The following is a 72089-nucleotide window of genomic DNA, read 5'->3' as shown; positions in this document are numbered from 1 at the left end:
ATCCATATCCCTTCACACCCATATAATCATCCTTCATCATTAACAAGGCATTCGTCCATTTACCACCATTGGAGGCCGAATCCATCATCACTTGAAGGATCATTCTACAACACTTCCGCAGCCCTTCTTTGATAACTATTCTATCCATTTCAATACTTTCCATTTCCTTTCTTAATTATTCTTTTACTTAACCAATTATTCTTCTTTTGTGCAGATTACTTTTCAATTCAAGGCGTAGCATTTGGTGTCTCTCCTAGATCGGGAAACAACAAGGTTGCCAACTTCTCCATTATTGAAGAAGCCTGGTTAGCCTTACATCAGCACAAGGAACAATTGGTGAAAAGTTATCCGGAGGTCGTGAGCTCATAGCTAGATTGAGCTGAAGATTTGAGCTACAAGATGACCTTATTTCAGCTGGGGAGTTGCACCATCATCATCACCACTTAGGACACTTCAAATATTTCCTAAGTCAAAATTTGTGAAATCGTACCTTTTCGCGAATAGTTGCCACCTTAAGAGGTACCTTTTCACAAGGAGCTGCCCAAACGTCCACCATGTCACAAGTCATCTATGGCCAGCTCACCTTTAGCTCATTCACACCATAAGCAGCTCAAACATTAAGGGAAACCTTTCTCAAACATTGTGACCTTTCATGAATGATGCTGCCCATGAAGATGCCTTTTCATCTAGGAGCACGTTGGTGAAAGAATTGCTAGCATTAGAACCTTAAATCACCAAGAGACATGAGATAGAGCTCCAAGCCTATTCGATCACACCACATGCCTTGCACATGGAAGCTTTGGCGCCAAACATGATAAGGCACATGACTATTCGGCCAAGGAGAGGAAATTGGCGTCAAGATGAACAAGCATGCACCATTCGGCCAAGTGAGATATCTCTCCACCCTTTGACCGAATCATTAAGGCCTTTCATGAAGAGTTAGCCAAACCATCACTAGCCCAAATGACTTATTCATTCATCTCAAGCATTATGTATTTTCCTAGAGACATGTATCTAGTCGAAACAACTTGTAACCATTCGGCTAAGCCCTCTCATTTCCTATAAATAGAGTGGCTTGCCTTCATTTGTACCCATCTCATCTCTTATATAAAATATACTCTTGTGAGTTATTTCTCTTCAACGTTCTTTGTGAACTTTATCGATTAAACAAGTATAGTTCCTATACTTGTGGCGTCATTCCTTCCATTTTGATTCCAAAATTCCTAGATTGTTATCTAGTGGGTTGAAGACACTATCACCACCCCTCAAGCAAGTTTGTGAATACCGGGATTGTGCTTCATAGCATAGTTTCCTCTTTGGCGTGTTTGAGATACAACATCACCAGCATTGCTATTTCATCATCAACATCATCCATCTCTTCTATCAATTCCACAACCATCTCTATCCTTTATTTATTTCATCTCATTCTTATTATTTATTTTCATTACTTATATTATTATCCCCTTTATTAAATTCCATTATTAATCATTATTTTCTTATCTTATTTTGCAGCCCAAACTTATAAATTCAAGGACATCAGTACTTGTCAATCCTAGATCGGGACACAATAAGGCTATCTACTCTCTTCTCCCAAAGCGCGTAGATCCGCCTTACATCAAGCGGTAATCAGAGCATAGTTGGATTGACAATAAAAGTGTCATTGGCGTGTAAAGCAAAAAGAAAAAAGAAAAAGGAGTTCAAAATACAAAAAGAACAACATTCAAAAAAGAAGAAAAAAAAAGAGAAAGCAAGCCAAGGAAAGTGCTCTACCATTGCAAAGTACATCAAAGAGGCCATCTACACTAAGAGAAGATAACCTTATTGTTTCTTGAGAAAGGTTGCAGTAAGTGTTGTTTCTTGAATTGTAAGTCACCTCTTTATTTTCCATAATTTCATTTTCCTTGTCTTCAACCATTTCTTTCTTTTAAATACCTTAAAACCTTTCTTCTACCTTTCCATTTCTTCTATTCTTTTCAACTCTAACCTATTTACAGCCGACGCACACAAGGAAGGAATTAACTTGTTATAATCTTGAGTAAGTTCCTCAAAGGACTTAGCAAGAGAAATTGAGTGGAAAAAGGCTATTGAGAGAGTGAGATCAGAAGGGGAATTGTTAAAAGCCAAATATATATTCCTGAGAGTAAACACGAGTGTTTAGTGGAGTGATCTTATATTTTCTTTGGAGTGAAATTGTGAGACTTTGTTAGTGTGCTGGTAAGGTTTATTTTTTTTGTTTTATTTACTAACCATGTCTCAAAGTCCTAAAGGAAATGTAGGTCAACCCAATTTGCAAATGCAAGCACTGATTGTAGAAATGATGAGAATGTTTCGAATATAATTTGATGCTCTCCATGAGAAACTAGACCAAAGACAAGATCAACCACAAATTAGAAACAATAATACTCCTCAGAGGCAACAACCTCTTCCAGAAGATGATGTCCCAAATCCTTATGATGAAGAAGAACCAGCATTGATACAAAGACCTAGGCGTGCAAATGTTGATGATAATATGAGCAACATCAAAATCAAAATTCCTTAATTCCAAGGAAAGACTGATCCAGAAGCCTATCTTGAATGGGAAAGCAAGGTGGAACATGTGTTTAGTTGCCATAACTATTCTGAACTCAAGAAAGTAAGATTGGTAGCCATGGAGTTTGTTGATTATGCTTTGATATGGTGGGATCAACTTACTATTACTCGAAGAAGGAATGGAGAGAGACCAATTTCAACATGGCTCAAAATGAAAGGTATCATGCTTAAACGTTTCATTCCTACTCATCATCACCGAGACATGTTTCAGAAATTGCAGAATTTGAAAAAAGGCCAATGGAGTGTGGAGGATTATTATAAAGAAATGGAAGTGGTGATGATCCGAGTCAATATTGAGGAGGATCGTGAAGAAACCATGGCTAGATTTCTTGCTGGACTCAATCCTGAGATTGTCAACACACTAGAATTGTATCATTATATCGAACTTGATGAAATGGTGCAAATGGCTATGAAAATAGAGAGGCAATTACGAAGGAGATCTATATCTCGCACTACCATGCCTTCGAGATGGAGTCCTAACAATTTGAAGAAGTCTACTCCTACTCCTATCAAGGAAAAAGCTGAATCATCAAATGCATCCCAACTTGGTAAGGAGAATCGAGGAAAAGAGATCCCTGAACTAATAAGAGACATCTGTTGTTTTAAATGTATTGGGAGGGGGCATATATCCACACAATGTCCCAATAGAAACACCATGTTATTACTTGGAAATGGTGAGATTGAATCTAACCATGAAGAAGAAGAAGCACCACCAACAGAAGTGGATGAAGAAACTGAAATTAGTGCTCCTGTGGAAGGTGAAGCCCTAGTGGTCAAGAGAAGTCTAAGTGCCCAAGTAGTAGAAGACGATACACAACGGGAAAACATCTTTCATACCCGCTGCCATGTGAATGAAAAAGTGTGTTTCATGATTATAGACGGAGGGAGTTATACTAATGTTGCTAGTACCATCATGGTGGAGAAATTGGGATTGCAAACGTTGAAACATTCAAATCCCTACAAACTATAATGGCTCAATGAACGAGGTGAACTTAATGTCAACAAACAGGTGATGGTCCCTTTTTCAATTGGTAAGTACAAGGATGAGGTTATGTGCGATGTTGTTCCTATGCATGCTAGCCATTACTCCTTGGAAGACCATGGCAATATGATAGGAGGACCATTCATGATTGTTTTACCAATTAGTATTCATTCAACCATGGAGGAAAGAAGATCATCCTAACACCCTTGACGCCTAAACAAGTCCAAGTTGAGTAAATCAAGATGAAACAAAGTGTTGAGGCCATGAGGAAAGGAAAATCGAAGTTAATCCAGGAAGAAAACATTCCAAAAACAAGTGCTTATACATCTAAGTGCTTGTTACAAAGATGTTTACTGACGAGGCGCAAGGTCAAAGAAGATTTTTCTAACTTTGACAATGCAAGAATTTCATTTGATTTTGCAGGATAATCCAAGTGGCACAATCCATCTTTTTGGGAAATTAAAAGATGTGACCTTTCAATAGCCAAAAGGTGCGATTTTTGAAAAGTAAAGAGTGGTAATTCTTCATCCAAAGGACGTGGTCCTTCAAGAATCAAGAGTTATGCCTAATGAAAATCAAAGGGAAGCGATTTTTCAACCAAGGGGCGTGACTTATGAGAACATCACCATTCCAAGAGTCATCATCTTTCATGAATCAATGCAAACATCTATTGAAGAACAAAAGGACATGATTTTTGGAATGCAAAAGGGCGCAAACGTTCAAAGCAAAATGAATTCAATAGACATGAACTTTGAACATACAATTTACATGAATTATTTCTTAACTTTAGTTATGTTTGATCACATTTTTTCTAATGAAAGTTTTCTTTCTTTTCAGGTTAAGAACTTCTAAAGCAGTCTTTCAACGGATATGAATCTTTTTGTAAAGATTGAATGGAAGGACACTAGGAAAAGATGATCATTCGATTTGAGGACAAATCGATTAAAAGAAGGGGAGGATGATGTGATACAATTCAGCATCATATTTACCATGGCTATCAAAACCTCTCCAGGGAAGAAACTTTCTATCTTTATACCTATAGATGCTTATTTCATATGTTATAAGATAGTTATTTTCATATATATATATTATACCTATAGTTATTATGATAATAAGTTATCCATTTATATATGAGATACAAGTTATTATCATATACTATAGTCACAATATTATAATGTACACATTATATAAGCTTATATACTTAGTTTATTTCTTTATGTTATGCATGTAGGCACATTCGACCAACACTTGGGAGCTGCATTAGAGCTAAATGGAGCATGTAACAACAAGGAAACTTACATGGGATCGATTAAGAGAGCACAAGGAACAATTGGTGAAAAGTTATCCGGAGGCCGTGAGCTCATAGCTAGATTGATCTGAAGATTTGAGCTACAAGATGACCTTATTTCAGCTGGGGAGTTGCACCATCATCATCACCACTTATGACACTTCAAATATGTCCTAAGTAAAAATTTGTGAAATCGTACCTTTTCGCGAATAGTTGCCACCTCAAGAGGTACCTTTTCACAAGAAGCTGTCCAAACGTCCACCATGTCACAAGTCATCTATGGCCAGCTCACCTTTAGCTCATTCACACCATAAGCAGCTCAAACATTAAGGGACACCTTTCTCAAACATTGTGACCTTTCATGAATGATGCTGCCCATGAAGATGCCTTTTCATCTAGGAGCACGTTGGTGAAAGAATTGCTAGCATTAGAACCTTAAATCACCAAGAGACATGAGATAGAGCTCTAAGCCTATTCGATCACACCACATGCCTTGCACATGGAAGCTTTGGCGCAAAACATGATAAGGCACATGACTATTAGGCCAAGGAGAGGAAATTGGCGCCAAGATGAACAAGCATGCACCATTCGGCCAAGTGAGATGTCTCTCCACCCTTTGACCGAATCATTAAGGCCTTTCATGAAGAGTTAGCCAAACCATCACAAGCCCAAAGGACTTATTCATTCATCTCAAGCATTATGTATTTTCCTAGAGACATGTATCTAGTCGAAACAACTTGTAACCATTCAGCCAAGCCCTCTCATTTCCTATAAATAGAGTGGCTTGCCTTCATTTGTACCCATCTCATCTCTTATATAAAATATACTCTAATGAGTTATTTCTCTTCAACGTTCTTTGTGAACTTTATCGATTAAACAAGTATAGTTCCTATACTTGTGGCGTCATTCCTTCCATTTTGATTCCAAAATTCCTAGATTGTTATCTAGTGGGTTGAAGACACTATCACCACCCCTCAAGCAAGTTTGTGAAGACCGAGATTGTGCTTCATAGCATAGTTTCCTCTTTGGCGTGTTTGAGATACAACATCACCAGCATTGCCATTTCATCATCAACATCATCCATCTCTTCTATCAATTCCGCAGCCATCTCTATCCTTTATTTATTTCATCTCATTCTTATTATTTATTTTCATTACTTATATTATTATCCCCTTTATTAAATTCCATTATTAATCATTATTTTCTTATCTTATTTTGCAGCCCAAACTTATAAATTCAAGGACATCAGTACTTGTCAATCCTAGATCGGGACACAAAAAGGCTATCTACTCTCTTCTCCCAAAGCGTGTAGATCCGCCTTACATCAAGCGGTAATCAGAGCATAGTTGGATTGACAATAAAAGTGTCATTGGCGTGCAAAGCAAAAAGCAAAAAGAAAAAGGAGTTCAAAATACAAAAAGAAGAACATTCAAAAAAGAAGAAAATAAAAGAAAAAAAATAGAAAGCAAGCCAAGGAAAGTGCTCTACCATTGCAAAGTACATCAAAGAGGCCATCTACACTAAGAGAAGATAACCTTATTGTTTCTTGAGAAAGGTTGCAGTAAGTGTTGTTTCTTGAATTGTAAGTCACCTCTTTATTTTCCATAATTTCATTTTCCTTGTCTTCAACCATTTCTTTCTTTTAAATACCTTAAAACCTTTCTTCTACCTTTCCATTTCTTCTATTCTTTTCAACTCTAACCTATTTACAACCGACGCACACAAGGAAGGAATTAACTTGTTATAATCTTGAGTAAGTTCCTCAAAGGTCTTAGCAAGAGAAATTGAGTGGAAAAAAACTATTGAGAGAGTGAGATCAGAAGGGGAATTGTTAAAAGCCAAATATATATTCCTGAGAGTAAACACGAGTGTTTAGTGGAGTGATCTTATATTTTCTTTGGAGTGAAATTGTGAGACTTTGTTAGTGTGCTGGTAAGGTTTATTTTTTTTGTTTTATTTACTAACCATGTCTCAAAGTCCTAAAGGAAAAGCAGGTCAACCCATTTTGCAAATGCAAGCACTGATTGGAGAAATGATGAGAATGTTTCGAATATAATTTGATGCTCTCCATGAGAAACTAGACCAAAGACAAGATCAACCACAAATTAGAAACAATAATACTCCTCAGAGGCAACAACCTCTTCCAGAAGATGATGTCCCAAATCCTTATGATGAAGAAGAACCAGCATTGATACAAGGACCTAGGCGTGCAAATGTTGATGATAATATGAGCAACATCAAAATCAAAATTCCTCAATTCCAAGGGAAGACTGATCCAGAAGCCTATCTTGAATGGGAAAGCAAGGTGGAATATGAATTTAGTTGCCATAACTATTTTGAACTCAAAAAAGTAAGATTGGTAGCCATGGAGTTTGTTGATTATGCTTTGATATGGTGGGATCAACTTACTATTACTCGAAGAAGGAATGGAGAGAGACCAATTTCAACATGGCTCGAAATGAAAGGTATCATGCTTAAACATTTCATTCCTACTCATCATCACCGAGACATGTTTCAGAAATTGCAGAATTTGAAAAAAGGCCAATAGAGTGTGGAGGATTATTATAAAGAAATGGAAGTGGTGATGATCCGAGTCAATATTGAGGAGGATCGTGAAGCAACCATGGCTAGATTTCTTACTGGACTCAATCCTGAGATTGCCAACACACTAGAATTGTATCATTATATCGAACTTGATGAAATGGTGCAAATGGCTATGAAAATAGAGAGGCAATTACGAAGGAGATCTATATCTCGCACTACCATGCCTTCGAGATGGAGTCCTAACAATTTGAAGAAGTCTACTCCTACTCCTATCAAGGAAAAAGCTGAATCATCAAATGCATCCCAACTTGGTAAGGAGAATCGAGGAAAAGAGATCCCTGAACTAACAAGAGACATCTGTTGTTTTAAATGTCTTGGGAGGGGGCATATATCCACACAATGTCCCAATAGAAACACCATGTTATTACTTGGAAATGGTGAGATTGAATCTGACCATGAAGAAGAAGAAGCACCACCAACAGAAGTGGAGGAAGAAACCGAAATTAGTGCTCCTGTGGAAGGTGAAGCCCTAGTGGTCATGAGAAGTCTAAGTGCCCAAGTAGTAGAAGACGATACACAACGGGAAAACATCTTTCATACCCGCTGCCATGTGAATGAAAAAGTGTGTTTCATGATTATAGACGGAGGGAGTTATACTAATGTTGCTAGTACCATCATGGTGGAGAAATTGGGATTGCAAACGTTGAAACATTCAAATCCCTAAAAACTATAATGGCTCAATGAACGAGGTGAACTTAATGTCAACAAACAGGTGATGATCCCTTTTTCAATTGGTAAGTACAAGGACGAGGTTATGTGCGATGTTGTTCCTATGCATGCTAGCCATTACTCCTTGGAAGACCATGGCAATATGATAGGAGGACCATTCATGATTGTTTTACCAATCAGTATTCATTCAACCATGGAGGAAAGAAGATCATCCTAACACCCTTGACACCTAAACAAGTCCAAGTTGAGCAAATCAAGATGAAACAAAGTGTTGAGGCCATGAGGAAAGGAAAATCGAAGTTAATCCAGGAAGAAAACATTCCAAAAACAAGTGTTTATACATCTAAGTGCTTGTTACAAAGATGTTTACTGACGAGGCGCAAGGTCAAAGAAGATTTTTCTAACTTTGACAATGCAAGAATTTCCTTTGATTTTGGAGGATGATCCAAGTGGCACAATCCATATTTTTGGGAAATTAAAAGACGTGACCTTTCAAGAGCCAAAAGGTGCGATTTTTGAAAAGTAAAGAGTGGTAATTCTTCATCCAAAGGACGTGATCCTTCAAGAATCAAGAGTTATGCCTAATGAAAATCAAAGGGAAGCGATTTTTCAACCAAGGGGCGTGACTTATGAGAACATCACCATTCCAAGAGTCTTCATCTTTCATGAATCAATGCAAACATCTATTGAAGAACAAAAGGACATGATTTTTGGAATGCAAAAGGGCGCAAACGTTCAAAGCAAAATTAATTCAATAGACATGAACTTTGAACATACAATTTACATGAAGTATTTCTTAACTTTAGTTATGTTTGATCACATTTTTTCTAATGAAAGTTTTCTTTCTTTTCAGGTTAAGAACTTCTAAAGCAGTCTTTCAACGGATATGAACCTTTTTGTAAAGATTGAATGGAAGGACACTAGGAAAAGACGATCATTCGATTTGAGGACAAATCGATTAAAAGAAGGGGAGGATGATGTGATCCAATTCAGCATCATATTTACCATGGCTATTCCAACCTCTCCAGGGAAGAAACTTTCTATCTTTATACCTATAGATGCTTATTTCATATGTTATTAGATAGTTATTTTCATATATATATATTATACCTATAGTTATTATGATAATAAGTTATCCATTTATATATGAGATACAAGTTATTATCATATACTATAGTCACAATATTATAATGTACACATTATATAAGCTTATATACTTAGTTTATTTCTTTATGTTATGCATGTAGGCACATTCGACCAACACTTGGGAGTTGCATTAGAGCTAAATGGAGCATGTAACAACAAGGAAACTTACATGGGATCGATTAGGAGAGCACAAGGAACAATTGGTGAAAAGTTTTCCGGAGGCCGTGAGCTCATAGCTATATTGAGCTGAAGATTTGAGCTACAAGATGACCTTATTTCAGCTGGGGAGTTGCACCATCATCATCACCACTTAGGACACTTCAAATATGTCCTAAGTCAAAATTTGTGAAATCGTACCTTTTCGCGAATAGTTGCCACCTCAAGAGGTACCTTTTCACAAGGAGCTGCCCAAACGTCCACCATGTCACAAGTCATCTATGGCCAGCTCACCTTTAGCTCATTCACACCATAAGCAGCTCAAACATGAAGGGACACCTTTCTCAAACATTATGACCTTTCATGAATGATGCTGCCCATGAAGATGCCTTTTCATCTAGGAGCACGTTGGTGAAATAATTGCTAGCATTAGAACCTTAAATCACCAAGAGACATGAGATAGAGCTCCAAGCCTATTCGATCATACCACATGCCTTGCACATGGAAGCTTTGGTGCCAAACATGATAAGGCACATCACTATTCGGCCAAGGAGAGGAAATTGGCGCCAAAATGAACAAGCATGCACCATTCGGCCAAGTGAGATGTCTCTCCACCCTTTGACCGAATCATTAAGGCCTTTCATGAAGAGTTAGCCAAACCATCACAAGCCCAAAGGACTTATTCATTCATCTCAAGCTTTATGTATTTTCCTAGAGACATGTATCTAGTCGAAACAACTTGTAACCATTCGGCCAAGCCCTCTCATTTCCTATAAATAGAGTGGCTTGCCTTCATTTGTACCCATCTCATCTCTTATATAAAATATACTCTTGTGAGTTATTTCTCTTCAACGTTCTTTGTGAACTTTATCGATTAAACAAGTATAGTTCCTATACTTGTGTGGCGTCATTCCTTCCATTTTGATTCCAAAATTCCTAGATTATTATCTAGTGGGTTGAAGACACTATCACCACCCCTCAAGCAAGTTTGTGAAGACCGGGATTGTGCTTCATAGCATAGTTTCCTCTTTGGCGTGTTTGAGATACAACATCACCAGCATTGCCATTTCATCATCAACATCATCCATCTCTTCTATCAATTCCGCAGCCATCTCTATCCTTTATTTATTTCATCTCATTCTTATTATTTATTTTCATTACTTATATTATTATCCCCTTTATTAAATTCCATTATTAATCATTATTTTCTTATCTTATTTTGCAGCCCAAACTTATAAATTCAAGGACATCAATACTTGTCAATCCTAGATCGGGACACAATAAGGCTATCTACTCTCTTCTCCTAAAGCGTGTAGATCCGCCTTACATCAAACGGTAATCAGAGCATAGTTGGATTGACAATAAAAGTGTCATTGGCGTGCAAAGCAAAAAGCAAAAAGAAAAAGGTGTTCAAAATACAAAAAGAAGAACATTCAAAAAAGAAGAAAAAAAAAGAAAAAAAAAAGAGAAAGCAAGCCAAGGTGATGTAAGGCGAATCTACACACTTTGGTGAGAAGAGTAGATAGCCTTATTGTGTCCCGATCTAGGATTGACAAGTACTGATGTCCTCGAATTTATAAGTTTGGCTGCAAAATAAGATAAGAAAATATGTTTAATAATGGACATAATAAAGGGTAATAATATAAGTAATGAAAATAAATAATAAGAATGAAATGAAATAAATAAAAAGATAGAGATTGATGCGGAATTGATGGAAGCGATGGATGATGTTGATGATGAAATGGCAATGGTGGTGATGTTGTATCTCAAACACGCCAAAGATGAAATAGTGCTAAGGAGCACAATCCCATTCTTCACAAACTTGCTTGAGGGGTGGTGATAGTGTTTTTAACCCACTAGATAACAATCTAGGAATTTAGGAATCAAAATGGAAGGAATGACGCCACAAGTATAGGAACTACACTTGTTTAATCGATAAAGTTCACAAAGAACTTTGAAGAGAAATAACTCACAAGAGTAATTTTATATATGAGATGAGATGGGTACAAATGAAGGCAAGCCACTCTATTTATAGGAAATGAGAGGGCTTGGCCGAATGGTTACAAGTTGTTTCGGCTAGATACATGTTTCTAGGAAAATACATAATGCTTGAGTTGAATGAATAAGTCTTTTTGGCTTATGATGGTTCGGCTAACTCTTCATGAAAGGCCTTAATGATTCGATCAAAGGATGGAGAGACATCTCCCTTGGCCGAATGGTTCATGCTTGTTCATCTTGGCGCCAATTTCCTCTCCTTGGCCGAATAGTCATGTGCTTTATCATGTTTGGCTCCAAAGGCTCTCATGTGCATGCCATGTGATGTGGCCGAAAATGCATGGCATTCTTCCTCATGATGATTTAAGCTTCCAATGGTTGCAATTTCTTCACCAACGTGCTTCTAGATCAAAAGGTATCTTCATGGGCAGCATCATTCATGAAAGGTCACAATGTTTGAGAAAGGTGTCCCTTCATGTTTGAGCTATTTAAGGTGTGAATGAGCTGGTGGTGAGCTGGCCTTAGATGACTTGTAACATGATGAACGTTTGGGCAGCTCCTTGTGGAAAATGTACCTCTCGAGGTGGCAACTATTCGCAAAAAAGTACCATTTCACAAATTTTGACTTAGGACATATTTGAAGTGTCCTAAGTGGTGATGATGATGGTGTAACTCCCCAGCTGAAATGAGTTCATCTTGTAGCTCAAATCTTCAGCTCAATCCAGCTATGAGCTCACGGCCTCCGGACAACTTTTCACCAATTGTTCCTTGTGCTCTCTTAATCGATCCCATGTAAGTTTCCTTGCTGTTACATGCTCCATTTAGCTCCAATGTAGCTCCCAAGTGTTGGCCGAATGTGCCTACATGCGTAACATAAAGAAATAAACTAAGTAAATGAACTTATGCAATGTAGTATATAATAATGTGGACTATACGTTATTTAATATTCAATAGGTAACATATTAAACAACCTATTATCTAATGGTTCTTTCTCATTAAAAGATTTTAAAACATTAAGACACTTATGAGAAAGTACTTCCCTGAATTGTTTTGCCTTTGCACGAGTGATAGGTCCAATGGGCATGACTTCAGGATCTATTTGTGTAGTTGTGATCACATCATCCTCCCCTTCTTTTGAGCGATTTGTCCTCAAATCGAATGATCGTCTTTTCTTAGTGTCCTTCCATTCAATCATTACAAAAAGGTTCATATCCGTTGAAAGTCTGCTTTGGAAGTTCTTAACCATTCTTTACTCTTCAATAGTCGCACCTCTTGGCTCTTGAAAGGTCACGTCCTTTAATCTCCCAAATTGATGGATTGTGTCACTTGGATCATCCTGCAAATCAAAGGAAATTCTTGTATTGTCAAAGTTAGAAAAATCTTCATTGACCTTGCGCCTCGTCAGTAAACATCTTTGTAACAAGCACTTAGATGTATAAGCACTTGTTTTTGGATTGTTTTATTCCTGGATTAACTTCGATTTTCCTTTCCTCATGTCCTCAACACTTTGTTTCATCTTGATTTGATCAATTTGAACTTGTCTAGGCGTCAAAGGTGTTAGGATGATCTTCTTCCCTCCATGGTTGAATGAATACTGATTGGTAAAACAATCATGAATGGTCTTCCTATCATATTGCCATGGTCTTCCAAGGAGTAAGTGGCTAGCATGCATAGGAACAACATCGCACATAACCTCGTCCTTGTACTTACCAATAGAGAAAGGAACCATCACCTGTTTATTGACATTAAGTTCACCTCGTTCATTGAGCCATTGAAGTTTGTAGGGATTTGAATGTTTCAATGTTTGCAATCCCAATTTTTCCACCATGATGGTACTTGCCACATTCGTACAACTTCCACCGTCTATGATCATGAAACACACCTTTTCATTCACATGGCAGCGAGTATGAAAGATGTTTTCCAGTTGTACATCGTCTTCTACTACTTGAGCACTTAGACTTCTCTTGACCACTAGGGCTTCACCTTCCACCGGAGCACCAATTTCTGCTTCTTCCTCGACTTCGGTTGGTGTTGCTTCTTCTTCTTCATGGTCAGATTCAATCTCACCATTTCCAAGTAGTAACATGGTGTTTCTATTGGGATATTGTGTGGATATATGCCCCCTCCCAAGACATTTAAAGCAACGGATGTCTCTTGTTCGTTCAGGGATCTCTTTTCCTCGATTCTCCTTACCAAGTTGAGATGCATTTGATGATTCGGCATTTTCTTTGGTAGGAATAGGAGTAGACTTCCTCAAATTGTTGTTTGGACTCCATCTTGAAGATGTAGACACTGAAGTACGAGAGATAGGTCTTCTCCGAAGTTGCCTTTCTATTTTCATAGCCATTTGCACCATTTCATCAAGTTCGATGTAATGATACAATTCTAGCGTGTTGGCAATCTCAGGATTGAGTCCAGCAAGTAATCTAGCCATGGTTGCTTCACGATCCTCCTCAATATTGACTCGGATCATTGCCACTTCTATTTCTTTGTAATAATCCTCCACACTCCGTTGGCCTTGTTTCAAATTCTGCAATTTCTGAAACATGTCTCGGTGATAATGGGTAGGAATGAAACGTTTACGCATGATACCTTTCATTTTGAGCCATGTTGAAATTGGTCTCTCTCCATTCCTTCTTCGAGTAATAGTAAGTTGATCCCACCATATCAAAGCATAATCAACAAACTCCATGGCTGCCAATCTTACTTTCTTGAGTTCGGAATAGTTATGGCAACTAAACACATGTTCCACCTTGCTTTCCCATTCAAGATAGGCTTCTGGATCAGTCTTTCCTTGGAATTGAGGAATTTTCATTTTGATGTTGCTTATATTATCATCAACATTGGCATGCCTAGGTCCTTGTATCAATGCTGGTTCTTCTTCATCATAAGGATTTGGAACATCATCTTCTGGAAGAGGTTGTTGCCTACGAGGAGTATCATTGTTTTTGGTTTGTGGTTGATCTTGTCTTTGGTCTAGTTTCTCATGGAGAGCATCAAATTCTGTTCGAAACATTCTCATCATTTCTCCAATCAGTGCTTGCATTTGCAAATTGGTTTGACCTGCATTTCCTTTAGGACTTTGAGACATGGTTAGTAAATAAAACAAAAATAAACCTTACCAGCACACTCACAATGATACGATCAAAACTAGCTCCAATTTTCTCCATGACTTTAACACACCATGGATGCTCTTCATTGATGTTTCTAAGGGAATTCTTCATTACCCTATCTTATATTATATCATTTATACATTCTATTCTATCATAAGCATTCATTCACATGTTAGTATAAATTATCATTATTTCCATCCTATGTTTAGTTAATCATGTCTTTCATATCATTCAAATATATGTTATGATTACATATCATTTCTTAGGATATTATTATTACATGTTTCCATTTATCATTTATAAATACCATATTATATGATATTCATGCATTCACATCTTTATAATTGATGCACAATGTTATTTCAAATATGTTAAGCATGTTAGGATAGTTTTATTATCATATTAAGCATGATTATTATATATACATCAAGGCAGCATACTTATAATGCATTTCATTAGTTTATTTGCATTCATATTAACTCTTAGGCTTTATACATTATCTTACATATATTAGGAGATGATGTACTTAGCTCATGTTATACTTAGCTCACATTACCATAAACAAACATGGCAGCAAGGTATTTAGCTCGTTTTAGCTCAATATCATGAACTTACCTTGTTTCCTTGCACATATAGGTACAATGGAGTGTGATGCACGTTGAGGTAGCTTGGTGAATGATTTGGACGTCATATATAGCTCAAAAACAGCTCACAAAGTACAAGACAGCTCATGGAATGCTAAGGGAAGCTCGATTCAGCTGGAGAAGCTTCAGGCTAGCTAAACTTAGCTAGTTGGACTATTTGAAGCTGAGTTGCTAAAAGTGATGACAAAGGTAGCTGAATGTAGCTGAACATGCTGTTACGGAGCTCAAAAGGACTCGGCTAGGAAGATCATTCACAAACAGCCCCATGCTTGCTAGCTAGCTCAACACTCAAGCTAGCTTGGAGGACACATGCACGCCTAAGAAGAAGCACATGACCAGCCATCATCCAATGCACATGGGTGCACCACAAGGCTTCCTAGAACACCCATGTGCCGTGCATATGACCAGCCCTCATGTGCCTTGCATGTGAACTCATTTAGGCGCCAAGATGAAGAGCCCTCTCCCTATTCGGCCAAGCATCATCTCCCATCCAAATTGGCGCCAACTTGAGGAGACACAAGAGCTATTCGACCAAGGATCATTTCCCTCCATCTAGGGCCGAATCATCTTGTATTTATTCGGCCATGTCTCTCCATTTCCTATAAATAGGAAAACATTACATCATTTGTAGGTACACCTTTTTATTCAATTAAAGTGAGATTATTCTCTTCTTAAGTCCTGGTGACTTTTTATCGACTTATCAAGTATTTTATACTTGTGGCGTCAACCCCTTCCTTTCATCTTGATACTTCTGGTTCCTAGTTCATATAATTAGTGGGTCAAAGTACTTAACACCATCCCTTGAAGAAACAATATAAAGATTGGGTCTCTGCTCTATATAGCATTGGTTCTTCTTTGAGATTTCTTCAAGATACTATCCTCACAACCATCCTTTTATTTCATCACCATAACCATAGCCTTATCAACTATCTTCCGCTTCCATTACTCATTATTTAAATACCCTACCAATTCACCCATAGGTCTACCACCCTTAACCATTCTATTTTGAGCCATTCACTTTGCAGGTTGTTTTGCTTCCTTCCTAGATCCACAATCATTTGAAAAGGTACAAGTACCTTACATCAAGCGGTAATCAGAGCTTTGGTGGAAGAAGCAACGTGCAACAACAACAAAAAGAAAAATACAAAAAGAAGTGCAAAAGTGAAGTGCAAAGTCAAAGAAAAAGAAAAAAAAATCAGCAAAGAAAATTGAAGGACTCAAAAGTCAAAGCACTCAAAAAGAAGAAAAAGCAAAGAAAAGAAAGAAAAGTTGGAAGCACTCATCAACAATTCTCATTACCAAGCATTTTCAAGTAAGCCTTTAAAATTGATTGTGGTGATAGAAGGTTGTGAAGTGACTTGTGTAAGTAACCCTTTCATTCTCTTCTTTCTAATTTCTAAGCCACCTTTTCAATTATATTTGCTTTCCATTCCTACTAACCATTTGCAGCCGACGCCAAACAAGTGAAATTACTCGATATAGTCTTGAGTAAAAGTTCATTAGAACTTGAGACAAGAGAATTGAGGGAAAAAGGCTGGAGCGTGTGTGAGATCAGAAGAGGACAAGTAAAAGCCATTAAAGTCCTAGAGTGCAAACACGAGCGGATTGAGTGACATCAAGTTTTCTTGGAGTGACTCGTGAGGCTTTGTGAGAGTATATTCTGGTAAGGTCCTACACACATTTCAATTTTTTTCCTTATTTGCTAACATGTCTTGATGTAATCACAACTACACAAATAGATCCTGAAGTCATGCCCATTGGACCTATCACTCGTGCAAAGGCAAAGCAATTCAGGGAAGTACTTTCTCATAAGTGCCTTAATGTTATTAAATCTTTTAATGAGAAAGAACCATCAGATAATAGGTTGTTTAATATGTTACATATTGAATATTAAATAACCTATAGTCCACATTATTATATAATACATTGTATAAGTTCATTTACTTAGTTTATTTCTTTATATTATGCGTGTAGGCACATTCGGCCAAGACTTGGGAGCTGCATTAGAGCTAAATGGAGCATGAAACAGCAAGGAAACTCACATAGGGATGCTTAAGAGATCATAAGGATTCATTGATGAAAAGTTGTTTTGAGGCCGTGAGCTCATAACTGGATTGAGCTGAAGATTTGAGCTACAAGATGAACTCATTTCAGCTGGGGAGTTGCACCATCATCATCACCACTTAGGACACTTCAAATATGTCCTACGTCAAAATTTGTGAAATCGTACCTTTTCACGAATAGTTGCCACCTCAAGAGGTACCTTTTCACAAGGAGCTGCCCAAACGTTCATCATGTTACAAGTCATCTAAGGCCAGCTCACCACCAGCTCATTCACACCCGAAGTAGCTCAAACATGAAGGGTTACCTTTCTCAAACATTGTGACCATTCATGAATGATGTTGCCCATGAAGATGCCTTTTCAACAAGGAACACATCGGTGAAGAGATCACGCCTATTGGATGATTAAATCATCAAGAAACATGAGCTAGAGGCTCCATGCCTATTCGGCCACATCACATGCCATACACATGATAGCCTTTGGCGCCAAGCATGAAGAGACACACCACCATTCGGCCAAAGGGAGAAAATGGCGCCAAGATGAACCAACATACATATTTAGCCAAGGGAGATGTCTTCCCATCCTTAGCCGAATCATTAAGGCCTTTCATGAAGAGTAAGCCGAACCATCACAAGCCCAAAGGACTTATTCATTCATCTCAAGCATTATGTATTTTCCTAGAGACATGTATCTAGCCGAAACAACTTGTAATCATTCGGCCAAGCCCTCTCATTTCCTATAAATAGAGTGGCTTGCCATCATTTGTAGGCATCTCATCTCTTATATAAAACATACTCTTGTGAGTTATTTCTCTTCAAAGTTCTTTGTGAACTTTATCGATTAAGCAAGTATAATTCAAATACTTGTGGCGTCATTCCTTCCAAATTGATTCCTAAATTCCTAGATTAATATCTAGTGGGTTGAAGACACTATCACCACCCCTCAAGCAAGTTTGTGAAGACCGGGATTGTGCTCCTTAGCACTATTTCATCTTTGGTGTGTTTGAGATACAACATCACCACCATCTTCATTTCATCATCAACATCATCAACATCCTTCATCAAGACCATCATCAATCCCATAATTCCGCAGCCATCTCTCTTTCATTTCTTTCTATTTCATTTCCTTTATTATATATTCATTTCTTAAGACCATTATTAATATCATTTCTTTCTTATATTATTTTTGCAGCCCAAGCTTATTAATTCAAGGACATCAGTACTTGTCAATCCTAGATCGGGACACAATAAGGCTATCTACTCTCTTCCATCAAAGCGTGTAGATTCGCCTTACATCAAGCGGTAATCAGAGCATAGTTGGATTGATAACAAAAGTGTCATTGGCGTGCAAAGCAAAAGAAAAAGACTCCTACATCAAAATTGGAGTACAAAAAGAAAGAAAAGACAAAAAGAAGAAGAAAATTCAGAAAAAAAAAAAGAAAAAGAAATTCAAAAAAGAAAGCAAGCCAAGGAAATTGCTCTACCATTGCAAAGTACATCAAAGAGGCCATCTACACTAAGAGAAGATAACCTTATTGTTTCTTGAGAAAGGTTGCAGTAAGTGTTGTTTCTTGAATTGTAAGTCACCTCTTCCTTTTCTATCCTTTCATTTTCCTTGTCTTCAACCATTTTTATCTTTTAATACCTTTAAATCCTTTCTTCTACTTTACATTTCTTCTATTCTTTCTACCCTAACCTATTTGCAGCCGAAGCACACAAGGAAAGAATTAACTTGTTCTAATCTTGAGTAAGTTTTTCAAAGGACATAACAAGAGAAATTGAGTGGAAAAAGGCTAATTGAGAGAGTGAGATCAGAAGGGGAATTTTTAAAAGCCAAATATATATTCCCGAGAGTAAATACGAGTGTCGAGTGGAGTGATCTTATCTTTTCTTTGGAGTGAACTTGTGAGACTTTGTGAGTGTGCTGGTAAGGTTTATTTTGTTTTATTTATCTACTAACAATGTCTCAAGTTTCAGGACAAGTTTTTGTAGTGAAAAGACTCTTGAATATTCAGTCCATGGAGAATAATTAAAGAGAGAACATTTTTCACACTAGATGTCATATAAACAACAAGGTTTGTTTCATGATTATTGATGGAGGAAGTTGTACCAATGTTGCAAGCACGTTAATGGTGGCTAAACTCGGACTCAAGACACTTAAACATCCTACACCATACAAGCTACAATGGCTAAATGATGGAGGAGAAGTTAAAGTCACCAAACAAGTCAATATTTTCTTTTCAATTGGGAAATACCAAGATCAAGTCCTTTGTGATGTCATTCCAATGAATGCGTGCCATATACTTCTAGGGAGGCCTTGGCAATTTGATAAGAAGGCTATCCATGATGGTTTCACGAACCGGTACTCTTTCTATCACAATGAAAAGAAATTCATTTTGACTCCTCTTTTACCAAATCAAGTGTCTGAAGATCAAGATGCTTTGAAGAAAAGTATTGAAGTTTTCAAATCTATCAAGGAGGAGGAACCAACGAAGATGAACATATATGCTGGAGGAAAAGACATTAGGAAACATTTGTTATCCTACAAAGCTCTAATTGTACTTAGGTACAAGGAAAGCTTAATTTTGACTAACATTCCAGAAGGTTTGCCTTCTTCTATTTCATCTTTGTTGCAGGAATTTGAAGAGTTATTCCCATAAGATATTCCTAGTGGATTACCACCTATTAGAGGGATCGAACATCAAATTGACTTCATACCAGGTGCATCCATTCCAAACCGTCCAGCATATAGAAGTAACCCTGAAGAAACTAAGGAGCTTCAGAACCAAGTTGAAGAATTAATGGACAAAGGATACATACGAGAGAGTTTGAGTCCATGTGCTGTTCCGGTGTTACTTGTACCCAAAAAGGATGGTTCATGGAGAATGTGTGTAGACTGTCGTGCTATAAATCAAATTACCATCAAATACCGACATCCTATACCAAGACTTGATGATATGTTGGATGAATTGAGTGGAGCCACTATGTTCTCTAAAATTGATTTAAAAAGTGGATACCATCAAATCAGAATGCGAGAAGGAGACGAGTGGAAGACCGCATTCAAAACAAAGCAAGGATTGTATGAATGAATGGTAATGCCTTTCGGATTAACAAACGCTCCAAGCACCTTCATGAGATTAATGAATCATGTACTCAGACCATTCATCGGTAAGTTTTGTGTGGTTTATTTTGATGATATTCTGATTTATAGTCATGACTTGGATTCACATGTGCAACACTTAAGGTATGTTCTTGAAACCCTTCAAAAGGAAAAACTTTATGCAAATATGAAGAAATGTGTCTTTTGCACTAACAGTTTAACCTTCTTAGGCTTTATTGTAAGTTCACAGGGACTTGAAGTTGATCCTGAAAAGATCAAAGCCATTCAAGAGTGGCCTACGCCTACTTCAATTAGTCAAGTCCGAAGTTTTCATGGTCTTGCAAGTTTTTACTGAAGGTTTGTGCCTAATTTTAGTTCTATTGCCTCCCCCTTAACAGGGATCATTAAAAAGAATTCTATCTTTTCATGGGGCAAAGAACAAGAAGATGCCTTTAATGAAATGAAGGAATGTCTAACCAAGGCACCTTTACTTGCATTACCTAACTTTGATAAGACTTTTGAAGTGGAATGTGATGCTTCTGGAATCGGAATTGGGGCTGTTTTGACTCAAGAAGGACGACCCATTGCATATTTTAGTGAAAAGTTGAATGGTGCTTTGCTAAACTATCCAACTTATGATAAAGAGATGTATTCTCTCATAAGGGCACTTGAAGTTTTGGCAGCATTATCTTCTACCAAAGGAATTCGTCATACACACCGATCATGAAGCCTTAAAACATATCAAGGGCCAACATAAGTTAAATAAGCGACATGCCAAATGGGTGGAGTTTTTGGAGTCATTCCCTTACGTCATTCATTATAAGAAAGGTAAAGAAAACATTGTAGCCGATGCTCTCTCTCGAAGGTATGTTCTCCTTAATGCTCTTGATTCAAAGTTAATTGGGTTTTCATATATTAAAGATTGCTATGCTACTGACCATGACTTTGAAGAGAAGTATAAGGCTTGTGAGAAAGGTGCATATGAAAAGTTTTATAGGCACGAAGGGTATCTATTCAAAGAAGGGCGTCTATGCATTCCTCAAGGATCCCTTAGAGAAGTGCTTGTTCGAGAAGCACATGAGGGAGGTCTGATAGGGAAGCGGTGGCGGATTGATGAACGTTGCTCTTGTTGAAGAATCAAACCTAGAAAGCTCTAGACTCGATTAAGAACAAAGGGAACGAATAGGGGAAGGTGGCGGTAGCAAGTAGGGTTCTTAGAGTTTCTTTTATGTGCTGGAATCAAGGCAATAAGATTAGAATAAAATAAACAAAAGATAAATAAACGGAAGATGAAATAAGATAATAAAGAAATCAAAATATCTCCCTTATGAAGGTGAACGGTAAAGACGATTGATGGTGCGAATGGATTTGTCGATAATAGATGGATAAGTGTCCTATCGAGCCCTCCTAGTCGCAATGAAAAGGCAAACACGATAAATGGCTCTAACCAACCCTCCTAGTCGTGATGAAAAGGCAAATTGGAGTGTGAAGATTAATCTCCCTCACAAGAACTTGAAAGAACTCAAGGAGAAGAAGCTTCGAAGGCACAAGGCAATCAGCACTTGCAAAAACGAACTCTCGTTGTATTATTAATCAAATAAATCTGATTTACAAAGTTGAATGACACCTCCTTTATATAGGGGCTGAATTCTAAAGGTCCTAAATAACTAAAGAATAAAATATTAATAAACTAAACATGTTTTAACCCTAATTCCTAATAAAATAATAATAACTAAAAATATTGTTTTAACCCAACCTTAATTCCTAATAAAATAATAAATCTGATCCTAAAAGATAATTAATCATCCTATATTAAATTATATTACAAATAATCAATATAAATATTGAAAATTCGTAATATTTACAAAATAACGTATTAATCCCGTATAGGATTTCCTGCATGCACCGTCTTCAGTAAAATGACCATATCTTGAGTTCCCGATATCGGATTGATGCGATTCAAGAACCGTTAGAAAGATAAGAGACAGACGGTTGTATCTCCAGAAGACATGCCGACCAAATAATATCAGGATCCCATTCAAAAAGTCGTCTCAAGTGCGCTGCTGTTCTGATCTTCTTTTCCAAAGCTTGGACGAGTGGATCATTTGGAAGAGTTATTACTTCTTCCTTTGATGTGAACCTTGTGATGCATGTATCATCCTCCCTTTCTTCAAAAGATTCGACCTCGAATCTGAAACATTAAAGGGAGCAACATTAGAATAGTTTAATAATTCATTCACATTATGCTTACCGAATAGATATGCTTTGAATCTTCGAGACTTTGTTCTTCTAATAGGTTCGAGTAGAAACATTAGTCCAAAGAAGCATGTATTATGGACTCTGGTGCATGTATCATTCCCCCACTCCTCAAAAGGATTCGTCCTCGAATCTGAAAATCCAAAAGAAAGAGAATTAGATGTGTTGAAATAAAAACTTGTGAAACATTTACCAGGATCAATGTGATGTGTCTTTATGCATTTTAGTCGAGGTTTCTTCTTTGTAGGAACTGATTTCTTGTAGTCTTGAAATCCTCTTTTGCATACAAGTCTTGTAATCTGATGTTTTGGTTGAATTTCAACATGGCGCCGGTCACTGTTGGCTTTCTGTATGATTATTTCAGATAATTTCTCCATGGTTTTATTCGTGTGTGGAGAGAATGAGTGTTTAAAAACCATGTCAACTGGTTTGTTAACGTAATCCCTTAAGTCTCCTAAGTGTGGTTCATGAATTAATGATTCCCATGAGGAGATTTGTGGACTGTATAACCTGTTTAGTTGGCAAGGAAACTCATATACAAGATTAAGCTCATTAAAAGCACTTTTAAATGTATAAGTAGAAATATCAGAAATATCCGAGTTATCGTGATATACATCTTTGATATGTTCAATTCTCGGATTAGAAGTATGAGTTTGATAGGTAAGAGTATACCTTCGTGGTAGTGTATCGTCTACTGTGTTTTGCTTACCTCGGTATGTTACGCACTTAAAGGAGTTGTGTTTAGTATGGATGACAACTTCACGAGCCTTACCTTGTAAGAAGGAGAAGAAGTACGTTACAATGTCATTAAAATGAGTAATAAAATATTTACCTTTGGACTCTCGTAAATCGTGACTCTTCATTGGTATGGCATAGTGATTAGGGCTTTCAGGTGGTAACCCGTCAGGAGGGTCACCTAGCACTATTCGACAACTCTTGGCGATGGAAGATGGTGTGGTCCAGTCTCGTGTTGCTTTTACTTTCTCATCATTTACATGGATTCTCTGTGCATGAACTATAAAGCCTGAAGAGTTGTTCAAATCATATTTCGTCATTATGATGGCGTCACGACTAAGGCTTTCCTGGATGTAGCCTTTTTGTAACAAATCCAACTCTTTGGTTTCTTCGAGATTGTATGTTTGACGAGGTATGATGGAACCTTGAATTAGATTGATTTGGTGTTGTTTTCCTCTTTTCAGTGGTAATTCGTTAGGTAGATCACCTAACATTTCTCGAAAATCCTGTAAAAGAGATGAAAACACACTAGGCAAATCCTTGTTAATGTTAGAAATCGAAACAATTGATTCCCTAAAGCGAACAAGGATGCAAGGTTGTTTGTAAATAAGGTTCTCTCTCAATTCTTTTGTGCTCACACATAGATTTTGAGTCACTCTTTTCTTCTCACATTTAGGTTCACTCACCTCCCATGGGTCATTATTCTTTTGGCTTTTATAACTAGTGACCTCTTTTGCTTTTGCCTCTTTCTCAACTTTTTCTTTTTTTGCTTTCCCTACCTCCTCACAAATTATCATTTGATCTTTAGGGACTGGAAGTGTGTCATTCTTTGCTGGTCGTTCTTTCTCCTTGTCAGGTTTGTCATCTCTTGGCTTTTTTAGAGAAGCTGGAGTAGAAGATGAGGAAGGATTTGAAGGATTACCTTGGTAAGAGGATGAAGTACCTAGGTAATGTTCACTGAATCTAGATCTCCTTTGGATTTGTGCTTCGATTGTCATTGCTTTCTTTAGTGCGTCTTCAAGGTTTTTGTACCCTTGTAGATCAAGAAGATCAATGATGTTTGAGTTTAAACCGACGATGAATCTTGACACGGTGACCTCTTCTTTTTCGGTTATGTTAGTCCTATTGAGTAAGGACTGCATCTCCTTGTAGTAATCTTCAACTGAACTTCTACCTTGTCGAAGTCGGTGTAGTCGTTGTTTAACTTCTCGTGTATAATGTGTCGGTAGGAATCGGTTCCTCATGGTTTGTTTGAGGTCGGTCCAAGAAGTGATTGTTGGAATTTGGAAGTTCTGGATCTTTTTCCTTGTTTGCATCCACCAAGTTCGAGCATATCCTTCAAATTGTATGGTGATCAGGTGAACTTGTTTAGCTTGGGGGCAGTCATGGTATGCGAATATGAGATCAACTTTTCCTTCCCATTCGATGTACCTGTCTGGATCGTTGTCTCCTTTGAAAGACGGGATCATGAACTTTGGTTTTGTAAAGAGTTTGGGTGCTTGGAAACGTGGTTGTTCTTTCTCGGGTACCAAAAGTTCAGCATTGTTTGGTCTTGGATTATGGTTTGGTAGATTCAGTTGTGGTTCTTGTCGTTCTCTCACGATTTCATCAAATCTTTCAACTTGAGTCGTGAGTCGGGCAAGTGTGGCTAAGATAGCCGTAAGTGTCTTGTTGTTAGTGTCGCCCATTCTGAAATCATAACACTCAAAAGAAAATTTTAAAGTAAAATAAAAATAAATTCAACAAAGCAAGAAACCTCACAAGTCACTCCAAGAAAGTAACACAACGAGAGGCAAGTAAGCCGATCTTGTACTCTTTAAAACTCACTTTACCAAGTAGTCTTTCACAGTTCGTATCGGAGTTTGATTACTAGCAAAGGCGATAAGAAAAACCTAAAAGCTCTAAGAGGCCAAACAAAGGTTAGACTCCAAGCGAACGAGAATGCAAGGAAGGAAGAAGTATGCAAACTCTTTAGTCCTACTAACACAATGAAGATAATGTGTTAGATAATGTAAAAGAACAATAACAAGGAAAAACAAAAGAACTTAAAGCACTAAGAGTCAAAGAAAAAAAAGAACCAACCCAGAAACCTGGAAAACGCTGGATCAATTTGAGCAACGTTTTTGAGGGGTTTACCGGTGTCAAAAAATTCTGGAAAAATTCTTGAATGTCTTTTGATGCGTCAAGAAACCACCTGTAAAATTTCAGAACCAAATACCTTCAGTAGTATCCAGTAGACTCTGTTGAACGGTGAGTCCTCAAACAATCTGTTTTTCTTGATCGCTTTGTTCGAAGGTGTTGTTGATCTCCAAAAAATTCTGATTTTTTGTTTGAATGATCTTCAATATATGAATTTTCAATCTGGAAATTTTCACCACGAAATTCCTCCTGTAAAATTTTCAAGAAATTCGACAAGATTCTAAACCGAATCTGCCGATGAAACTTGAATGATGTATTTGAAGGCTCCAATGAACTCCAATTGGGGTGAAATTTGGACTTGGATTTAATCTTAGAATGAATATGATATATGTATAAAATCAGCCCTAAATACCTTCGTTTGCAATTTTTTTGAAATTTTGGCTTTTTTGGCTCTTTTTTTGTTTTTTTGCCTTTTTTTGTTTTTTTGTTTTTGCCTTTTTTTTGTTTTTTGTTTTTTTGTTTTTTTGAAAAAAAAATAGCAAACTAACAAGAAGGATTTAAATTTAAATTAAAATTAAATAAAAAGAACCTGAAACGCTGAATCTTTTGTGAACTAGCTCCGTTGGGGTACCTTGACGATTTTGTGTGCAAGAACAAGCAAAATTGCTTGCTTCTTTCCAAGAATCTGCCCAAATCTGATACCAATTGATAGGGAAGCGGTGGCGGATTGATGAACGTTGCTCTTGTTGAAGAATCAAACCTAGAAAGCTCTAGACTCGATTAAGAACAAAGGGAACGAATAGGGGAAGGTGGCGGTAGCAAGTAGGGTTCTTAGAGTTTCGTTTATGTGCTGGAATCAAGGCAATAAGATTAGAATAAAATAAACAAAAGATAAATAAACGGAAGATGAAATAAGATAATAAAGAAATCAAAATATCTCCCTTATGAAGGTGAACGGTAAAGACGATTGATGGTGCGAATGGATTTGTGGATAATAGATGGATAAGTGTCCTATCGAGCCCTCCTAGTCGCAATGAAAAGGCAAACACGATAAATGGCTCTAACCAACCCTCCTAGTCGTGATGAAAAGGCAAATTGGAGTGTGAAGATTAATCTCCCTCACAAGAACTTGAAAGAACTCAAGGAGAAGAAGCTTCGAAGGCACAAGGCAATCAGCACTTGCAAAAACGAACTCTCGTTGTATTATTAATCAAAGAAATCTGATTTACAAAGTTGAATGACACCTCCTTTATATAGGGGCTGAATTCTAAAGGTCCTAAATAACTAAAGAATAAAATATTAATAAACTAAACATGTTTTAACCCTAATTCCTAATAAAATAATAATAACTAAAAATATTGTTTTAACCCAACCTTAATTCCTAATAAAATAATAAATCTGATCCTAAAAGATAATTAATCATCCTATATTAAATTATATTACAAATAATCAATATAAATATTGAAAATTCGTAATATTTACAAAATAACGTATTAATCCCGTATAGGATTTCCTGCATGCACCGTCTTCAGTAAAATGACCATATCTTGAGTTCCCGATATCGGATTGATGCGATTCAAGAACCGTTAGAAAGATAAGAGATAGACGGTTGTATCTTCAGAAGACATGCCGACCAAATAATATCAGGATCCCATTCAAAAAGTCGTCTCAAGTGCGCTGCTGTTCTGATCTTCTTTTCCAAAGCTTGGACGAGTGGATCATTTGGAAGAGTTATTACTTCTTCCTTTGATGTGAACCTTGTGATGCATGTATCAAGGTCTCATGGGTCATTTTGGAATAATTAAAACATTGGAGATTTTGAAACAACACCTCTATTGGCCTAAGATGAAGAGAGACGTTGAAAGGGTATGTGAGCGATGTGTCACTTGCAAAAGGGCAAAATCAAAGGTTATGCCTCATGGACTTTACATGCCTCTATCTATTCCTCAAGCACCATGGGTTGACATATCAATGGATTTTGTAATGGGACTACCAAGGACCAAGATGGGGCGAGATTCAATATTTGTTGTTGTAGATCGTTTTTCCAAGATGGCACATTTCATACCATGCCACAAGACAGACGATGCAACACATGTGGCCAATTTGTTCTTCAAAGAAATTGTGAGATTACATGGCGTTCCAAGAACCATAGTTTCCGATAGAGATGTCAAATTTCTTAGCCATTTTTGGAGGACATTATGGAGTAAGATTGGGACCAAGTTGCTATTCTCTACAACGTGTCACCCTCAAACCGATGGGCAAACCGAAGTGGTGAATCGAGTACTATCAACATTATTGAGATCTATCATCAAAAAGAACATCAAAGCTTGGGAGGAATGCTTACCACACGTTGAATTTGCATATAATCGGGCAGTCCATTCAACAACTAAGATGTCACCATTTGAGGTAGTATATGGATTTAACCCCTTAACACCTTTAGATCTTCTTCCTTTGCCTCAGGAACACATGATCAACAAAGATGGCAAGAGCAAGGCTGAGTTCGTTAAGAAACTTCATCAGCAAGTTCGAGACAATATAGAAAAACGGACAAGACAATATGAACAACAAGCAAATAAGGGACGTAAGCCACTAAAATTGGAAGAAGGTGATTGGGTATGGGTGCATTTCAGAAAAGAACGTTTCCCTTCCCAAAGGAAATCCAAATTATTACCAAGAGGAGATGGACCATTCCAAATCATTAAGAAGATCAATGATAATGCATACAAATTGGATTTACCTGGTGAATACAATGTAAGTGCAACTTTTAATATTTCAGATCTTTCTCCATTTGAAGACAACGACGATTTGAGGACAAATCGCTCAAAAGAAGGGGAGGATGATGTAATCACAACTACACAAATAGATCCTGAAGTCATGCCCATTGGACCTATCACTCGTGCAAAGGCAAAGCAATTCAGGGAAGTACTTTCTCATAAGTGCCTTAATGTTATTAAATCTTTTAATGAGAAAGAACCATCAGATAATAGGTTGTTTAATATGTTACATATTGAATATTAAATAACCTATAGTCCACATTATTATATAATACATTGTATAAGTTCATTTACTTAGTTTATTTCTTTATATTATGCGTGTAGGCACATTCGGCCAAGACTTGGGAGCTGCATTAGAGCTAAATGGAGCATGAAACAGCAAGGAAACTCACATAGGGATGCTTAAGAGATCATAAGGATTCATTGATGAAAAGTTGTTTTGAGGCCGTGAGCTCATAGCTGGATTGAGCTGAAGATTTGAGCTACAAGATGAACTCATTTCAGCTGGGGAGTTGCACCATCATCACCACCACTTAGGACACTTCAAATATGTCCTACGTCAAAATTTGTGAAAGCGTACCTTTTCACGAATAGTTGCCACCTCAAGAGGTACCTTTTCACAAGGAGCTGCCCAAACGTTCATCATGTTACAAGTCATCTAAGGCCAGCTCACCACCAGCTCATTCACACCCGAAGTAGCTCAAACATGAAGGGTTACCTTTCTCAAACATTGTAACCTTTCATGAATGATGTTGCCCATGAAGATGCCTTTTCAACAAGGAACACATCGGTGAAGAGATCACGCCTATTGGATGCTTAAATCATCAAGAAACATGAGCTAGAGGCTCCATGCCTATTCGGCCACATCACATGCCATACACATGAGAGCCTTTGGCGCCAAGCATGAAGAGACACACCACTATTCGACCAAAGGGAGAAAATGGCGCCAAGATGAACCAACATACATATTCGGCCAAGGGAGATGTCTTCCCATCCTTAGCCGAATCATTAAGGCCTTTCATGAAGAGTTAGCCGAACCATCACAAGCCCAAAGGACTTATTCATTCATCTCAAGCATTATGTATTTTCCTAGAGACATGTATCTAGCCGAAACAACTTGTAATCATTCGGCCAAGCCCTCTCATTTCCTATAAATAGAGTGGCTTGCCATCATTTGTAGGCATCTCATCTCTTATATAAAACATACTCTTGTGAGTTATTTCTCTTCAAAGTTCTTTGTGAACTTTATCGATTAAGCAAGTATAATTCAAATACTTGTGGCGTCATTCCTTCCAAATTGATTCCTAAATTCCTAGATTAATATCTAGTGGGTTGAAGACACTATCACCACCCCTCAAGCAAGTTTGTGAAGACCGGGATTGTGCTCCTTAGCACTATTTCATCTTTGGCGTGTTTGAGATACAACATCACCACCATCTTCATTTCATCATCAACATCATCAACATCCTTCATCAAGACCATCATCAATCCCATAATTCCGCAGCCATCTCTCTTTCATTTCTTTCTATTTCATTTCCTTTATTATATATTCATTTCTTAAGACCATTATTAATATCATTTCTTTCTTATATTATTTTTGCAGCCCAAACTTATTAATTCAAGGACATCAGTACTTGTCAATCCTAGATCGGGACACAATAAGGCTATCTACTCTCTTCCATCAAAGCGTGTAGATTCGCCTTACATCATGTCTCTTCCATCCAACATTTTTGTAGTCAAAAGGACTTTGAACATTCAAAGTCAAGATGATGAACAAAGAGAAAACATCTTCCATACCAAATTTCACGTGGGAGATAAAATTTGTGTGGTGATCATTGATGGAGGAAGTTGTACCAATGTAGCAAGTACTCACATGGTGGAAAAGTTGGGTCTCAAGACTTCCAAACATCCTCATCCTTACAAACTCCAATGGCTCAACGATGTGGGAGAAGCCAAGGTAACCAAGCAAGTGATTGTACCTTTCTCAATTGGAAGATACAATGATGAAGTCCTCTGTGATGTGGTGCCCATGAGTGCAAGCCACATTATATTAGGACGTCCTTGGAAATTTGACAAGAAGGCTACCCATGATGGATTTTCTAACAAGTACTCTTTCCAACATCAAGGAAAGAAAATCATATTGGCGCCTATGCTTCCAAATCAAGTACATGAATGTCAGGTTACCCTCAAATCACGTATAGAGAAATGGGAGAAAGCTAAAGCCATGAAGAAAGTTGAAAGAGAATTTTTGCATGAGAAAAGAGTGGATAGAGTTGAAAATAAACAAAATGAAAGGATTGAATATGGGAGCAAAGAGGAAAAGGAAAATGAGGCTAAAGAACATATTTTATCTAATCCTACTCCTATTCTTTCTTTTGTTGTGCAGGACAATCCAATAGACATGCCACTTCAAGTTGAAGATTCAAGAAACATGTCTTTTGAAGAATCAATAGAAGTCACTTTTGGTGATCCACAAGACATGTCCTTTGACGTTCCAACAGTTATGCCAGTTGAAGTTCAAAAAGATGTGTCACTTGAAGTGCCACAAGTTGTGATCATTGAGGCTCCAAGTACATTACAACTGTCAGCAACCAATGGAATTTTTCATCATCAAGCAACCAACACCCATTAAACATCCTCCATGGTTTGCTATTTCCATTCATATTGTTAATAGTTTTTCATTTACTAACTTTGATTTGTGTTGTAACAACTTGTTTCATCCTTATGATGAAATACTACCAACCTTAAAAGCAATTATTCAGAGAGGCACAAAGGTGAAAGGAGTCATTCAAAGAACAATTATTTTCACCAAGTGACATGGTGACTCCAATCAAGAGACCAACCTTTTCACCAACAAGCATGGTGAATTAAAAGGAGGAATTGAAGATATAGAGGTCATTTCCAAGCATTGTGATGGTTCAAAGAATAAAGTAAAAGGATCAAGTTGTTTCGTGAAGGAATACGTCTTTTCCATTCAAAGGACATATGATGGTTCCCAAACATTGTGTCCTCCCATCAAAGGATGTGAAGTTACCAGATTTGAAGCCAAGAGGCTGAACATATCGTGTGAATCATTTATTGGAGGAAAACATAAGGATTCAATCCTTCCTATATCAAGAAGGTCTTCAATGAGAAACTACTTCGATTTGAGGACAAATCGCCTAAAAGAAGAGGAGGATGATACGATCAAAACTAGCTCCAATTTTCTCCATGACTTTAACACACCATGGATGCTCTTCATTGCTGTTTCTAAGGGAATTCTTCATTACCCTATCTTATATTATATCATTTAACATTCTATTCTATCATAAGAATTCATTCACATGTTAGTATAAATTATCATTATTTCCATCCTATGTTTAGTTAATCATGTCTTTCATATCATTCAAATATATGTTATGATTACATATCATTTCTTAGGATATTATTATTACATGTTTCCATTTATCATTTATGAATACCATATTATATGATATTCATGCATTCACATCTTTATAATTGATGCACAATGTTATTTCAAATATGTTAAGCATGTTAGGATAGTTTTATTAACATATTAAGCATGATTATTATATATACATCAAGGCAGCATACTTATAATGCATTTCATTAGTTTATTTGCATTCATATTAACTCTTAGGCTTTATACATTATCTTACACATATTAGGAGATGATGTACTTAGCTCATGACCATTATACTTAGCTCACATTACCATAAACAAATATGGCAGCAAGGTATTTAGCTCGTTTTAGCTCAATATCATGAACTTACCTTGTTTCCTTGCACATATAGGTACAATGGAGTGTGATGCACGTTGAGGTAGCTTGGTGAATGATTTGGACGTCATATATAGCTCACAAACAGCTCACAAAGTACAAGGCAGCTCATGGAATGCTAAGGGAAGCTCGATTCAGCTGGAGAAGCTTCAGGCTAGCTAAACTTAGCTAGTTGGACTATTTGAAGCTGAGTTGCTAAAAGTGATGACAAAGGTAGCTGAATGTAGCTGAACATGCTGTTACGGAGCTCAAAAGGACTCGGCTAGGAAGATCATTCACAAACAGCCCCATGCTTGCTAGCTAGCTCAACACTCAAGCTAGCTTGGAGGACACATGCACGCCTAAGAAGAAGCACATGACCAGCCATCATCCAATGCACATGGGTGCACCACAAGGCTTCCTAGAACACCCATGTGCCGTGCATATGACCAGCCCTGATATAGTCACGTCTACACCAGATCCGGAGGTCATGCCACACGGTCCCATTACTAGGTCAAGGGCCAAACAATTCAGGGAAGTTCTCTTAACTAAGTGTCTTGAAGCTTTTGATTCATTTGATAACTTAACACTCTCTAATGTTATGTTATATAATGTTTTAATAGCTAAAGAGTAACTTAGTATGAATTCATATTACACATTGTTATTTTAATATGTTAATAATGTTAGGATAGTTTTATTATCATATTATGCATGATTATTATATATACATCAAGGCAGCATACTTATAATGCATTTCATTAGTTTATTTGCATTCATGTTAACTCTTAGGCTTTATACATTATCTTACACATATTAGGAGATGATGTACTTAGCTCATGACCATCATACTTAGCTCACATTACCATAAACAAACATGGCAGCAAGGTATTTAGCTCGTTTTAGCTCAATATCATGAACTTACCTTGTTTCCTTGCACATATAGGTACAATGGAGTATGATGCACGTTGAGGTAGCTTGGTGAACGATTTGGAAGTCACATACAGCTCACAAACAGCTCACAAAGTACAAGGCAGCTCATGGAATGCTAAGGGAAGCTCGATTCAGCTGGAGAAGCTTCAGGCTAGCTAAACTTAGCTAGTTGGACTATTTGAAGCTGAGTTGCTAAAAGTGATGACAAAGGTAGCTGAATGTAGCTGAACATGCTGTTATGGAGCTCAAAAGGACTCGGCTAGGAAGATCATTCATAAACAGCCCCATTCTTGCTAGCTAGCTCAACACTCAAGCTAGCTTGGAAGGAGACACATGCACGCCCAAGATGGAGCACATGACCAGCCATCATTCCATGCGCAAGGCTACACCACAAGCATCCTAGAGAGGCCATGTGCACGCCTTGTGACCAGACCACCATGTGATAGGCGTGTGACTTCATTTAGGCGCCAAGATGAAGAATTGTCTTGTAACCATTCGGCCATATCCTTCCATTTCCTATAAATAGGAAAGCATATTTCATTTGTAAGCACACCTTTTATTCAATTAAAGTGAGATTATTCTCTTCTTAAGTCCTGGTGACTTTTTATCGACTTATCAAGTATTTTATACTTGTGGCGTCAACCCCTTTTCTTTCATCTTGATACTTCTGGTTCCTAGTTCATATAACTAGTGGGTCAAAGTACTTAACCCCACCCCTTGAAGAAGCAATATAAAGATTGGGTCTCTGCTCTCTATAGCATTGGTTCTTCTTTGAGATTTCTTCAAGATACTATCCTCACAACCATCCTTTTATTTCATCTCCATAACCATAGCCTTATCAACTATCTTCCGCTTTCATTACTCATTATTTAAATAGCCTACCAATTCACCCACGCGTCTACCACCCTTAACCATTCTATTTTGAGCCATTCACTTTGCAGGTTATTTTGCTTCCTTCCTAGATCCACAATCATTTGAAAAGGTACAAGTACCTTACATCAAGTGGCATCAGAGCTTTGGTGGAAGAAGCAACGTGCAACAACAACAAAAAGAAAAATACAAAAAGAAGTGCAAAAGTGAAGTGCAAAGTCAAAGAAGAAAAAAAATCAGCAAAGAAAAATTGAAGGACTCAAAAGTCAAAGCACTCAAAAAGAAGAAAAAGCAAAGAAAAGAAAGAAAAGTTGGAAGCACTCATCAACAATTCTCATCACCAAGCATTTTCAAGTAAGCCTTTGAAATTGATTGTGGTGATAGAAGGTTGTGAAGTGACTTGTGTAAGTAATCCTTTCATTCTCTTCTTTCTAAATTCTAAGCCACATTTTCAATTATATTTGTTTTCCATTCCTACTAACCATTTGCAGCCGACGCCAAACAAGTGAAATTACTCGATATAGTCTTGAGTAAAAGTTCATTAGAACTTGAGACAAGAGAATTGAGGGAAAAAAAAGGCTGGAGCGTGTGTGAGATCAGAAGAGGACAAGTAAAAGCCATTAAAAGTCCTAGAGTACAAACACGAGCGGATTGAGTGACATCAAGTTTTTCTTGGAGTGACTCGTGAGGCTTTGTGAGAGTATATTCTGGTAAGGTCCTACACACATTTCAATTTTTCCTTATTTGCTAACATGTCTTTTCCATCCAACATTTTTGTAGTCAAAAGGACTTTGAACATTCAAAGTCAAGATGATGAACAAAGAGAAAACATCTTCCATACCAAATGTCACGTGGGAGATAAAATTTGTGTGGTGATCATTGATAGAGGAAGTTGTACCAATGTAGCAAGTACTCACATGGTAGAAAAGTTGGGTCTCAAGACTTCCAAACATCCTCATCCTTACAAACTCCAATGGCTCAACGATGTGGGAGAAGCCAAGGTAACCAAGCAAGTGATTGTACCTTTCTCAATTGGAAGATACAATGATGAAGTCCTTTGTGACGTGGTGCCAATGAGTGCAAGTCACCTTATACTAGGACGTCCTTGGCAATATGATAAGAAAGCCACCCATGACGGATTCTCTAACAAGTACTCATTCCAACATCAGGAAAAAAAATCATATTGGCACCTTTGTTACCAAGCCAAGTTCAGGAATGTCAAGTGACCCTCAAATCACGCATAGAAGAATGGGAGAAAGAAAAGAAGGCCAAAGAAATCCATACTCCAAAGATGAATATCTATGCCAGCAGAGGAGATATTCGGAAACATTTATCAACTAAGAAAGCTTTACTTATACTTATGTATAAGGAAAGTTTTCTTCTTACTAACCCTCCTAAAGGTTTGCCTTCTTCTATTTCTAATCTTTTGCAGGAATTTGAGGATATGTTTCCTGAGGAAATTCCCGATGGATTGCCACCGATTAGAGGAATTGAACATCAAATTGATTTCATTCCTGGAGCCACCATTCCTAATAGACCAGCATATAGGAGTAATCCTGAAGAAACAAAGGAATTGCAAAGACAAGTCAAAGAACTCCTAAACAAAGGTTACATTCGAGAAAGCTTAAGTCCATGTGCTGTCCCCGTTTTGTTGGTACCAAAGAAAGATAGAACTTGGAGAATGTGCGTGGATTGTAGAGCAGTGAATCAAATCACTATCAAATATAGGCACCCTATACCTCGATTGGATGATATGCTTGATGAACTTAGCGGGGCCAATATTTTCTCCAAAATTGATTTGAAAAGTGGCTACCACCAGATAAGAATGAAGGAAGGTGATGAGTGGAAAACTGCGTTCAAGACCAAACAAGGTTTGTATGAATGGTTAGTCATGCCTTTTGGCTTGACTAATGCCCCTAGTACCTTTATGCGTTTAATGAATCATGTCCTTCGGCCTTATATTGGTAAGTTTTGTGTTGTTTACTTTGATGATATCTTGATATACAGTAAGTCATTGAAAGATCATGTTGAACACTTACGATCTATTCTTAGCACTTTGAGAGAAGAGCATTTATATGCTAATCTCAAGAAGTGTGATTTTTGTACTAATCAAGTTACTTTCTTAGGCTTTATTTTAAGTTCACAGGGACTATCAGTGGATCCAGAGAAGATTAAGGCAATACAAGAATGGCCAAAACCGGTTAATGTCAGTCAAGTTCGAAGTTTCCATGGATTAGCCAGTTTTTACAGAAGGTTTGTACCAAACTTTAGTTCCATTGCTGCACCCTTAACAAGGATTATTAAGAAGAATTCAAACTTCTCTTGGGGCAATGAACAAGACAAATCTTTCAACGAACTCAAAGATTGTTTGACAAAAGCCCCATTACTAGTCTTGCCAAACTTTGAGAAAACATTTGAAGTTGAATGTGATGCTTCCGGAATTGGAATTGGTGCTGTTTTAAGTCAAGAAGGAAAACCCATTGCCTATTTTAGTGAAAAACTAAATGGTGCAACTCTGAACTATCCAACATATGACAAAGAGATGTATGCACTCATTCGAGCATTGGAAACTTGGCAGCACTATTTATTGCCAAAGGAATTCGTGATACACACTGACCATGAAGCATTAAAGCATATCAAAGGACAACACAAACTTAACAAGAGACATGCCAAATGGGTTGAATTTCTTGAGTCTTTTCCCTATGTCATCCATTATAAGAGAGGAAAGGATAATGTCGTGGCAGATGCTCTTTCACGCAGGTATGTCTTACTTAACACTTTGGATTCCAAACTTCTTGGTTTTTCATTCATTAAGGAACATTATGCTACTGATTTGGACTTTGGAGAAAGGTATAAGTTATGTGAAACAGGTGCTCATGATAAGTATTATCAGCATGATGGATATCTTTTCAAAGAAGGACGATTATGTATTCCACAAGGTTCCATAAGAGAAGTGTTAACCAAAGAAGCACATGAAGGAGGACTCATGGGACACTTTGGAGTTGAAAAGACTCTTAGCATTCTGAAAGAACACCTCTTTTGGCCAAAGATGAAAAGGTATGTTGAAAAGGTATGTGAAAGGTGTTTAGTATGTAAAAGGGCAAAATCAAGAGTCATGCCTCATGGATTATACATGCCTTTGCCAATACCAACCATGCCTTGGATAGATATTTCAATGGACTTTGTTTTAGGTTTACCAAAAACAAAGAGTGGAAAAGATTCAATATTTGTGGTGGTTGATCGATTCTCCAAAATGGCTCACTTTATACCATGTCACAAGACTGATGATGCTATTCTTGTTGCCAACTTATTCTTTCGAGAAGTGGTAAGGTTACATGGACTTCCTCGAACCATTGTGTCAGATAGAGACGTTAAGTTCCTAAGTCATTTTTGGAGGACTTTGTGGAGTAAAATAGGCACAAAACTACTATTCTCTACTTCATGTCATCCTCAAACGGATGGCCAAACTGAAGTAGTTAATAGAGTTTTATCAACACTACTACGATCCATCATCAAGAAAAATATTAAGACATGGGAAGAATGCCTACCACACGTGGAATTTGCATACAACCGAACCATTCACTCGACAACTAAACATTCTCCATTTGAGGTAGTGTATGGTTTCAATCCTTTAACTCCTTTGGACTTACTTCCTTTACCTTATGATCAGATAGTGAACAAAGATGGAAAGAACAAAGCAAAATTTGTTAAAAGACTCCATCAACAAGTCAAGGACAATATTGAGAGAAGAACAAGACAATATGAACAACAAGCAAATAAAGGAAGGAAGAAGGTAACTTTTGACGTAGGAGATTGGGTTTGGGTACACTTTAGGAAGGAAAGATTCCCAAACCAAAGGAAGTCTAAACTACTACCCCGAGGAGATGGTCCATTTCAGATTATAGAAAAGATCAACGACAATGCCTATAAAATTGAATTGCCCAGTGAGTTTGGTGGCGTCAGTGCTTCATTCAACATCACTGACTTATCTCCCTTTGAGGATGGACACGATTTGGGGACAAATCGCTTAAAAGAAGGGGGGGATGATATAGTCACGTCTACACCAGATCCGGAGGTCATGCCACACGGTCCCATTACTAGGTCAAGGGCCAAACAATTCAGGGAAGTTCTCTTAACTAAGTGTCTTGAAGCTTTTGATTCATTTGATAACTTAACACTCTCTAATGTTATGTTATATAATGTTTTAATAGCTAAAGAGTAACTTAGTATGAATTCATATTACACATTGTTATTTTAATATGTTAATAATGTTAGGATACTTTTATTATCATATTATGCATGATTATTATATATACATCAAGGCAGCATACTTATAATGCATTTCATTAGTTTATTTGCATTCATGTTAACTCTTAGGCTTTATACATTATCTTACACATATTAGGAGATGATGTACTTAGCTCATGACCATCATACATAGCTCACATTACCATAAATAAACATGGCAGCAAGGTATTTAGCTCGTTTTAGCTCAATATCACGAACTTACCTTGTTTCCTTGCACATATAGGTACAATGGAGTATGATGCACGTTGAGGTAGCTTGGTGAACGATTTGGAAGTCACATACAGCTCACAAACAGCTCACAAAGTACAAGGCAGCTCATGGAATGCTAAGGGAAGCTCGATTCAGCTGGAGAAGCTTCAGGCTAGCTAAACTTAGCTAGTTGGACTATTTGAAGCTGAGTTGCTAAAAGTGATGACAAAGATAGCTGAATGTAGCTGAACATGCTGTTATGGAGCTCAAAAGGACTCGGCTAGGAAGATCATTCATAAACAGCCCCATTCTTGCTAGCTAGCTCAACACTCAAGCTTGCTTGGAAGGAGACACATGCACGCCCAAGATGGAGCACATGACCAGCCATCATTCCATGCGCAAGGCTACACCACAAGCATCCTAGAGAGGCCATGTGCACGCCTTGTGACCAGACCACCATGTGATAGGCGTGTGACTTCATTTAGGCGCCAAGATGAAGAATCCTCTTGTAACCATTCGGCCATATCCTTCCATTTCCTATAAATAGGAAAGCATATTTCATTTGTAAGCACACCTTTTATTCAATTAAAGTGAGATTATTCTCTTCTTAAGTCCTGGTGACTTTTTATCGACTTATCAAGTATTTTATACTTGTGGCGTCAACCCATTTTCTTTCATCTTGATACTTCTGGTTCCTAGTTCATATAACTAGTGGGTCAAAGTACTTAACACCACCCCTTGAAGAAGCAATATAAAGATTGGGTCTCTGCTCTCTATAGCATTGGTTATTCTTTGAGATTTCTTCAAGATACTATCCTCACAACCATCCTTTTATTTCATCTCAATAACCATAGCCTTATCAACTATCTTCCGCTTCCATTACTCATTATTTAAATAGCCTACCAATTCACCCACACGTCTACCACCCTTAACCATTCTATTTTGAGCCATTCACTTTGCAGGTTGTTTTGCTTCCTTCCTAGATCCACAATCATTTGAAAAGGTACAAGTACCTTACATCAAGCCCTCATGTACCTTGCATGTGAACTCATTTAGGCGCCAAGATGAAGAGCCCTCTCCCTATTCGGCCAAGCATCATCTCCCATCCAAATTGGCGCCAACTTGAGGAGACACAAGAACTATTCGGCCAATGATCATTTCCCTCCATCTAGGGCCGAACCATCCTCTATTTTAGCATTTAAATTATGTCTTTATAGGGAGATACATAGGCTGGCCGAATCATCTTGTATTTATTCGGCCATGTCTCTCCATTTCCTATAAATAGGAAAACATTACATCATTTGTAGGTACACCTTTTTATTCAATTAAAGTGAGATTATTCTCTTCTTAAGTCCTGGTGACTTTTTATCGACTTATCAAGTATTTTATACTTGTGGCGTCAACCCCTTCCTTTCATCTTGATACTTCTGGTTCCTAGTTCATATAACTAGTGGGTCAAAGTACTTAACACCATCCCTTGAAGAAACAATATAAAGATTGGGTCTCTGCTCTATATAGCATTGGTTCTTCTTTGAGATTTCTTCAAGATACTATCCTCACAACCATCCTTTTATTTCATCACCATAACCATAGCCTTATAAACTATCTTCCGCTTCCATTACTCATTATTTAAATAGCTACCAATTCACCCATACGTCTACCACCCTTAACCATTCTATTTTGAGCCATTCACTTTGCAGGTTGTTTTGCTTCCTTCCTAGATCCACAATCATTTGAAAAGGTACAAGTACCTTACATCACACAAAGTCTCACAATTTCACTCCAAAGAAAATATAAGATCACTCTACTCAACACTCGTGTTTACTCTCGGGAATATATCTTGGCTTTTAACAATTCCCCTTCTGATCTCACTCTCTCAATAGCCTTTTTCCACTCAATTTCTCTTGCTAAGTCCTTTGAAGAACTTACTCAAGATTAGAACAAGTTAATTCCTTCCTTATGTGCGTCGGCTGCAAATATGGTTAAGGTAGAAAGAATAGAAATGGAAAGGTAGAAGAAAGGATTCAAAGGTATTTAAAAGAAAGAAATGGTTGAAGACAAGGAAAATGAAAGGATAGAAAAGGAAGAGGTGACTTACAATTCAAGAAACAACACTTACTGCAACCTTTCTCAAGAAACAATAAGGTTATCTTCTCTTAGTGTAGATAGGCCTCTTTGATGTACTTTGCAATGGTAGAACACTTTCCTTGGCTTGCTTTATCTTTTTGAACTTCTCTTTTTCTTTTCTTTTCTTTTCTTGTTCTTTTCTTCTTTTCTGATTTTTCTCTTCTTTTTGTCTTTTCTTTCTTTTTGCACTCCAATTTTGATGTAGGAGTCTTTTTCTTTTGCTTTGCACGCCAATGACACTTTTGTTGTCAATCCAACTATGCTCTGATTACCGCTTGATGTAAGGCGAATCTACACACTTTGGTGAGAAGAGTAGATAGCCTTATTGTGTCCCGATCTAGGATTGACAAGTACTGATGTCCTCGAATTTATAAGTTTGGCTGCAAAATAAGATAAGAAAATATGTTTAATAATGGACTTAATAAAGGGTAATAATATAAGTAATGAAAATAAATAATAAGAATGTAATGAAATAAATAAAAAGATAGAGATTACTGCGGAATTGATGGAAGCGATGGATGATGTTGATGATAAAATGGCAATGGTGGTGCTGTTGTATCTCAAACACGCCAAAGATGAAATAGTGCTAAGGAGCACAATCCCGATCTTCACAAACTTGCTTGAGGGGTGGTGATAGTGTCTTCAACCCACTAGATAACAATCTAGGAATTTAGGAATCAAAATGGAAGGAATGATGCCACAAGTATAGGAACTACACTTGTTTAATCGATAAAGTTCACAAAGAACTTTGAAGAGAAATAACTCACAAGAGTAATTTTATATATGAGATGAGATGGGTACAAATGAAGGCAAGCCACTCTATTTATAGGAAATGAGAGGGCTTGGCCGAATGGTTACAAGTTGTTTCGGCTAGATACATATTTCTAGGAAAATACATAATGCTTGAGTTGAATGAATAAGTCTTTTGGGCTTATGATGGTTCGGCTAACTCTTCATGAAAGGCCTTAATGATTCGGTCAAAGGATGGAGAGACATCTCCCTTGGCCGAATGGTTCATGCTTGTTCATCTTGGCGCCAATTTCCTCTCCTTGGCCGAATAGTCATGTGCTTTATCATGTTTGGCTCCAAAGGCTCTCATGTGCATGCCATGTGATGTGGCTGAAAATGCATGGCATTCTTCCTCATGATGATTTAAGCTTCCAATGGTTGTAATTTCTTCACCAACGTGCTTCTAGATCAAAAGGTATCTTCATGGGCAGCATCATTCATGAAAGGTCACAATGTTTGAGAAAGGTGTCCCTTCATGTTTGAGCTATTTAAGGTGTGAATGGGCTGGTGGTGAGCTGGCCTTAGATGACTTGTAACATGATGAACGTTTGGGCAGCTCCTTGTGGAAAAGGTACCTCTCGAGGTGGCAACTATTCACGAAAAGGTACCATTTCACAAATTTTGACTTAGGACATATTTGAAGTGTCCTAAGTGGTGATGATGATGGTGTAACTCCCCAGCTGAAATGAGTTCATCTTGTAGCTCAAATCTTCAGCTCAATCCAGCTATGAGCTCACGGCCTCCGGACAACTTTTCACCAATTGTTCCTTGTGCTCTCTTAATCGATCCCATGTAAGTTTCCTTGCTGTTACATGCTCCATTTAGCTCCAATGTAGCTCCCAAGTGTTGGCCGAATGTGCCTACATGCGTAACATAAAGAAATAAACTAAGTAAATGAACTTATGCAATGTAGTATATAATAATGTGGACTATACGTTATTTAATATTCAATAGGTAACATATTAAACAACCTATTATCTAATGGTTCTTTCTCATTAAAAGATTTTAAAACATTAAGACACTTATGAGAAAGTACTTCCCTGCATTGTTTTGCCTTTGCACGAGTGATAGGTCCAATGGGCATGACTTCAGGATCTATTTGTGTAGTTGTGATCACATCACAAGGAAAGTGCTCTACCATTGCAAAGTACATCAAAGAGGCCATCTACACTAAGAGAAGATAACCTTATTGTTTCTTGAGAAATGTTGCAGTAAGTGTTGTTTCTTGAATTGTAAGTCACCTCTTTATTTTCCATAATTTCATTTTCATTGTCTTCAACCATTTATTTATTTTAAATACCTTAAAACCTTTCTTCTAGCTTTCCATTTCTTCTATTCTTTTCCACTCTAACCTATTTACAGCCGACGCACACAAGGAAGGAATTAACTTGTTATAATCTTGAGTAAGTTCCTCAAAGGACTTAGCAAGAGAAATTGAGTGGAAAAAGGCTATTGAGAGAGTGAGATCAGAAGGGGAATTGTTAAAAGCCAAATATATATTCCTGAGAGTAAACACGAGTGTTTAGTGGAGTGATCTTATATTTTCTTTGGAGTGAAATTGTGAGACTTTGTTAGTGTGCTGGTAAGGTTTATTTTTTTTGTTTTATTTACTAACCATGTCTCAAAGTCCTAAAGGAAATGCAGGTCAACCCAATTTGCAAATGCAAGCACTGATTGGAGAAATGATTAGAATGTTTCGAATATAATTTGATGCTCTCCATGAGAAACTAGACCAAAGACAAGATCAACCACAAATTAGAAACAATAATACTCCTCAGAGGCAACAACCTCTTCCAGAAGATGATGTCCCAAATCCTTATGATGAAGAAGAACCAGCATTGATACAAGGACCTAGGCGTGCAAATGTTGATGATAATATGAGCAACATCAAAATCAAAATTCCTCAATTCCAAAGGAAGACTGATCCAGAAGCCTATCTTGAATGGGAAAGCAAGGTGGAACATATGTTTAGTTGCCATAACTATTCCGAACCCAAGAAAGTAAGATTGGTAGCCATGGAGTTTGTTGATTATGCTTTGATATGGTGGGATCAACTTACTATTACTCGAAGAAGGAATGGAGAGAGACCAATTTCAACATGGCTCAAAATGAAAGGTATCATGCTTAAACGTTTCATTCCTACTCATCATTACCGAGACATGTTTCAGAAATTGCAGAATTTGAAAAAAGGCCAATGGAGTGTGGAGGATTATTATAAAGAAATGGAAGTGGTGATGATCCAAGTCAATATTGAGGAGGATCGTGAAGCAACCATGGCTAGATTTCTTGTTGGACTCAATCTTGAGATTGCCAACACACTAGAATTGTATCATTATATCGAACTTGATGAAATGGTGCAAATGGCTATGAAAATAGAGAGGTAATTACGAAGGAGATCTATATCTCGCACTACCATGCCTTCGAGATGGAGTCCTAACAATTTGAAGAAGTCTACTCCTACTCCTATCAAGGAAAAAGCTGAATCATCAAATGCATCCTAACTTGGTAAGGAGAATCGAGGAAAAGAGATCCCTGAACTAACAAGAGACATTCGTTGTTTTAAATGTCTTGGGAGGGGGCATATATCCACACAATGTCCCAATAGAAACACCATGTTATTACTTGGAAATGGTGAGATTGAATCTGACCATGAAGAAGAAGAAGCACCACCAACAGAAGTGGAGGAAGAAACCGAAATTAGTGCTCCTGTGGAAGGTGGAGCCCTAGTGGTCAAGAGAAGTCTAAGTGCCCAAGTAGTAGAAGACGATACACAACGGGAAAACATCTTTCATACCCGCTGCCATGTGAATGAAAAAGTGTGTTTCATGATTATAGACGGAGGGAGTTATACTAATGTTGCTAGTACCATCGTGGTGGAGAAATTGGGATTGCAAACGTTGAAACATTCAAATCCCTACAAACTATAATGGCTCAATGAACGAGGTAAACTTAATGTCAACAAACAGGTGATGGTCCCTTTTTCAATTGGTAAGTACAAGGACGAGGTTATGTGCGATGTTGTTCCTATGCATGCTAGCCAGTACTCCTTGGAAGACCATGGCAATATGATAGGAGGACCATTCATGATTGTTTTACCAATCAGTATTCATTCAACCATGGAGGAAAGAAGATCATCCTAACACCCTTGACGCCTAAACAAGTCCAAGTTGAGCAAATCAAGATGAAACAAAGTGTTGAGGCCATGAGGAAAGGAAAATCGAAGTTAATCCAGGAAGAAAACATTCCAAAAAAAGTGCTTATACATCTAAGTGCTTGTTACAAAGATGTTTACTGACGAGGCGCAAGGTCAAAGAAGATTTTTCTAACTTTGACAATGCAAGAATTTCCTTTGATTTTGCAGGATGATCCAAGTGGCACAATCCATTTTTTTGGGAAATTAAAAGACGTGACCTTTCAAGAGCCAAAAGGTGCGATTTTTGAAAAGTAAAGAGTGGTAATTCTTCATCCAAAGGACGTGATCCTTCAATAATCAAGAGTTATGCCTAATGAAAATCAAAGGGAAGCGATTTTTCAACCAAGGGGCGTGACTTATGAGAACATCACCATTCCAAGAGTTATCATCTTTCACGAATCAATGCAAACATCTATTGAAGAACAAAAGGACATGATTTTTGGAATGCAAAAGGGCGCAAACGTTCAAAGAAAAATGAATTCAATAGACATGAACTTTGAACATACAATTTACAGGAAGTATTTCTTAACTTTAGTTATGTTTGATCACATTTTTTCTAATGAAAGTTTTCTTTCTTTTCAGGTTAAGAACTTCTAAAGCAGTCTTTCAACGGATATGAACCTTTTTGTAAAGATTGAATGGAAGGACATTAGGAAAATACGATCATTCGATTTGAGGACAAATCGATTAAAAGAAGGGGAGGATGATGTGATCCAATTCAGCATCATATTTACCATGGCTATTCTAACCTCTCCAGGGAAGAAACTTTCTATCTTTATACCTATAGATGCTTATTTCATATGTTATAAGATAGTTATTTTCATATATATATATTATACCTATAGTTATTATGATAATAAGTTATCCATTTATATATGAGATACAAGTTATTATCATATACTATAGTCACAATATTATAATGTACACATTATATAAGCTTATATACTTAGTTTATTTCTTTATGTTATGTGTGTAGGCACATTCGACCAACACTTGGGAGCTGCATTAGAGCTAAATGGAGCATGTAACAACAAGGAAACTTACATGGGATCGATTAGTAGAGCACAAGGAACAATTGGTGAAAAGTTTTCCGGAGGCCGTGAGCTCATAGCTAGATTGAGCTGAAGATTTGAGCTACAAGATGACCTTATTTCAGCTGGGGAGTTGCACCATCATCACCACCACTTAGGACACTTCAAATATGTCCTAAGTCAAAATTTGTGAAATTGTACCTTTTCGCGAATAGTTACCACCTCAATAGGTACCTTTTCACAAGGAGCTGCCCAAACGTCCACCATGTCACAAGTCATCTATGGCCAGCTCACCTTTAGCTCATTCACACCATAAGCAGCTCAAACATGAAGGGACACCTTTCTCAAACATTGTGACCTTTCATGAATGATGCTACCCATGAAGATACCTTTTCATCTAAGAGCACGTTGGTGAAAGAATTGCTAGCATTGGAAGCTTAAATCACCAAGAGACATGAGATAGAGCTCCAAGCCTATTCGGTCACACCACATGCCTTGCACATGGAAGCTTTGGCGCCAAACATGATAAGGCACATGACTATTCGGCCAAGGAGAGGAAATTGGTGCCAAGATGAACAAGCATGCACCATTCGGCAAAGGGAGATGTCTCTCCACCCTTTGACCGAATCATTAAGGCCTTTCATGAAGAGTTAGCCAAACCATCACAAGCCCAAAGGACTTATTCATTCATCTCAAGCATTATGTATTTTCCTAGAGACATGTATCTAGCCGAAACAACTTGTAACCATTCGGCCAAGCCCTCTCATTTCCAATAAATAGAGTGGCTTGCCTTCATTTGTACCCATCTCATCTCTTATATAAAATATACTCTTGTGAGTTATTTCTCTTCAAAGTTCTTTGTGAACTTTATCGATTAAACAAGTATAGTTCATATACTTGTGGCTTCATTCCTTCCATTTTGATTCCAAAATTCCTAGATTGTTATCTAGTGGGTTGAAGACACTATCACCACCCCTCAAGCAAGTTTGTGAAGACCGGGATTGTGCTTCATAGCATAGTTTCCTCTTTGGCGTGTTTGAGATACAACATCACCACCATTGCCATTTCATCATCAACATCATCCATCTCTTCTATCAATTCCGCAGCCATCTCTATCCTTTATTTATTTCATTTCATTCTTATTATTTATTTTCATTACTTATATTATTATCCCCTTTATTAAATTCCATTATTAATCATTATTTTCTTATCTTATTTTGCAGCCCAAACTTATAAATTCAAGGACATCGGTACTTGTCAATCCTAGATCGGGACACAATAAGGCTATCTACTCTCTTCTCCCAAAGCGTGTAGATCCACCTTACATCATTATCAATTTCGTGAATGAATGAATTTGTGCATTTGAGGTACTCCTTGGATAAGTTCATTGAAACTACCCTTTTTTGAGATTGTTAGAACTTTGAATGTAGAATGAACGTACTTTGAATAACAAAGAGCACATGTTTTGGAATACCAAATGTTACAACCTTTGGAACTTCAATGGACAAATTTGAATCTTCAATTTGCAATGGTATGGCCTTTGGAATAACCTGCAAATCAAATGAAAGAATAGGAAGAAAAGATTGATTAGTAGAATTCTCCTCGCATTCTTTTTCTCTCATGCTCATGTCCCTATGAAATTTCTCTTCTTCATACTCCTCTCCTATGCTCTCTTTGCACTCTTGTTCTTTTTGATTTCCACTCTCACACTCATGTTTTTCTTCACACTCAATCTCTTCAATATTCTCATTTTCAACTATTTTAAATACCTTTGTTTTCTCACAATGTTCATTCTATATATCATCAAATTTTTTCTTAAGTTGTTGTTAATCTTGAAGTACTTGGTGTGATGGCATTGGTACTAACGTGATTCTTCTTCTTATTCCATGGATGAATGAATAAAGATTTAGGAACCCATCATACAATGCTCGTTTATCAAACTTCCAAGAACGTCCGAGAAGTAGATGGTTTGAATTCATTGAAGCAACATCACACAAGACTTCATCTTCACATCTCGTAATTCAAAAGGGCATAAAAACTTGCTCTATGACTTCTAACTGTTCATCTTCATTGAATCATCATTCTAAAAAATAAAACAAAGTTAAATGTATATAATTCAAAATCAAAGAAAATGAATTGATCAATTTCATGAATGAATGAATTTGTGCGTTTGAGGTCCTCCTTGGATAGGTTCATTGAAACTTCCCTGTCCTGAGATTGTTTGAATTTTTAATGTAGAATGAATATACTTCAAATATCAAATTGGACATGCTTAGGAATACCAAACGTTACAACCATTGGAACATCAATGGAGAAATTTTATTAATAAATTAGCAATGGTATGGCATTTGGAATAACCTACAAATCAAATGGAAAAATAAGAAGAAAAGATTCATTAGTAGAAAGTAAAACTTCATTCTCCTCACATTATTTTCTCTTATGCTCATGTCCTTTTTGAAATTTCTCTTCTTCATACTCCTCTTGTATGCTCTATTTACACTCTTATTTCTTTTAGTTTCACTCTCATACTCATGTTTTTCTTTGCGCTTAATCTCTTTAATATTCTAATTTTCAACTACTCCAAATGACTTTGTTTTATCACAATTTTATTTTTTCATAGCATCAAAGTTTTTCTTAAGCTTTTGTTGATCTTGAAGTACTTGGTGTGATGGCATTGGTACTAACGTGATTCTTCTTCTCCAATGGATGAATGAATAATGATTTAGGAACCCATCATACAAAGCTCGTTTATCAAACTGCCAAGGAAGTCCGAGAAGTAGATGGCTTGAACTCATGGAAGCAACATCACACAAGACTTCATCTTCATATCTCCCAATTGAAAAGGACATTAGTACTTGCTCTATGTCTTCTAACTCTTCATCTTCATTTCATCTTCATTTAATCATCATTATGAAAAATAAAGAATAGTTAGAAGTAGATAATTGAAAATCATAGAAAATGAAATAATCAATTTCATGAATGAATGAATTTGAGAGTTTGAAGCCCTCCTTGGATAGGTGCATTGAAACTTCCCTTTCTTGAGATTGTTTGAACTTTGAATGTAGAATGAACGTACTATGAATGTCAAAGAGCACATGTTTTGGAATACCAAATGTTACAACCTTTAGAATTTCAATGGAAATTTTTGATTCATCAATTTGCAATGGTATGTCATTTGGAATAACCTGCAAATCAAATGAAAGAATAGGAAGAAAATATTGTTTAGTAGAGAACAAAACTTCATTCTCCTCGCATTCTTTTCTCTCATGTTCATGTCCCTTTTGAAATTTCTCTTCTTTATACTCCTCTCGTATACTCTCTTTACACTCTTATTCTTTTTGAATTCCTCTCTCACACTCATATTTTTCTTCACACTCTATCTCTTCATTATTCTCATTTTCAACTACTTCACATGCCTTTGTTTTGCATAGCATCAAATTTTTACTTAAGTAGTTGTTAATCATCCCTTTTGAATTCCTCTATGACTTCTAACTCTTCATCTTCATTTCATCTTCATTTTATCATCATTATGAAAAACAAAGCATAGTTAGAAGTATATTATTCAAAATCAAAGAAAATGAAATGATCAATTTCACGAATGAATGAATTTGTGCGTTTGAGGTCCTCCTTGGATAGGTTCATCTCACGTGAAAATTCTCTTTCAACTTTCTTCATGGATTTAGTCGTATTCCATTCTTCTATACGTGATTTAATGATAACTTGGCATTCATGGACTTGATTTGGGCACATTGGAACCAACGCGATCTTTCTCCCTTGGTGTTTGAATGAATATTTGTTGGAGAACCCATCATACAATTCTCGTTTATCAAACTGCCACGGACGTCTGAGGAGAAGATGGCTTGAATTAATGGAAACAACATCACATAAGACCTCATCTTCATATCTCCCAATTGAAAATGACACAAGTACTTGCTCTATGACTTCTAACTATTCATCTTCATTTAGTCCTTGCAAAACATATGGACTGGGATGTTTGAACGTTATAAGCCCCAACTTCTTAACCATGTATGTGCTTGCAAGATTTGCTCAACTTCCACCATCAATGGCTATAAGGCATACTTTATCATTCTCATGAAAACGAGTATGAAATGGATTCCTCTTTTGCTGTTCGTATTCCATTCGAACGATGGGATAATTGTTAGTGAAAATTTAATAGTTGAATAAGATGAAAGGACCTTACCAATAATCACTCACAAATCCTCACGATCACTCCAAAAAAAATGATGATGCTCCACTCAACGCTTGTGTTTACACTCGGGAATATAAATTGGCTTTTGCAATTCCCCTTCTGATCTCACACACTCAATTAGCCTTTTTCACTCGTTCCTCTCTTGTAATGTTCTTAAAAGAACTAACTCGAGACCTTTCAAGTGCTATGGACGTCGGCTGAAAAATTTGTTAGTGTAGAGGAAAAAAATAAAAAGGTAGAAAGATTAAATAATGAAGGATGGTCTTATAAAAGAAAGAAAAATAAAGAAAGGTTCACTTAATATGCAAAGATACTCACCACCATCCTAGAAAAACAATCAAAGGTCTTAAAGACTTCCTTAGGATCGGTTGAAATAATGATGTTGCTTGTCACCTTTGGCATTTCTTTGCATTTTGATTTCTTTGTTTCCTTTCTTTAGTTTTTCTTCACATGGAATCCCTTATTGATGTTGGGATTAACTTGCTGATTTTCTTGGCACTTCTCTTTTTGATTTTCTTTTTATTGAATGGTAGGATGTTGCTTTTGCTTGTTCTTGTTGCAATCCACCTTAGCTCTGATTACTATATGATATAGTTCAACCTAGCCTTCCTTGGATGGATGGTGAAGTCAAGATTGTACCTGATGCAAGCACGTTTTCATCTATTAAGGGAGTACTCTTGAACATCCTTATATCACATTTACTTTGTACTAGTCTTATAATATATGTTATTATAATACATATCATGCTAAAAATATTAGTTATGTAGTTAAAGAATAACTAAGTATGAACACAGCATGCTCATTAATACTTAAGCATATTAGGATAGTTTTATAATCCTATTAAGCATGATTACATTATATACATCAAGGCAACATCATTATAATTCGTTTTATTAGATCATATGCATTCATATTAGCTCCTAAGCTTTATACATTAGTTTACACATATTATGAGATGATATATTTAGCTCATGACATGCAATCATAGCTCACATTACCATATTCTTACATGGCAGCAAGGTATCTAGCTCGTCTTAGCTCAATATCATGGATTTACCTTATTTCCTTGCACATATAGGTACAATGGAGTGTGATGAACGTTGAGATAGCTTGGTGGATGATTTGTAAATCCTATGCATCTCACAAACAGCTTACAAAGGACAAGGTAGCTCATGGAACATTAAGGAAAGCTCAATTTAGCTGGAGGAGCTCAATGCTAGCTAAACTCAGCTAGTTGGACTATTTGGAGCTGATTTGCCAAGGGTGATATCAATGGTAGCTAAATGTAGCTGAACATGCTGTTATGAAGCTCATAAGGATTCAGCTAGGAAGCTTATTCACAAAGCAGCCCATGCTTGCTAGCTAGCTCCACACTCAAGCTAGCTTGGAGGAGACACATGCACGCCTAAGAAGGGAACACGTGACCAGCCATCATCCTATGCAAAGGGCTGCACCACAAGGCTCCTTAGAACACCCATGTGCTTTGCATATGATCATCCCCCATGCGCCTTGCATGTGGTTCATTTAGGCGCCAAGATGAAGAGCTCTCTCCCTATTCGACCAAGCATCATTTCCCATCCACTTTGGCGCCAACTTGAGGGGACACAAGGACTATTCGGCCAAGGATTATTTCCCTCCATAAAGGACTGAAACATTATGTCATTTAGCATTTAATTATGTCATTTTATAGAGGCACAAGGGCTGGCCGAACCACCATGTATCCATTCGACCATGCCCCTCAATTTCCTATAAATAAGAAAGCACAATTCATTTGTAAGCAGACTTTTTGATTAATATAAGTGAGATTATTCTCTTCCTTAAGTCCTGGTGACTTTTATCGACTTATCAAGTATTTTATACTTGTGGCGTCAACCCCTTTCTTTTCATCTTGATACTTTTGGTTCATAGTTCTTTATAACTAGTGGGTCAAAGTACTTCATACCACCCCTAAAAAAAGCAGTATAAAGTCTGGGTCTTTGCTCTATATAGTATTGGTTCTTCTTTGAGTCTTCTTTAAGATACTATCCTCACAACCATCCCTTTGTTTCATAAACCATAACCATAGCCATATCAACCATCTTCCGCTTCCATCTCTCATTTTAAAATAGCCCACCTATTTCACCCATACGTTTACCACCCTTAACCATTCTGTTTTGAGCCATTCACTTTGCAGGTTGTTTACTTCCTTCCTAGATCCACAATCAATTGTTAAGGCATCAAAAGAGCCTTACATCAGTACCTTTGATTGTTTCGATCTAGGAAAGCAACAAGGATCCTGCACAAACAAGATATCTCAAAAAATGGTTAAATGGGAGTAATGAAATGGAAAGATAAATATGGCAGTGAAATATATAGAAGTTGGTGATATGTTTAAAGGAAATGATGTAGTATGGTAATAGACGTAGAGTGAAGGTGATGGAGATGAATATGAAAGGTAGTATCTCAAAGAAGACTCAAAGAAGAACCGATGTTAAAGAACAAAGACCCATACTTTATATTGCTTCTTTAAGGGGTGATAAACAAGGACTTTGACCCACTATCTATAAAGAGATAGGAACCAGAAGTATCATGGTGAAATATATAGGGTTGATGCCACAAGCATAAGCTTGATAAGTCGATAAAGTTCACTTAAGAACTAAAGAGAGAAACTCTCACAAATATTTGATTAAACAAAGTGAATTGCCTTTTACAAATAAAATGGAAAGCTATTTATAGGCCTAAGAGATGTCTAGGATGCACATACAAGATTTAATGATTGAACATTCATGGATGAATGTTCATCCTTAAGTAGATACAATGTACGTTCCCTATGCAAGTTCATGGACTAATAAAATAAATAAATGTCATCCATTTAAGTGAATACATATTCATAGTCGAATTCATCCTCTCTTGATGTGAACATGTTGGTTCATTTCCTTGCATGAATTTGGAGGAATGTTTCATTGTATGTTCGGCACCCTTTGGAATGCATGCACCAAGTGTGAACGTGACTCATATGCTCCCTTCATGCACTTGGATTTGGTGAATGAGTTTGAAAATAATGCATCCATCTCCCTTGAATGTGAACAAGTCCTTTAGCCTCCTTGTGTGATTGTACACGCCATAACTGGATTCATGAAGGTGGAAATGCATCACGTGTGAACATGGCTCTTTATTTAGTGTAAATCCCATACTTATTTCCAGCCTGCACTATCTTAAACAATCTGGGCATATCTTTAGCTCCCAATATCGGATTGATATGATTCAAACTGTGTTAGAAAGCTAAGAGATAGGGGATTAAATGTTAAGAGACTTCATCACCTAAAGATGCTTGGAACTTATTCAAAAATGGCGATCTCTATGAGTGATGTGAATCTGTCCATTGGATTGCCTTGAATGTACCTTATACTAAATACAAAATGTATATTAGTTACAATGCTAAAGGTAATGAATAAGTAATAAGTAACATTCTAATGTAACACATGATGCCATGGCTAATATAATAATGCAATTTATATGATAACATAAGTAAGGAATGCGTAACATATGCATGAAACAAGCTAATTAAAGATGTGACATGCATGAATATCATATAGGATGCAAAGATATGACAATATATGAATATTAAAGAATAGTTTAGAATGTAAAAACATGCTTATAACACATATAAAGCATAAATTAGTAAATAAATAATAACATATGGAAGAACTCCCTTAGAATCATCTTGGAAGAACTTCAAAGTTGTGAGCATGTTTTGTTTGAACTTGGTGGTCGATAGGATCACATCATTTTGATTTACCAAAGGCTGTAATTTCTCAATAAAAGGACATGACCCCTGGAAAACCAAAGAATGTGTCTTTTAGAATGCCAAAAGTTATGATCGTTCGAAGCAACATCTTTTGTGATTCAAAAGACATCACTCTTAGCCATTCAAAAGATGTGAACATGAAGTATATTTTTAACTTAACAATGATTAATAATTCCCTTACTTATGAAAGTTTTCTTTCTTTTCAGAACAAGAAGGTTCAAAGTACTTATTCAAGGTTCATGACTTTTCACAAGAACCCTTGTAGAATTCACCTTTCGATTTGAGGACAAATCGCCTAAAAGAAGGGGAGGATGATGTGATCCTGTCTAGTACCAACTTCCTACATGACAACTCACATCATTGAACATCCATCAAGATCAATCTAAGGGAGATATTCCTTACTTTATATTATATTTACTCATTTATGAACTATATATTATTATGAGCTTGCATTTGCATCTTAAACAATGCTTGAATCATCATATGTTTTCATTCACTTGCATATTATATGATTTTCATGCATAACATATGTTTCCATGTCTTTACTTAGCTTTATATTAAGTTTACATATGTTTTAGATTCATTTATTATGTTTGCATATCATTTAGATATCATGGTAGCATGTATTCATTCATTTATTAGCTCATGTCATGTTATTATAGCTCATGATATTTTTACATTAGCTCAATAGCTTTAAATCCATGTTTCTTTAGCTCATTTGTAAGTATGCATCTCTTTTCTAGCTCATACATATTTTCTTAAGCTCATGAACGTCCTATGCCTTCTATATAGCTTATATACATGTTATCTTAGCTTCTAGATGATCATTCATAGTTAATATCATTCAAACACCTCACGGCAGCATACATTTTACCTTACATGAGCTCATACGTTGCTTACTTGATTTGTTTGTTGATTCATATAGGTGAAACACAAAGCAAGGCATATTATGGTAGTTTGGTTAGCTAAAAGGACAAGTATAGCAACTCACACTAGCTCATGAATGTTATGGTAGCTCATTTTATAATTTAAGGAACTTTAACTTAGCTAGAGGAGCTAGCATGTAGCTGAACATAACTGGAGGAGAGCTTTGGACCAAATTACTAAAAAGTGGACTAAAGGTAGCTGAAAGTAGCTGAGGAGCTGAGAAGACCAAAGCTAACTAGCTTGAGTTCATCAAGCTATAACTCACCTAGTTAGCTACCAAGACACTCACCTTGCTTACCTTGAAGCTAGTTCATCTCTAGGCTGCCCATAGACTTCAAGACATCATCCTATGGTTGCAACCTCACCAAAGCATTGCAAGAAGACCCATGTGCATTCATGTAGGCTGCCATGTGCATCATTCAAGCATGTGCACTCCATGTGACATCAAATAGGCACCAAAACACCAAGGGATGCTTCCTATTCGGCCAAAGACTCATTCATCTCCATTTTGGCACCCAAATGACTTCCAAAAGCATTCAAAACATCCTTAGGCCGAACCAACACCTTACCATTCGGCCAAGAGCATGTATATGAATTAAAATCATGCATTTTCATTAAAAAAATCTGATATGAGCATACCAATGCTATCTTCAAAAGATTTGGAAGTAATGCTGTAAGGACTAATCACCCGATCAAGAGCCAAACTTTTCAGGGAAGCTCTTACAACCAGATGCATTAAAACCTTTGAATCATTTAGAAATGCATCCCCAAACAATAGATTATATACTATGTTTTGAGTTAATATATAATATAATCTATGAACCACATATTTATATATTTATACTTATATTACTTAGCTTATAAATGCTTTCTTTTGTAGATGCATGTTCGGCCAGATGATGGGAGCTGATTTAAAGCTAGCATTAGAGTCAACGAGCTAAGGAAAAGTGACTAGGACAACTCCGGGATAGCTCAAGAACATTTTGGGACAAAGTTGCCAGTTGACCCCCGAGCTCATAGCTCACTTGAGCTGGACTTTTGAGCTAGCTAGAGACCTCTTTTCAGCTGGAGAGTTGCACCATCATCTTCACCACATAGAGCACTATAAATATGGTCTAGGTCGAATTTTGTGAATTCGTACCTTTTCGTGAAGAGTTGCCATTTCGAGAAGTGTCGTTTCACAAGGAGTTGTCCTATAACTTATACTCATGTCCTTAATCTATGGCCAGCTCAACTTCAGCTCAAAGTCATGGGAAGTAGCTCAAATGATGAAAGGTTGTCTCACACAAATGTGACTTTTCATAATTAGTTGCTGCCCCATTGATGCCATGTCACCTAGATGCAAGTTTGATGCCAAGTCACACCTAAGTTGCTGCTCAAATTCACACCAAGAAGAAGCCACACCATAAGCCCCTATGCCGCCCATGTGAGTGCCTCATGAACAGCCCACACATGTGCCATGCATGTGGATGAAATGGGCGCCAAAATGAAGAGGCTTCTAACCATTCGGCCAAAGCATCATCTTGTTTCAAATTGGCGCCAAGATGAAGAGACAAGGGAACCATTCGGCCAAAGACATCTCCCCTCATCCAAGCATCATTTATTTTCGTTTTAAGACATGTACTTTGCCGAAAAGGCATATATCTATTCGGCCAAGCCTTTACAAATCTATAAATAGGCCTTGGCATTCATTTGTAAAAACAACCCTTTGATAAATTAAACTCTTTGTGAGATTATTCTCTCTTCAAGTTCTTTTTAGAATTATATCGATTAAGCAAGCTTAATTCTTAAGTTTGTGGCGTCATCCCTTCCCTTGATACTTCTGGCTCTTAGTTCTTATAACTAGAGGGTCAAAGTCCTTCCTACCATCCCTTATAAGACTTATAAGAAACGGGTCTTTGCTTCTTTATAGCATTGGTTCCTTCTTAGTTTTATAAGATACTATCTGTTCATCACCATCTTCCATCACCATTTTCACGCCTATAACATCACCATAGTCCACCACCTTTACGCCAATTCCATTACCATTCCATTATCATCTTCATCTTTTCACCATTAAATTATCCTTCAATCATCATCAAGGTATTCGCCCATCAACATTATTTGGAGGCCGAATTCATCAATTCTTGAAGGATTCTTCTATCATACTTCCGCGGCCATCTTTGATAACATTTCTATCCATTTCCTTTTCATATCATTTCCTTTCTTCTTTCATATTCTATTTTAATCATTTCTTTCTTTAATTTTGCAGATTACTTATCAATTCAAAGTGTAGCATTTTGGTGTCTCTCTTAGATCGGGAAACAACAAGGTTGCCAACTTCTCCATTATTGAAGAAGCCTGGTTAGCCTTAAATCAAGTGGTATCAGAGCTTTGGTGGATTGACAATCAAGTGCTGCAACAAAAGTAACAAAAAGAAAAAAAAAGAAAGAAGAAAAACAAAAAGAAAAGAAAAAGACTCCTATATCAAATTTGGAGTGCAAAAGAAAGAAAACTGATATCAGCACGTTTTCATCTATAAAGGGAGTACTTTTGAACATCTTTATATTGAATTTACTTATTATTAGCTTTATAATATATGCTATTATAATACATTTTATGATAAGAATATTAGTTAAGTAACTTAGTATGAATTCATATTACACATTGTTATTTTAATATGTTAATAATGTTAGGATAGTTTTATTATCATATTATGCATGATTATTATATATACATCAAGGCAGCATACTTATAATGCATTTCATTAGTTTATTTGCATTCATGTTAACTCTTAGGCTTTATACATTATCTTACACATATTAGGAGATGATGTACTTAGCTCATGACCATCATACTTAGCTCACATTACCATAAACAAACATGGCAGCAAGGTATTTAGCTCGTTTTAGCTCAATATCATGAACTTACCTTGTTTCCTTGCACATATAGGTACAATGGAGTATGATGCACGTTGAGGTAGCTTGGTGAATGATTTGGAAGTCACATACAGCTCACAAACAGCTCAAAAAGTACAAGGCAGCTCATGGAATGCTAAGGGAAGCTCGATTCAGCTGGAGAAGCTTCAGGCTAGCTAAACTTAGCTAGTTGGACTATTTGAAGCTGAGTTGCTAAAAGTGATGACAAAGGTAGCTGAATGTAGCTGAACATGCTGTTATGGAGCTCAAAAGGACTCGGCTAGGAAGATCATTCATAAACAACCCCATTCTTGCTAGCTAGCTCAACACTCAAGCTAGCTTGGAAGGAGACACATGCACGCCCAAGATGGAGCACATGACCAGCCATCATTCCATGCGCAAGGCTACACCACAAGCATCCTAGAGAGGCCATGTGCACACCTTGTGACCAGACCACCATGTGATAGGCGTGTGACTTCATTTAGGCGCCAAGATGAAGAGTCCTCTTACCATTCGGCCAAGCACTCCTTTCTCTCCAATTTGGCGCCAACTTGAAGGGACTCGGCTAGGAAGATCATTCATAAACAACCCCATTCTTGCTAGCTAGCTCAACACTCAAGCTAGCTTGGAAGGAGACACATGCACGCCCAAGATGGAGCACATGACCAGCCATCATTCCATGCGCAAGGCTACACCACAAGCATCCTAGAGAGGCCATGTGCACACCTTGTGACCAGACCACCATGTGATAGGCGTGTGACTTCATTTAGGCGCCAAGATGAAGAGTCCTCTTACCATTCGGCCAAGCACTCCTTTCTCTCCAATTTGGCGCCAACTTGAAGGGGTACAAGCACTATTCGGCCAAAGGATATTTTCCTCCATTTAAACCGAACCATCATCTGTATTTGTAATTAAATTATGTCATTTTATAGAGGCACAAGGGCTGGTCGAATCCTCTTGTAACCATTCGGCCATATCCTTCCATTTCCTATAAATAGGAAAGCATATTTCATTTGTAAGCACACCTTTTATTCAATTAAAGTGAGATTATTCTCTTCTTAAGTCCTGGTGACTTTTTATCGACTTATCAAGTATTTTATACTTGTGGCGTCAACCCCTTTTCTTTCATCTTGATACTTCTGGTTCCTAGTTCATATAACTAGTGGGTCAAAGTACTTAACACCACCCCTTGAAGAAGCCATATAAAGATTGGGTCTCTGCTCTCTATAGCATTGGTTCTTCTTTGAGATTTCTTCAAGATACTATCCTCACAACCATCCTTTTATTTCATCTCCATAACCATAGCCTTATCAACTATCTTCCGCTTCCATTACTCATTATTTAATAGCCTACCAATTCACCCACACGTCTACCACCCTTAACCATTCTATTTTGAGCCATTCACTTTGCAGGTTGTTTTGCTTCCTTCCTAGATCCACAATCATTTGAAAAGGTACAAGTACCTTACATCAAGCGGTAATCAGAGCTTTGGTGGAAGAAGCAACGTGCAACAACAACAAAAAGAAAAATACAAAAGAAGTGCAAAAGTGAAGTGCAAAGTCAAAGAAGAAAAAAAAATCAGCAAAGAAAATTGAAGGACTCAAAAGTCAAAGCACTCAAAAAGAAGAAAAAACAAAGAAAAAGAAAGAAAAGTTGGAAGCACTCATCAACAATTCTCATCACCAAGCATTTTCAAGTAAGCCTTTGAAATTGATTGTGGTGATAGAAGGTTGTGAAGTGACTTGTGTAAGTAACCCTTTCATTCTCTTCTTTCTAATTTCTAAGCCACCTTTTCAATTATATTTGTTTTCCATTCCTACTAACCATTTGCAGCCGACGCCAAACAAGTGAAATTACTCGATATAGTCTTGAGTAAAAGTTCATTAGAACTTGAGACAAGAGAATTGAGGGAAAAAGGCTGGAGCGTGTGTGAGATCAGAAGAGGACAAGTAAAAGCCATTAAAAGTCCTAGAGTGCAAACACGAGTGGATTGAGTGACATCAAGTTTTTCTTGGAGTGACTCGTGAGGCTTTGTGAGAGTATATTCTGGTAAGGTCTTTTACACATCTTATTCTTTTCTTATTTATTAACCATGTCTCAGAGTTCAGGACGATCCCCAGAAAGAGAATCCCCTAATTTGCAGTGATGTGATCCAATTCAGCATCATGATTATCATGGCTATTCCACCCTTACAAGGGAAGAAACTTTCTAACTTTACATACATATATGTTTATTTCATAATTATTTTCATACATATAATATCTATGGTTATTATAATAACTTAATCATTAATATTTGAGATATAAGTTATTATATACTATAGTCCACATTATTATATAATACATTATAAGTTCATTTACTTAGTTTATTTCTTATATTATGCGTGTAGGCACATTCGGCCAAGACTTGGGAGCTGCATTAGAGCTAAATGGAGCATGAAACAGCAAGGAAACTCACATAGGGATGCTTAAGAGATCATAAGGATTCATTGATGAAAAGTTGTTTTGAGGCCGTGAGCTCATAGCTGGATTGAGCTGAAGATTTGAGCTACAAGATGAACTCATTTCAGCTGGGGAGTTGCACCATCATCATCACCACTTAGGACACTTTAAATATGTCCTACGTCAAAATTTGTGAAATCGTACCTTTTCACGAATAGTTGCCACCTCAAGAGGTACCTTTTCACAAGGAGCTGCCCAAACGTTCATCATGTTACAAGTCATCTAAGGCCAGCTCACCACCAGCTCATTCACACCCGAAGTAGCTCAAACATGAAGGGTTACCTTTCTCAAACATTGTGACCTTTCATGAATGATGTTGCCCATGAAGATGCCTTTTCAACAAGGAACACATCGGTAAAGAGATCACGCCTATTGGATGCTTAAATCATCAAGAAACATGAGCTAGAGGCTCCATGCCTATTCGGCCACATCACATGCCATACACATGAGAGCCTTTGGCGCCAAGCATGAAGAGACACACCACCATTCGGCCAAAGGGAGAAAATGGCGCCAAGATGAACCAACATACATATTCGGCCAAGGGAGATGTCTTCCCATCCTTAGCCGAATCATTAAGGCCTTTCATGAAGAGTTAGCCGAACCATCACAAGCCCAAAGGACTTATTCATTCATCTCAAGCATTATGTATTTTCCTAGAGACATGTATCTAGCCGAAACAACTTGTAATCATTCGGCCAAGCCCTCTCATTCCTATAAATAGAGTGGCTTGCCATATTTGTAGGCATCTCATCTCTTATATAAAACATACTCTTGTGAGTTATTTCTCTTCAAAGTTCTTTGTGAACTTTATCGATTAAGCAAGTATAATTCAAATACTTGTGGCGTCATTCCTTCCAAATTGATTCCTAAATTCCTAGATTAATATCTAGTGGGTTGAAGACACTATCACCACCCCTCAAGCAAGTTTGTGAAGACCGGGATTGTGCTCCTTAGCACTATTTCATCTTTGGCGTGTTTGAGATACAACATCACCACCATCTTCATTTCATCATCAACATCATCAACATCCTTCATCAAGACCATCATCAATCCCATAATTCCGCAGCCATCTCTCTTTCATTTCTTTCTATTTCATTTCCTTTATTATCTATTCATTTCTTAAGACCATTATTAATATCATTTCTTTCTTATATTATTTTTGCAGCCCAAGCTTATTAATTCAAGGACATCAGTACTTGTCAATCCTAGATCGGGACACAATAAGGCTATCTACTCTCTTCCATCAAAGCGTGTAGATTCGCCTTACATCAAGCGGTAATCAGAGCATAGTTGGATTGATAACAAAAGTGTCATTGGCGTACAAAGCAAAAAGAAATTCAAAAGAGTAAAAGACTCCTTTAACAAAATTGGAGTGCAAAAAGGAAGAAAAATACAAAAAGAAGAAGAAAAGAAGAAAAGAAAAGAAAAAGAATTCAAAAAGAAAGCAAAGCCAAGGAAAGTGCTCTACCATAGCAAAGTACATCAAGAGGCCATCTACACTAAGAGAAGATAACCTTATTGTTTCTTGTGAAAGGTTGCAGTAAGTGTTGTTTCTTGAATTGTAAGTCACCTCTTCCTTTTCTATCCTTTTATTTTCCTTGTCTTCACCATTTCTTTTTTTAAATACCTTTGAATCCTTTCCTACCTTTCCATTTCTACTCTTTTCTACCCTAACCTATTTTGCAGCCGACGCACACAAGGAAGGAATTAACTTGTTATAATCTTGAGTAAGTTCTTCGAAGGACTTAGCAAGAGAAATTTGAGTGGAAAAAGGCTATTGAGAGAGTGAGATCAGAAGGGGAATTTTTAAAAGCCAAATATATATTCCCGAGAGTAAATACGAGTGTTGAGTGGAGTGATCTTATCTTTTCTTTGGAGTGAACTTGTGAGACTTTGTGAGGTGTGGTAAGGTTTATTTTGTTTTATTTACTAACCATGTCTCAAAGTCCTAAAGGAAATGCAGGTCAACCCAACTTGCAAATGCAAGCACTGATTAGAGAAATGATAAGGATGTTTCGAACAGAATTTGATGCTCTCCATGAGAAACTAGACCAAAGACAAGATCAACCACAAACCAGAAACAATGATACTCCTCGGAGGCAACAACCTCTTCCAGAAGATGATGTCCCAAATCCTTATGATGAAGAAGAACCAGCATTGATACAAGGACCTAGGCGTGCCAATGTTGATGATAATATGAGCAACATCAAAATCAAAATTCCTCAATTCCAAGGAAAGACTGATCCAGAAGCCTATCTTGAATGGGAAAGCAAGGTTGAACATGTGTTTAGTTGCCATAACTATTCCGAACTCAAGAAAGTAAGATTGGCAGCTATGGAATTTGTTGATTATGCTTTGATATGGTGGGATCAACTTACTATTACTCGGAGGAGGAATGGAGAGAGACCAATTTCAACATGGCTCGAAATGAAAGGTATCATGCGTAAATGTTTCATTCCTACTCATTATCATCGGGATATGTTTCAGAAATTGCAGAACCTAAAGCAAGGCCAAAGGAGTGTAGAGGATTACTATAAGGAAATGGAAGTGGCAATGATCCGAGTCAATATTGAGGAGGATCGCGAAGTAACCATGGCTAGATTTCTTGCTGGACTCAATCCTGAGATTGCCAACACACTAGAATTGTATCATTACATCGAACTTGATGAAATGGTGCAAATGGCTATGAAAATAGAAAGGCAACTTCGGAGAAGACCTATCCCTCGTACTTCAGTGCCTACATCTTCAAGATGGAGTCCAAACAATAGTTTGAGGAAGTCTACCCTATTCCTACCAAAGAGAAGGCTGAATCATCAAATGCTTCCCAAATTAATAAAGAGAATCGAGGAAAAGAGATCCCTGAACGAACAAGAGACATACGTTGCTTTAAGTGTCTTGGGAGGGGACATATATCCACACAATGTCCCAACCGAAACACCATGTTATTACTTGGAAATGGTGAGATTGAATCTGACCATGAAGAAGAAGAAGCTGCACCGACACCAACAGAAGTTGAGGAAGAAAACCGAAATTGGTGCTCCGGTAGAAGGTGAAGCCCTAGTGGTCAAGAGAAGTCTAAGTGCTCAAATAGTAGAAGACGATGCACAAAGGGAAAACATCTTTTACCCGCTGCCATGTGAATGAAAAGGTGTGTTTCATGATCATAGACGGTGGAAGTTGTACTAATGTTGCCAGTACATCATGGTGGAGAAATTGGGATTGCAAACTTTGAAACATCCAAATCCTACAAATTACAATGGTTAAATGAACGAGGAGAACTTAATGTCAACAAACAGGTGATGGTTCCTTTCTCCATTGGCAAGTACAAGGACGAGGTTATGTGCGATGTTGTTCCTATGCATGCTAGTCATTTACTCCTTGGAAGACCATGGCAATATGATAGGAGGACCATTCATGATTGTTTTACTAATCAGTATTCATTCAACCATGGAGGGAAGAAGATCATCCTAACACCTTTGACGCCTAAACAAGTCCAAGTTGATCAAATCAAGATGAAACAAAGTGTTGAGGCCATGAGGAAAGGAAAATCGAAGTTAAACCAGGAAGAAAACATTCCAAAAACAAGTGCTTATACCTCTAAGTGCTTGTCACAAAGATGCCTATTAACAAGATGCAAAGTTGATGCTGATTTTTCTAACCTTAACCAAACAAAAGTTTCCTTTGATTTGCAGGATGAACCAAGCAACACAATCCATCAATTTGGTAAACTAAACGATGTGATCTTTCAAGAACCAAAAGGTGCGACTATTGAAAGAGCAAAGAATGGTAACTCTTCATCCAAAGGACGTGACCCATCAAGAATCAAAAGACATGCCTATTGAAAACCAAAGGGAAATGATTTTTTCATTCAAAGGGCGTGACTTATGAGGACATCACCATTCCAAGAGTCATCAACTTTCATGAATTAATGCAACTATCTATGGAAAGGGGCATGAATTTTGGAATACAAAAGGACATCAACATTCAAAGCCAAATGTCTTCAATAGACATGAACTTTGAACCTACATCTTTCAGGAAGTATTTCTTAACTTTAATTTTCTTTGATCACATTCATACTAATGAAAGTTTTATTTCTTTCCAGATCAAGATCTTACAAGGCATTCTTTCAAAAGATATGAATCTTTTTATAAAGGTACTTATCAAATGGAATGATTCAAGGAAAGGAAGATTTTTCGATTTGAAGACAAATCGATTAAAAGAAGGGGAGGATGATGTGATCCAATTCAGCATCATGATTATCATGGCTATTCCACCCTTACAAGGGAAGAAACTTTCTAACTTTACATACATATATGTTTATTTCATAATTATTTTCATACATATAATATCTATGGTTATTATAATAACTTAATCATTAATATTTGAGATATAAGTTATTATACTATAGTCCACATTATTATATACATTGTATAAGTTCATTTACTTAGTTTATTCTTTATATTATGCTGTAGGCACATTCGGCCAAGACTTGGGAGCTGCATAGAGCTAAATGGAGCTACAAGATGAATCATTTCAGCTGGGGAGTTGCACCATCATCATCACCACTTAGGACACTTTAAATATGTCCTACGTCAAAATTTGTGAAATCGTACCTTTTCACGAATAGTTGCCACCTCAAGAGGTACCTTTTCACAAGGAGCTGCCCAAACGTTCATCATGTTACAAGTCATCTAAGGCCAGCTCACCACCAGCTCATTCACACCCGAAGTAGCTCAAACATGAAGGGTTACCTTTCTCAAACATTGTGACCTTTCATGAATGATGTTACCCATGAAGATTTTCAACAAGGAACACATCGGTGAAGAGATCACGCCTATTGGATGCTTAAATCATCAAGAAACATGAGCTAGAGGCTCCATGCCTATTCGGCCACATCACATGCCATACACATGCATGAAGGGTTACCTTTCTCAAACATTGTGACCTTTCATGAATGATGTTACCCATGAAGATGCCTTTCAACAAGGAACACATCGGTGAAGAGATCACGCCTATTGGATGCTTAAATCATCAAGAAACATGAGCTAGAGGCTCCATGCCTATTCGGCCACATCACATGCCATACACATGAGAGCCTTTGGCGCCAAGCATGAGAGACACCACCATTCGGCCAAAGGGAGAAAATGGCGCCAAGATGAACCAACATACATATTCGGCCAAGGGAGATGTCTTCCATCCTTAGCGAATCATTAAGGCCTTTCATGAAGAGTTAGCCGAACCATCACAAGCCCAAAGGACTTATTCATTCATCTCAAGCATTATGTATTTTCCTAGAGACATGTATCTAGCCGAAACAACTTGTAATCATTCGGCCAAGCCCTCTCATTTCCTATAAATAGAGTGGCTTGCCATCATTTGTAGGCATCTCATCTCTTATATAAAAATACTCTGTGAGTTATTTCTCTTCAAAGTTCTTTGTGAACTTTATCGATTAAGCAAGTATAATTCAAATACTTGTGGCGTCATTCCTTCCAAATTGATTTCTAAATTCCTAGATTAATATCTAGTGGGTTGAAGACACTATCACCACCCCTCAAGCAAGTTTGTGAAGACCGGGATTGTGCTCCTTAGCACTATTTCATCTTTGGCGTGTTTGAGATACAACATCACCACCATCTTCATTTCATCATCAACATCATCAACATCCTTCATCAAGACCATCATCAATCCCATAATTCCGCAGCCATCTCTCTTTCATTTCTTTCTATTTCATTTCCTTTATTATATATTCATTTCTTAGACCATTATTAATATCATTTCTTTCTTATATTATTTTTGCAGCCCAAGCTTATTAATTCAAGGACATCAGTACTTGTCAATCCTAGATCGGGACACAATAAGGCTATCTACTCTCTTCCATCAAAGCGTGTAGATTCGCCTTACATCATGCAGACTCAAGCCGTTATGTGTGAAATGGCAAGATTGCTGAAATTAGAATTGGAGCCTTTGCAAGATCGTCTGGATCAATTAGAAGTATCTCTAGGCAATCGGAGAGTAAATCACCCTAGAATGGAAGAAGACTTAGAAGAGGAAGAGGCTGAAGTAACATCAGTAGCAAGGAGAGATGTTCATCGAAATGAAAATGACAACTTCAGCAACATTAAAGTGACTATTCCTCCATTTCAAGGACGAACTGATCCAGAAGCCTATCTTGATTGGGTAATCAAAATTGAACACATTTTTGAATGCCAAAACTATACGGAGCAAAAGAAGGTTAGACTTGCTGCTATGGAATTCATTGACTATGCCTTAGTTTGGTGGGATCAGTTGGTGAGTTCAAGAAGACGAAATGGTGAACGCCCCATCACAACTTGGGAAGAATGAAGGCCTTATGAGAAAAAGGTTTGTTCCTAATCACTATCACCGAGATCTCTATCATAAGTTACAAAATCTGAAACAAGGAAGCAAGAACGTTGAAGATTATTTCAAGGAGATGGAGATTGCCATGATCCGAGCCATGTGGATGAAGATAGAGAAGCAACAATGGCAAGGTTCTTATCTGGTCTAAATATTGATATTGCTAACCTTGTTGAACTTCAGCATTATGTAGAAATTGAAGAGATGGTGCATGTGGCCATGAAAATTGAAAGACAACTCAAAAGGAAATCCTACACTAGGAGCAGTCAATTAGGCCACCAAATGGAAGCAAGAACCTATTACCTTCCGAAAAAACTCCAATCCAACCAAGGTCGCACAGAGATACCCAAATCTGCACAAATGGGCGAATCTAGCAAGGGTAAAGAAAAACAAACCAGCACTTTCGAGAGATCCAGAGACATCAAATGTTTCAAGTGTTTTGGAAAAGGACATGTTGCTAGTCAATGTCCCAACCGAAATGCCATGATGATACTTGACAATGGAGATATTGTATCAGATTCTGATGAGCCTATTTTTGACGAGGAACCTGAAATAATACAAGACGAAGAAAGAAGAAGAAAATGCAGATCATGGTGAAATGCTTGTTTCAAAGAGGTGCCTACAATCACAAACATCCCAAGAGGATATTCAAAGAAACAATATCTTTCATACAAGGTGCCATGTCAAGGATAAGGTTTGCACAATGATCATCGATGGAGGAAGTTGCACAAACGTAGCCAGCACTCTTATGGTTGAAAAACTTGGATTAACAACGTCAAAGCATCCTACTCCGTATAAACTCCAATGGCTCAATGAAGGAGGTGAGTTAAATGTTACCAAACAGGTTCTAATTCCTTTTCAGTTGGTAGGTACAAGGACGAGGTGCTTTGTGACATTGTCCCTATGCATGCTAGCCACATTTTACTTGGTAGACCATGGCAGTATGATAAAAGGGCTATTCATGATTGTTTTCACAATCAATACACTTTTAAGCATGATGGACGCAAGGTGACCTTGATGCCTTTAACGCCCAAAGAAGTGCAACAAGATCAATTGCATATGAGAAAGAGTGTACAAGCATGGCGCAAAGACAAACCCCAACAAAGAATGAAGAGGAACAAAACAAGAAACCAAACTTCTTCATAGAGAAACATGATGGTTCATGCTGAAAAATGAAGGGTCTTCTACGAACATGGTGATGTTTGGGACTTAAAGTCGCAACTTTTCACCAATGGGTTTAGACTTCAAAGGTAAGTAACCCTTCATATGAAACCTTTTCTCTTCTCACTTTTCAGGACCAATTACGTAAAAGGTCACTTCCAAAAGGGATATCCTTAGATAAATATCATCCCAAAAGGTATCTGTTGGTAAATCATATTCCAAGAAAGACCTAAAGGAAATCTTACGAAAAGGTACCTAATGGGAGAACACAAACGTTCAAAGAATACTTTCTATTAGCAAAGAGGCGTGAAGCTATGCAAGGACAGAATGAACTCGATTTGAGGACAAATCACCCTAAAGAAGGGGGGGATGATATCAGCACGTTTTCATCTATAAAGGGAGTACTTTTGAACATCTTATATTGAATTTACTTATTATTAGCTTTATAATATATGCTATTATAATACATTTTATGATAAGAATATTAGTTAAGTAACTTAGTATGAATTCATATTACACATTGTTATTTTAATATGTTAATAATGTTAGGATAGTTTTTTATCATATTATGCATGATTATTATATATACATCAAGGGCAGCATACTTAATGCATTTCATTAGTTTATTTGCATTCATGTTAACTCTTAGGCTTTATACATTATCTTACATATTAGGAGATGATGTACTTAGCTCATGACCATCATACTTAGCTCACATTACCATAAACAACATGGCAGCAAGGTATTTAGCTCGTTTTAGCTCAATATCATGAACTTACCTTGTTTCCTTGCACATATAGGTACAATGGAGTATGATGCACGTTGAGGTAGCTTGGTGAACGATTTGGAAGTCACATACAGCTCACAAACAGCTCACAAAGTACAAGGCAGCTCATGGAATGCTAAGGGAAGCTCGATTCAGCTGGAGAAGCTTCAAGCTAGCTAAACTTAGCTAGTTGGACTATTTGAAGCTGAGTTGCTAAAAGTGATGACAAAGGTAGCTGAATGTAGCTGAACATGCTGTTATGGAGCTCAAAAGGACTCGGCTAGGAAGATCATTCATAAACAGCCCCATTCTTGCTAGCTAGCTTAACACTCAAGCTAGCTTGGAAGGAGACACATGCACGCCCAAGATGGAGCACATGACCAGCCATCATTCCATGCGCAAGGCTACACCACAAGCATCCTAGAGAGGCCATGTGCACGCCTTGTGACCAGACCACCATGTGATAGGCGTGTGACTTCATTTAGGCGCCAAGATGAAGAGTCCTCTTACCATTCGGCCAAGTACTCCTTTCTCTCCAATTTGGTGCCAACTTAAAGGGGTACAAGCACTATTCGGCCAAAGGATATTTTCCTCCATTTAAACCGAACCATCATCTCTATTTGTAATTAAATTATGTCATTTTATAGAGGCACAAGGGCTGGTCGAATCCTCTTGTAACCATTCGGCCATATCCTTCCATTTCCTATAAATAGGAAAGCATATTCATTTGTAAGCACCTTTTATTCAATTAAAGTGAGATTATTCTCTTCTTAAGTCCTGGTGACTTTTTATCGACTTATCAAGTATTTATACTTGTGGCGTCAACCCCTTTTCTTTCATCTTGATACTTCTGGTTCCTAGTTCATATAACTAGTGGGTCAAAGTACTTAACACCACCCCTTGAAGAAGCAATATAAAGATTGGGTCTCTGCTCTCTATAGCATTGGTTCTTCTTTGAGATTTCTTCAAGATACTATCCTCACAACCATCCTTTTATTTCATCTCCATAACCATAGCCTTATCAACTATCTTCCGCTTCCATTACTCATTATTTAAATAGCCTACCAATTCACCCAAACGTCTACCACCCTTAACCATTCTATTTTGAGCCATTCACTTTGCAGGTTGTTTTGCTTCCTTCCTAGATCCACAATCATTTGAAAAAGGTACAAGTACCTTACATCAAAAACAAAATAAAGAAAATTCAAAGAAAAAGAAAAAGTGAAGCAAGTTGCAAATTACACTCAAAGAGAAGCACCATACAATCTGCCCCAACATCAAACTTGAAGGAGGTATCCTTGTTGTTTCTTGTGAAGGAAGATAGTAAGTGTTGCAACTTGAGTTGTAAGTTATCTTCATTTTCTCTCTATTTCATTTTCTTATTCTTTCATCTATTATTATTCCATTGCCTTATCATTTTCTTAATCCTTATTTTATCCTACCCCTATCATAACCATTTCTATCCCTAACCATTTATAAGCCGACGCATAAACTAAAGAGACTTGCTCAATCTTGAGTTAGTTCTTAAAAAGGACCCATAAGAGAGAAATCGAGCGGAAAAAGGTAAATGAGAGAGTGAGAATGGAAGGGGGATCAAGAAAAAGCCAAGGATCATATCCCCGAGTGCAAACACGAGTGTGAGTGGAGTACAATCTGAAATTTTCTTTGGAGTGATCAAGTGACATTTTGTGAGTGTGCTGGTAAGGTTTTAATTTACTTTTATTTTACTAACCATGTCACAAGAATTGTTTGATTTCCATTCAGTTTCAAGACAAGCTTTTGTCATTAAAAAGGCTTTAAGCACTCAAATCATAGAAGATGATCAAAGAGAAAACATATTCCATACTCGTTGTCATGTAAACAACAAAGTTTGTTTTATGATCATCGATAGAGGAAGTTGTACTAAAATTGCAAGCACTCTTATGGTGGAAAAACTTGGCCTGAAGACTTCCAAGCATCCAAATCCATATAAAACTTCAATGGTTAAATGACGGTGGAGAAGTAAGGATCATAAAGCAAGTTGTCATTCCATTTTCAATTGGTAAATATCAAGATGAAGTCCTATGTGATGTTGTACCAATGGATGCTGGACATATACTTTTGGGAAGACCATGGTAATTTGATCGACGAGCAATCCATGATGGGTTTACCAACAGATACACTATCATTCATAATGAAAAGAAATTCACTTTGACGCCACTATCTCCTAGTCAAGTGAATGAAGATCAACTTCATTTGAAGAAAAGCATGGAGTCATTCAAAAACAATGAAAAGGAGATGACTAAAGCAATGAACGTCGTATATGCTGGAAGAAAGGAGATTCAGAAACATTTGCTGTCACATAAGGCTTTAATTGTACTAATGTACAAGGAAAGTCTACTTTTAACTAATCTCCAAGAAGGCTTGCCTTCTTCTGTTGTGTCTCTTTTACAAGAATTCAAAACCATGTTTCCAGAAGATATACCAAGAGGACTTCCACCCCTTCGAGGAATTGAACATCAAATTGATTTCATTCTCGGGGCTACCATTCCAAACAAACCAGCCTATAGAAGCAATCCGGAAGAAACAAATGAACTTCAAAAATAGATTAGTGAATTAATGGAAAAAGGGTACATTCGAGAAAGCTTAAGTCCATGTGTTGTTCCTGTTTTGCTCGTACCAAAGAAGGATGGTTCGTGGAGAATGTGTGTAGATTACCGAGCAATTAATCAAATTACCATAAAATACCGACATCTAATTCCAAGGCTTGATGATATGCTGGAGAATTAAGTGGTGCCACCATTTTCTCCAAAATTGACCTTAAAAGTGGATATCATCAGATTAGGATGCGAGAAGGAGATGAATGGAAAACCACTTTCAAGACAAAGCAATGATTGTACAAATGGTTGGTTATGCTCTTTGGACTAACCAATGCACCTAGTACTTTAATGAGGTTAATGAACCATGTACTCCGAGCCTTTATTGGTAAGTTTTGTATGGTATATTTCGATGATATTTTAATTTATAGTCATACTTTGGATGATCATGTGCAACATTTGAGGTCAGTACTTGAAACTCTCCAAAAGGAGAAACTTTATGCCAACCTTCAAAAATGTTCTTTTTGCACTAACAAGCTTACATTCTTAGGATTTATTGAAAGTTCACAGGGACTTGAAGTAGATCCGGAAAATATTAAAGCAATTCAAGACTGGCCGACACCTACATCAATAAGCCAAGTCAGAAGTTTTCACGGACTTGCAAGCTTTTACCGGAGATTTGTGCCCAACTTTAGTTCTATTGCCTCTCCCTTAACTGGGGTAATTAAAAAGAATTCCACCTTTGAATGGGCAAAGAACAAGAAGGAGCATTCACGGCCATCAAGGAATGCTTGACTAAAGCACCACTTCTGGTACTTCCTAATTTTGATAAAAACTTTTGAAATAGAATGTGATGCTTCTGGAATTGGTATAGGTGTCGTTTTGACTCAAAAAGGATGACCAGTTGCATACTTTAGTGAAAAGTGAAGTGGTGTTTCAATAAACTACCCCATTTATGACAAAGAGATGTATTTTCTTATAAGGGCTTTAGAAACTTGGCAACACTATCTATGGCCCAAGGAGTTTGTCATCCATACTGATCATGAGGCATTGAAGCATATTAAAGGCCAACACAAACTTAACAAACGACATGCCAAGTGGGTAGAATTTCTTGAATCCTTTCCATACGTCATTCATTACAAGAAAGGAAAAGAGAATGTTGTTGCAGATGCCCTTTCACGAAGGTATGTACTTCTTAACACCTTGAATTCTAAATTACTTGGATTTTCTTTCCTTAAAGATTACTACACTAATGATCATGATTTTGGAGAAAAATACAAATCTTGTGAAAAAGGTGCAGTTGAGAAGTACTATAGACGTGAAGGGTACCTATTCAAGGAAGAAAGGTTATGTATTCCACAAGGTTCCTTCTGAGAAGTGTTGGTAAAAGAAGCCCATGAAGGAGGATGATGAAAGGTAATTCTACCTTCTCGTTTGATTG

This window comes from Hibiscus syriacus, unplaced genomic scaffold (assembly GCF_006381635.1).
Source record: "Hibiscus syriacus cultivar Baekdansim isolate YM2019G1 unplaced genomic scaffold, ASM638163v2 tig00010320_pilon, whole genome shotgun sequence".
Classification (NCBI taxonomy): domain Eukaryota; kingdom Viridiplantae; phylum Streptophyta; class Magnoliopsida; order Malvales; family Malvaceae; genus Hibiscus; species Hibiscus syriacus.
The sequence above is the reverse complement of the archived record's forward strand: the minus strand, read 5'-3'. Positions refer to the sequence as shown.